Raw genomic sequence first — 72089 nt, forward strand, 5'->3', positions numbered from 1 at the left:
CTGGGTATTAATTTGCCCTTTAAAAAAAGTGGTTTCCTCTGTGATGAGGAAGAAACTGCTAAGGAAGTGAGTAAAAGAAAATCCCCTTTGTAGCTTTCTGCTTCCCTCTGTGTGATGTTACAGGGAGTGTATGGGTTCTTCAGTTTGAATCCTGGCTCTGCTGCACGCAGAGCTGTAAGGTTGTCCTTAGTTTATTCAAGCATCCATGGCCTCAGCTACACAGTCTGCACAGTTAGGAAAAGAATACTTTCCTCAGTGTTTTGTTTGTTTTCAATAAACAGATCTGAAAAGCCCGGCCCTGCGTGGTTGGCAGGCTCTAAGGCGGCCCCCAGTTATCTCCACCTTCCGCTGTTTGTGCCCTTCTGTGATCCCCTCTTCTTGAATAGGGGCCAGACTTAGTGATCTGCTTCTAATGAAAAGAATATGGCAAAGGTGATGGGATGTCATTCCCAAGGTTAGGTGACAAAAAATTGTGCCCTCCATCTCGGGCACCCCATTGTGCTCTCTCCCTCGCTGGCTCTGATGGAGGCCACCTGCCGTGTTATGAGCTGTCCTATGAAGAGGGCCATGTGGCAAGAAACTGATGTCTGTAGCAGACAGCCGGTGAGTACCAGAGGCCTGCCAGCAGCCATGGTAGTGAACTTGGAACCAGCTCTTTCCCCAGTGGAACCTTATAATGACGGCAGCCCCTACTGATACCTGGATTGCAGACTGTGGTGGGCCCTGAGCCGGAGGCACCCAGCAAAGCCACGCCTGGCCTTCAGAAACTGTGAAAAATAAACGTGATTAAGCTGCTAAATTTCAGGATGATTTGTCATTAGCGATAGGTAACAAATACAGTGTCTGGCACAAAGCTGATGCTCTGTTAATAATCCTTTTCTCTCTCCCTGGCTTTCTTCCCTTTGTATCCCAGGGGAATGGTGACCTTTGTGGTGGCCTGACTCTGCTCATCTGCAGGGATGGCGCTCACACCGGACTCTGACCTAATTAGAAGCAGAATTCCCCAAAGCAAGCTCTCCCTATTCTCCCTTGTTTTTTTTGATTAATATTTCATTTGGGTGTGGTGAGAGGTGAAATTTACATCCTAATTGTTTCCAGAGCCAAGAGTTCTAATGCACAGAGTTCTGATGCACTGCAAACACTTGGAGTTACAGACAGAAATCGTGGTTCATGTTTGTAGCATCCCTTTTACAAACACTCCAGCTGCACTAGGGCCTTAAAACAAATACAGTGCGGCTCCACCACGGGAAGGTGATCCTGCATCACTTCCTGTGGAAACACGTTAGGAGTATGTGTTCTTCGTGAGGTTTTTTATCCCCCTTTTCCTTCTCTCTTACATTCCCTGGCTGACTGTAAAATTAAGTCCCTTCCCATGGGATGGCTTTGAAGTTTTATCTCTTCTCAGATATAGGGTCTCAGCTTTCAGGCCCCCACCACCCACCCTTTTCCAAGTTCCGAATAGACAGATTGCAAACTGAGACGCCTGAAGTCTTCAGAGTATTGTTCATTTGATAAAATGTCCATCCTTTGGCGATGCAGACACTTGTGGAATTCCTGGCGTCTCGCCTGCCAGAATGAATTTCATTCGATCGCCCTGAGAATTGAAGAAAGCCAGAGTCTTAGCTCTAAAGCAAGATGACTGAGGATAGTGTCCCCTACATTTTTTTTTAACCTTAAAGATTCTGAGATGTATTTTTTTTTCCTTGTGAAATCTCAAACTGGGGGAGAAAAATCTCCTCTAGGTATTTTTGCTGGCCCCTAACATCTGTTCCAGATGGTTGAGGAACAGTTTTACTCTTTTTTAAAAAAAGGTTCTTTTTATAACACAATCAACGTTCAAGAATCTGCTACATGCTGGTGGGGAATTGCTTGAAGGATATGGTCCCTTCATCCTTTCCTAAGTCAGCACTTAGAACCCTGCAGAGGCCAGCAGGCTGGTAAGTGTTCCAGGCAGGCTTGTGCAAGGCAGTAGGGAGAGGGGCAGGTTTCTAAAATGCTTCATGTTGTCTGTCTGTCTGTATCATCGTGTATGTATACAGACACCTATTTGTATGTACAAGCACTCTGAAATCTGAGGCTGCAAGCCACACCTAGCCCAGTGACCCCTCTCTGGTATCTCATACCCAGTGTCATTAGATCTCTGAAAGCTACGCATCTGGATAGTGACATTTACACTCTGCCCTCCCCCTGGTTTGAATGCTTTTACTGGATCTTTGGTTAGATGGCAGCTACCATACCACCATCCGCCTCATGGGGGCAGCGCCACTGCCTCTCTTGTTCATCAATGAACCCCTGATCCTTAGAGCAGTGCCTGGCTCAGAATGGGCACTCAACAGATATCTGTTAAATGTGGACTAAATCTTGCTGAACGTGTTGAGTAAAGCAGGAAGGGCCTGGTGAGAATTTTCAGAGGATTTACTCTAAAATGTTGCTGACCGTCATGTTCATTCCATACCACGGTGTCCTCTTAAGAAGGACTCGTGGGAGAAGGAACTTTCTTGTTTTAGGAAGGGGGATACCTGTGCCTCTCAGGAAAAAAAAAAATCACGCCGCTTCAGTTGTGTGGACATAGATCTCCCCTTCGGGCTGGCTGCTAGGAAACTCAAACTGTATGCTTGATTAACCTCTTGCAACAGCACGAGACTTTATGGAATGCTTTGTTTTATCAGGGCCGGTCCTGTAGTTCCTCTGCAAGCACACATTTCTCATTGACCCCTAATATTTTGTGATTGTGCTATATGTGTCTTCATAAATAGTCTTCAGTTCTGGGGAGTGAATGCATAAAAATAATGCCATGGGAAGGGAGTAGGAATTAAAGGAACATTGCCAGGGCAGCATGGTGTGGTGCAGGAAACAGAGGGGTTCCCTGGAAAAGGAGGGGGAAAATAGTGGAGGAGAAATGTGTGGTTTAGAGGATGAAAAACAGGGCTGGGCTCCCCTCCCAGGCCTCCAGGACGTGCCAGGAGCTGGTCTGTGAGGGCTGTTGGACTTTGACAACAGGGCAGGCATCTGGCTAGCATCTCTGGGTGAACATGTGGCCCGGAATCCTCTCAAAGTGGGGAAGGAGGCCAACCATGAGTGCTGGCTGCTTGGAGTCAGGTTTATATCTCTACTTTGGCTTTGTCAGTGGCCACTTGCCTTCTCTGAGCCTCAGTTTCCTATCTGTAAAATGGGGGTAATAACAGTGCATCCTGCTAGGGTTCTCTGCCAGGTTCAATGAGGCAATAAACAGAAGTATCTGAAAACATATCCAGTGCTCCTTTGTTAGTCATTGTCAGTACTGCATTGAGCCCACCGTGGATTCGTCTCATCTGTAGCCATCTCACGGCCAGGGTGGAGCGGCCCTGGGAAGAGAGAGGGGGATACAGTCGCAATTTCTGTACATTTATTAGTAGGCCTTTTTTAGAAACTTTTTTTTTTTTTTTACCCAAACATAACCAACCCTCCTCGGGTTGTCCCTGCATTCAGTCAGCACCTTCTGTCTGTAGGCAAATCTCACAGAACTTGGCATCAGTAAAAATCACAAATACATTCTCAAAGTTTTGAAAAATAATGCTGAGTTGTTTTAACTGAAGCCCTCTTCTCAGCAGGGGTCAAAGGAATACATTTGTGCACATTCCACAGTGAAACTCTAAAATTCCATCTTAACATCTCATTTTCCAGTTTCTCTCCATGGCAGCTGCCAAATCACCCCACCCCTATTTCCCTCTAGCTCTCTCTCAACTGTCTTTCTTTGTTCTTCCCTTTCAGGCTGTGTTCCTCCAGGTTCCTCCTCTCTCCTGGGCTCTTCTGATTTCTGTAGACCTTTAATTTAGAGAAAGGATCATCAAACTTTTCTGTAAAGGGCCAGATAGCAAATATTTTAGGCTTTCTGGGCTACAGGTTCTTTGTCACAGTGGCTCAGCTCTGCCCTTGTAGCTCGAAGGCAGCCAGAGATAAGGAAATGAATGGGCATAGTTGTGTTTGAATAAAACTTTATTTAAAAAAACAGGAAGTGAAGTAGGTTTGGTCCACGGGCTGTGATTTTGGACTCCTGATTGCAAGCAATTTAGGAATTTTTTTTATCTTCACCAATTGATCTTTCTTTCTTTCTTTCACAACACTCAGCAAAATTGAAGATTCTGTTAGGAATGTATCTGTCTTTGGGGGACCAGGAAGGTGGTGGGTGTTGTAAATAACCATTAATATTTTGTCCATTTTCTGTTGATTAAACCGGTCAAAATGATTCTTTGCCTATAAGGTCAAACAGGTCAAAATGATTCTTTGCACACCCTGCCTATAAGACACATGTGTTTGGTGCTACTGAGCGCCGAAGTTAGTGTGACAGGTTTCCCAGGTTCCTAGGTGAAGGGTGTGTGTGTGTGTGTGTGTGTGTGTGTGTGTGTGATGTTTAGGACCAGAGTTCTCTTGGCCAACGATGGGAAAAATTACGGTCCTATTTTTTGGCCTCTTTCACTTTTTCATTTGATTCTGGGAAGATCCTCACATCAAATTGTGTAATGGAAAAAGTACTGGATCAGAGCCAGAGGGTCTGATTGCTATTTTGGTTGTGTTATTACTTTTGTGTTGGACCTTGGCAAGTCCATTCACTCCCTGGTTTAGTTCTGTCAGGTATTAAACTAGAATCTTTGATCACCAGATCTTTCAGCAATTGACTCTTACTCAGATGAAATCTTACCTGGAGTTCGGATGTACATGGAATGAAGTGGGGCGGGGGCATCAGAGCCCTGTTCAGAGCCCCTTTGGCCCATCACTCAGTCACATCCCCACCTGAGGGGAACCCAGGAGCATCTCCTGGAACCCAGGGGCTCTAGGCAGCATAGACTAAAGATCACTAAACTATGATTCTTTGGCTTCTGTCTGAACTTCTGCCATCACCCAGTGTTCCACACATCTCACAAATTGTTTATGCTCCTTCAAAATGGCAGAGACTTATAAATTTGTTCTGATATACTCACCGTCTCTTTTCCTGGTTGGCTTCTTACTCTTTCCAATTTCTATGCCTAACTCCTGCACTCCTTTACTTATCCTTTATGGCCCAACTCCAGAAACCCACTTCTAAGGTTCACCTAACTAATTCTTATAGAAAACTTTTGGAAGAGCCACTAATTCTAAAAGAATCTCGGGTCGCAGCTTTCAGATATCCTTGTTTAAATGGACCTTTCCTCCCTACACCTAAGAACTTACGAGGATACGAATTCCGACCAGAAAAAGTTGGCGTGGTTCCCACGGGGCCATCTTTGAAGGAAGCATCATCCCCAGTTCTGGAACATGCCTGGCACTGTTGAATCACAGAATTCGCCTTTGAGAGGTGGCCACAGTGTTATTTAGCTCATTTTATTTAGATTTCCTCTCCTCTGTTGACTTTTTTCCCCGTCATCAAAAAGTAAGGATGTTTGGGGCAAGAAAATAGAATTCTGGCCGTCGAGTGGAAGGGAGTTTGGGGATTGAATGACTTGCACGTTGAAAAGGCTTCCTGTGAGACATCAGTGGGGAGAATGTTAGAAAGTCAGACTTGCCAGCGTTGGACGTGAATAGCCTACATCCTTGCCCCGGAAGAGCTGCTTCTGCAGGATTCTGTGTCAACGGGCTCTTTTTCCATCTGCATGGGTGACAGGGTTTGTAGTCCCAGCTCTGTCCAGATCCCACTGCTGTGCTGTCCACCTGGGCCCTTCTGACCTCGGAGGAGGCTGGGATGGAGCTGTGACTGGGCCAAACCTGGCATAAATGGAAATAGGGATTCAAAGACAGAAAAGAAAATGATTTAGAAAGGAAACCCAAAGAAACTACAATTGGCTGCAGATGGCTAAATCTCCATGAGCCTCCCACTGTGCTGTTGTTCTGTAGCCAACTTGGATTATCCAAAGACAATGTTTAAAAGCCATTTTAACTAAATTAGCAATCATGTAAAACCTTTACTCAGAATATATGTTTATCTGCACTTTCCTCTGAACAATTTCTGTTGAGGAATCACATGAAAAATCGAGGTCAAAAAAGACTGGTAAAGAGGGAAGATGTTTTGAGCAATGCATACAACATTCGACATTAGCTCTTTGTGACTGAATGATTTTCAATTGTTCCCTCTAACTAGGGTGACTGTCTTGGTTTGCCCAAGACAGTCCTGGTTTTTATCTGTGGTCATGGCATCATGATTAGTAACATCCCCCTCGACTCTTAAAAGTGTTTCGATCTGGACAATAAATTAAATGGTCCCTCTGTTTACATATGTGGGGAAAGGTCCAGTCTCCGGGAAGGTGTAGGAGGTGATGTTGTAGCCAGATCCTTTTCATATGCAATGGTCCAAAACTTAGACCTCAAGGTCTTGAACTATGAAACATCTCCTCATTGATAGATGCATTTATCACAATTTACACGTCTTGCTCTGGCATACTAGAATCTTAAATTCCTTACTACAGTGTGAGGCATATTGTAGACCAAAAATTTTTCATTTTTAAGAATCACACCTGGGGACTTCTCTGGTGGCACAGTGGTTAATAATCTGCCTGCCAATGCAGGGGACATGGGTTCGAGCCCTGGTCCGGGAAGATCCCACATGCCGTAGAGCAACTAAGCCCGTGCGCCACAACTACTGAGCCCGTGAGCCTAGAGCCGGCGCTCCGCAGCAAGAGAAGCCACCGCGATGAGAAGCCCGCGCACCGCAACGAAGAGTAGCCCCCGCTCGCCGCAACCAGAGAAAGCCCGTGCACAGCAACGAAGACCCATGCAGCCAAAAAAAAAAAAGAAAGAATCACACCTGGGTTGATATGTTTGTTGAAGAGTTGGTGGTCTATTTGCCACTCTTTGCCGCGCTGGGGATGGTTGTAGGGTGTGTCTGTAACTCTGGTTGTGCCTCTACCTCACATCTCCGGGAGGCTGAAGGAACCTTCCCAAGTTGGGAAGAGGGTGTGTCCACTGCCTTCAAGATCATTCCTGTGCTCAGACTTTATGCTTATATTAGTACCAATCGCTTGCTGCTATATATAATGAACAGAAAGTGCCATGGCTATTTCGGTTCTACCTTTCTTCTCACAGACTGAGCCAATTTTGACCCGTGGATTTGACTATTTGATGGTTATGTGACCATGATTGAATGACTTAAACTTTCTGAGCTTATTTCCCCATCTGTAAAGGATCTAACAGTGCCTGTCTTCTCTTCTTAGAGTGCTAAGGTGAGCCTCAGGTCAAGTGATGTCTGGAGGAGGTGTGCTTTCCGTACAGATGAAAGGCAGTTTTGTCATCCTGCTGGTGTATGGAGAGTAGTAATTAGCCAATTCCTGGCAGCTTAACCATGGTTTAAAATAGGCCCTTATTCTAATATTACCTCCCTTCCTTTTGGTCAGAGTACTATGATTTCCTTTTAGAGGATTACATTTCTTGTCTTGTGAGCTTTAGTTTCTTCATCTATAAAATGGGGACAGTTATAGCATCAAAGACCCACACATGGCCACTTGGAGTTTTTCCTGTCCTAGAACTTTATGCCTCCATCAGTTTTTACGTGAAAGGAAAAACTCATTCTGCTCCTGAGTGATGGAAGTAGGACAAGCCAGCCAGGTCCCCTCTGGCCTGTGAAGTTCAAATTAATTAATTCATGCATTGAGCAAATGTTTATTGACATCTTTGTGTCAGACAATGTATGCCAAGTCTTTTTTTAAAAAAATTAATTAATTAATTTATTTTTGGCTGCATTGGGTCTTCGTTACTGCGCGCGGGCTTCCTCTAGTTTTGGCGAGCAGGGGCTACTCTTCGTTGCAGTTTGCGGGCTTCTCATTGCGGTGGCTTCTCTTGTGGAGCATGGGCTCTAGGCGCACGGGCTTCAGTAGTTGTGGCATGCGAGCTCAGTAGTTGTGGCTCGCGGGCTCTAGAGCGCAGGCTCAGTAGTTGTGGCGCACGGGCTTAGTTGCTCCGCAGCATGTGGGATTTTCCCGGACCAGGGATCGAACCCGTGTCCCCTTCATTGGCAGGCGGATTCTTAACCACTGCACCACCAGGGAAGCCCCGCCAAGTCTTTTATATATTTTTTCTCATTTAATCCTCAGCACATACTATGCGTTGGGTCTTACTGCTTGCTTTGCAAATGAAGAAATGGAGCTCATGGAATTTAAGCAACTTGCCCAAGATTACATAGCAAGCATGTTTTGAGGCTGAGATTTGAACTTGGATCTGTCCAACTCCATAGCCTATATTTTCTTTGCTGTGGCACGTGGCTTCCTTGCTAGGAGAAGAACAGTTGAAAGCATATTTTATCTAAGATGCTATGGAGTGATTGTCCCTTCTGTTCTTCCATCCGAGTGCCTGCAGCAGTAATGAAGGGCTCTGTGAGTATGAAGGATATGGTGGGTGGGGGCATCTATTGGTCTTATCTGTCTAGCGTACCTTCCTTCCCCTTCTTCTTCCTCCTCCTCCTCCTTATGATAATGATGATGATGGCGGACTCCTTCCTTTGGGAGGTACACCCCATTGACCCATTCCTTGTAATTCTTGTGGGGTTGTCCATTACAGAACCAGCTCCTTTGACCACAGGAGCTTATGGCTGATCCAAGCCTAGCCTATCAGAATACTCTTCCCCTGGCCACAAAGGCTTGGTCCAAGGGGTGGGCACATGACCCAAACCAACCATTAAGTTTCTTCCCTAGCTCTTATATATACTGGAGAAGGAAGAGATTTTCTTTTCTGCCTCTGGGATGTTAAATAAAGATCCTGGATGCAGCCAGCCGCCCTTCCAGGCAGGTGGAGTCATGGGAAGCCAGAGAGAATGGAATTGACCTGCAGAAGGAAGCTAAAGAGTGAGATAGCCTGGAAATACACTAAAAAATCACCCCCCATCCCCACTTTTCTTGTTTTTTTTGAGTTTTATCTGTTATTTGTAAGTGACTAATACAAGATGCTTCCTAGCATATGTTTGCAGAAACCCGGGATCTGGGAAGTGATTTCCTTTACCTGTGAGTGACAGGCAGGGGAGCCGGCAGTGGTGGCAAAACTGGACCATGTTTATGGTCATGTGTTGTGTGTTGTGTGTGTGTGTGTGTGTGTGTGTGTGTGTGTGTGTGTTTTCCCCAAGGATAAGTCATTTACTCATTTGTTTGTTCCCTTTGGTTTGATCCACTCAAGTAGCCCCTGTGTACCTGCCGTGGTCCGGGGACCTTGCAGGTGCTGGAGGTCTGGCGGCGGCCAGCAGCCCTGCTCCCAGCCCTCACGGGACTCACGGTCCGGAGCCCTCTCTTCCCTGGAGCCTCCATGGCCCTCCTCTCAGCAGGCTGTGTTGGCTGTTTAGAATCTACTACTTGGGGAGCTAAATTATTTACAAATTCTTTTTACTGGAGCATCCAAAGGCTTAAAGCCAGGTTCTGTTTCTGAGGCTGGGGTCAGAGCTCCTTTCAGAGATACTTCCCTTGTCTTATTTCTCTCTCTCTTTTACTCCCAGGATATCACGGATTCAGAAGAGGTCTCTTGCCAGAATCCTTTCTGGCGGAATGTTTGAACTCTTTTGGATATGTTTCTCTCTGTTCCCTTGAATTTAAACTCACCTGTGGGCCCTGATGGGCCTTGAGGAAGAAGATTATGCCTACTTGTGAGAACAGAGGGGCACAGAGGGTCTTGATGCTGCGCAGAACCTGGTGATTGTGTCTGCTCACCTCTGTTCTGCTGCCAGGCCCCCATCCCCACTGGGCCTCCTCCTGCCCTCTCCCTCTCCCTCCCCCTCCCACCCCCTGCAAGCTCTTCCTGCTCCACATTTCCTTTCCACCTGGTTGTCATGGCACCAGGTTGAGCTTCTCTGTAGGATCTTTCCTAAATGAATGTGTTCCTTTGGGTGCTGTCCAGCTCCAGGACATCCTGGTCCCCAAGAGCCTGGGAATGTGCTTCAGGGAGAGGACCAGAAATAGAGAATAGAAGATCTGGGGCCAGGGACACTGGGTAGGGGTGGTTAGAATATTAATTCAAGGCAAAGATCAACAGAATTGAACTGGGAAGTGGTAGAGGGAGGGGAAGGGGGGGGGGCAGAAGGATTTGGAAACTTAAGGCGGTACAACAGGGAGGGAAGATGGTGTGCATAGAATCACACAACTGGATGGTGCTGGAGAGCTGGGCTTGGAGCCTGGGTCCTCCTGACTCTGGCCAGTGCTTATTTGACAGTTTATTCAGTTGTCTCCCAGGCACAGACCTCATTTCAACTGCTGCTTCCCCAGGGAAGATGCCTCCAACTCGCCAGCTTAGAACAGGTTCCATGTGATACAGTCTCACAATGTCACGTGACCTTCGCCAGACACAATCACCCCTAAGTGAGTGCTTGAGTGATAACTTGCCCACTGCCTGCCTTATTCCTGGGAGTCATGCTGGTCTTGTTCATCACAGGAGCCCCAGTAAAACGTCTGGGACATATTAGGCTCTCAGAAAATGTTTGTGGAATGACTAAAGGAGTAAATGCTCGAGCTGTAGATTTCTGATTTTCTTTACAAGCTTTTGGGCTGAGATATTCATCTACCTCCATCAGGACTTCCTGGCAAAGAGGGAGATTGACTATATAATCATTGCAATTCACATACATTTTATCTCAAGCCAGTTTTATTTTACTCCACACAAAAATACAAATAAAAAATATTTATGTGAACTTCCAGAAAGATACATGGGAAATGAAGAAGCCACTTAAAGACAAGGTGAGGGATACTGTATTGGCCATCAGAAGGCAATTTAATCAGCCTTCAGGTCTCCGAGGGACGGAGGAGGCAGGGACCTGGAATCTCAGAGGAAAGACTCCAGGCTCCGTGCTCTACCCCCCTTCCCCCTGCAGCTCCCGCATCACATGGCTGCCTCAATTTCCACCATGAAAAGTTACTGATATTTTGAATCTTTGGATTCCAATTAAATTTCAAGACTTGCTTTGAAGGGGTTGTATTCTGAACTGTTGGGAGAGCCTGAGATCGGGGGACATGGGAACAGATGGGAAGTGAGTGAAGGCAGTTATAAGAAGGCAGGGCCCCAGAATGGGGTAAGGAGAAGGCAGCATCAGGGAGAGAGAAAAAGAGAGACAGAAGGCAGAGTTGTGTTCTAAACACAGGCACTGGCCTCTTCTTGAGAATCTTCTCCCATTAATTGAAGGAGCGTGGGGCTGGGAGATAGGAGACTTATTATCGATAAATTATGCTTGACCGAGTGCCTGTTATATTCCAGACACTGTGCTGGGCAAAGGCGTTACAGTGGAGAAACAACACATAGTCCCTCTTTTCATGGCCTCAGTTGATAAATGTGCAGAGACAGGAGTCAGCGAAGGTCATGGGGGTTCTTTACATTGAATAACCAGGAAAGAGCTCTTTGGAGAGGTGCGGCTTAAGCTGAGAGTTGAAAGATAAGCTATGCAGAGAAGGAAAAAGCACTTCTGACAGAAAGGACTGCAAGTGCAAAGGTCCTGGGGCAGAAATGACCTTTGTGGGCTCGAGGGGCTGGAAGGTAGTAGTGTGGGTGGAGCAGAGAGAGTAGGGGTTATCGGCACCCGGTGAGGGTGGGCAGGTGAGTGGGGGACAGTCATGCTGGGTGAGTAGGCATGGTAGAAGGTTGGGCAGTTGGGATGTTGAGGAGTTTTGAACAGAGAAGTGATAGGACCTGAATCCAATTTTACAGACATCACCCTGGCTGCTCTGGTAGGGGGAATATGATGGGGAGAAGGGAGGTTGTGGGGGAATTGGGAGGAGGCTGTCAAGGAAGAGACCATTTAGAATTGGATAAAGGTGAAGGCAGTGGAGAAATAAAGGGACCAATTTGGGAGCTTCTGGTTTTTACCTCTGGTCCTATTATTGGCTGACCCTGCAGTCTGGTCCTCAGTTTCCCCATCTATTAAATGAGAGCTACTCTCGAATGCTCTCCTAGCTCTGGGTATCTTGGAGGGTCTGTTCACTCTGGCCCTGGGAGCTTTTCCAAGGTCTATGTCTGTCTGCTTTTTCTCTCAAGGCTGCAAAACCCTCACTGGAAAGAATTTCGATTTATGGCTTAAAGATAAATTTTCTAGCTTTCTAAAGTCTGTTCATCTTTTAAGCGCGTGACTATCTTGTGTCCTTGTTTCTTGGTGGGAGGTGATGGGTGAGGGTGTTATATACATTATTAATAAAATACGAGTACATTAAAAACATTTATCTTCATGTAACTTATGTGGGAAACATGATCGTCGGCGGAGCTTTTTGGCAAGCAGTTGGAAATGCATGTTTGCCCCAAACCTTTGAAAGCCCTTGATCAGGCTGGGGTCTTTGTTTCCAACAAAGCCCTTGACCCCTCGTGATTTCAGTTCTGTTTACTCCTGGCAAGCGTTTCTGGTTCAAAGGGGGAATCTTTAAAAGCTGGATTGGGAAAGTCTATAAAATCTTAACGCATCTTTGACATCAAATAGCTCTTTCAAAGCAGTGATTTGATGAAGTAAATAGGAGCGCGGCAGCACAAGCCATATGGAACGCATTTTCCATAACTGCTCCGCACTTGAATAACAAAGGAGAAAAGTTCTTGGCACGGGGAGTTTGGGATTTTAATGACCCTTAAATATTTGGCTTAGTTGCCAGATGTGTTTTACCAGGCTGAAAACCCCAAGGATAGGCCCTGCCTTTCTCTCTGGCAACACATAAGCTAACATGATGTTGCTTTTCATGAGAAGATGTTTGTGCCTCATTGCAGAAAGCTTAATTCACCATGATTTCCTTAATTATCCACCCCCTCCCCCAAACTGGCATCAATCCCAACAGGCCTCTGAGCATCGTTTCTGATTTGAGACGCTGAGCCATTTGACGATGCCACAGAAGCCATCTTAATTATTCGAAATTGGGATCAAAGGGTTGAAACATTGTTCACAGTGAGTGTGGTGGATGGGACTGGGGTGGGGCAGGGGGCTTTGTCATCCTGGCATGAGCGGCTCTGCCCTAAGTGGCCGTGGAGCTGCACAAGTCACTTGATGTTTTAAGCTAAAATGGGACAGCGTCGCCTTGGAGCTGTTACTGTCAAGTTCCGGTTCTGATTACGAATGAATCAACCTGTGCTAAAAGCACAGACACACACGTTTGCTGCCTCTCAGTTGGCATCTTGAAAGTCCTGGTTTCTATGGGCGACCGCTTATTTCTTGGAACGTCTGTGTGTGGGTATGCAAAGTGGTTCTTATTTCAAGACAACCTCAAAACTAGTTTATCCAACTTTTGTGCGCTGATCAGTGGATAGTGGATCCCTAACAACCTTCCCCAAGGGAGACGTACATCTACAACTTCTAATGGAAGGGCCTTCAAAGAGATCGAGCCAGGCATCCCCATTTCACAGATGAGGAAACTGAGGCTCAGGGGCGGACGTGACTTGCCCAAGGCCACGTGGCTTGTCAGTGTCAGAACCAACATCAGAATCTCCCTAATTCGTCAGCAGTTTGGCCCTCAAGTGACTTCTGTTTACAAAAATAAAAGGTATGCTCATGGGACTTCCCTGGTGGTCCAGTGGTAACGAATCCGCCTTGCAATGCAGGGGACGTGGGTTTGATCCCTGGTCAGGGAACTAAGATCCCACATGCTGCGGGGCAACTAAGCCCATGTGCCACAACTACACACGTGCCCTGGAGCCTGTGTGCCACTAGAGAAGAGAAAAAGCCCGCATGCCACAACTAGAGAGAAGCCACATACCAAAATGAAGATCCCCCATGCCTCAACCAAAAAAAAAAAAAAAAAAGATCCCGCAGCCAAAAATAAATTAATAATAAATAAATCTTTAAAAAAGCAGTGTATGCTCACAAAGATGATGATTCCCTGACACAGAAGATATTTAAGACGTACCCTTCAGGAGGGGAGGGGCAGTTGAAAGGGAGCAAACCACACGCCATGCTCTGAGCTAGAGGCTTCCCTTGTGCAGTGTTGCTTAGTCTTCCATTAAAAAAAAATACAAAGCATTTTATGGAAGAAGAAACTGAGTTAGAAACATTGAGTGACTTTGTGATGTCCCAGAGCCAGGTGTAGGCAAAGTGGCTGCGGAGCCTTTGCCCTTCCCGGGATGGGAATGTCGGGCCCTGCACGTAGCCACACTGGGTCTGGAGGCCTGGAGCTGGACAGCTGGGACTCTGTCTCTGCTGGATCCGGTGGTTGGATCACTGCCCTTCCAACTTCTTGTCACCCTGGAGGAGACTCTGCACGCTCCTCTCAGCCTGGCAGGAGCCCTAAGAATGAATCCACTTTTCCATCCTTGCCAATAGATGGATATGGACAAAAACTCACATCCCCTGTAAAACTGGGAGAAGGTTCAGAGAGGCCCAGACCAAAGTCGTAGCAGATACTGGAGTATACTTTCTCCTTTTAAAAAATTAAGTGCCGTTCTGCTCAAACAAACAAAAACACCACACACTGAATCAAAGTTCCTCTGCCTTATGGTGCACAGACCTGTGGGTGGGCTGGTGATGGTCACCAGAAGGGATGGATGTGCTGCTGCCTTGTTTCCACCGCTCCCTCCATACTGTCCTCTGCTTGCTTTTCTTCACCCTCCCTGCCCCTCACCTGGCCGACTTCTGTAGGAGTTTCCTCCTGGCTGACTGCTGACCCCGCCTCCACTCCATCGGTTATACTACTGGGATGTGCAGTGGAGAGCGTGACATTCCATCAAAGACCAGACATCATTAAGGGGAAAAGAGATCCAACCAGGGGAGTTGCGGTGTGCCAAGGCTGAGAACCAGGGAATGAGATGAGAGAGAAGGGCCAGGAGTGCCCGGGATGGGCCCGGTCTCTAGCCAACCCCAGGGGAGGCGCCTATGTTCCTGCCCTGCATCCTCATCTCTGGGAGGTGGCAGAGGGTCCTGCACCCCAAGAAAGGAGACCACTCAGCCCTGAGTTTGGATTGTGCCGATTCCCGAACATAGTTTCCAGGTTTCTGTTTTCGGTGCAGAGGCTATGAGCAGCTAGGTCTTTCCAGCAGCCCAGACATAGAGTGGGCGAGGGAGGCAGCTCATGGGGTCCCTGCTGGGCCTGCTGCCTGGCAGCGCCGGCTCTGGGGCCGTGGAGCAGAGTGAGGATGGCGTGGATGAGCGAGAGCTGGGTTGAAACCAGGCAGCTTTGTGCTGTTTCAAGCATGCTAATTAAATGTGGGGATTATATACCCCAGATCTTCACAGAAAGTAGATTTATCATACTTCATTACCAGATTTTATACACTCCACTTGGCCAAGACTGGTGTTCTGTATTATAAAAGAATGCTGGATTTTATGGTTCCAAACCTTCAGATATTAAGAGAGAAACATTCAGAAATGACAGTGGTGAGAAGGGAGGTGGCACTTGTCAGCCCCTGGTGAGATGCTGAAGCCGGACAGGGTTTACATGGGCCACATGCTCTCTGGATGCAGCACAGGCAGGAGGGTTCAATGTAAGTTCAGGGGGAACCGGGCCAAGCTTTTGTCCTGTGCGCGCCTGTGGGTTCATTCTCCACTTCTCAGGCTCTCCCCTCTGATTTTCACAGGACCCACTCCTGATGGGTGTGAGGGGTGTGTGCAAGGGTAAGGGGCATGTGTGTGGGTTTGAGGGGGTGTGGGTGTGTGAGGGGTGTGTGTAGGCATGAGGGTGTGCGTGTAGGGGTGAGGGAGTCCATGTAAAACTTAAACATAATTTTAACCTTTATCACAGGAACAGATTAAAATGTCAGATCTACTAGGCTCTTAATAAAAAACAGCAGACCCCCGACCAGTTCCTTCTCACCTGCTTCTTGTTCCCTGGAGGCAACGGTTTTCAACTCTTAGGCTGTTTCTTTTTATATTCACCTTTACATTTCTAAAGACCACACCTGTGCTGTTATTTTTTTTATTTTTATTTTTTAACATCTTTATTGGAGTATAATTGCTTTACAATGGTGTGTTAGTTTCTGCTTTATAACAAAGTGAATCAGTTATACATATACATATGTTCCCATATCTCTTCCCTCTTGCGTCTCCCTCCCTCCCACCCTCCCTATCCCACCCCTCTAGGTGGTCACAAAGCACCGAGCTGATCTCCCTGTGCTATGCGGCTGCTTCCCACTAGCTATCTCTTTTATGTTTGGTAGTGTATATATGTCCATGCCACTCTCTCACCTTGTCACAGCTTACCTCCCACCATCTCCCACACGCATATTCCGCCCCCCACCAATTCTCCTAATATATTTATCATCCATTTTGGTTCAATAAACAGTGTTTCTATGACCATGTAAATATTATTCACAGTTGAGTCATGTACTGTCTCTTGATTATATTTTCTTTCTTCTGCAACTACGTATTTTGTCCAGAGCTGCAAGAATGGCTTTGTTTGTGCATTTGCGGGGTTTCCATGCATCCCAGGCTGGCCGTGCCCGTCAGTGAGGTGACCCCGCCAGGTGGTCTCTCGTCTCTGGAGCCTGCTGCCCTGCAGCTCCATCAGGCGTAGCTGCTCTCCAGATTTGCTGCACCGGTCTCATCCTGGGACTTCCTCCCCTCAGCCTGGGCGATCCCTCCCGTCTACTGTGCCCCATCTTCTGCTTCTTGGGTTCCACCCTCCTCCTCTGTTTTGATTACTTCCTCACTGGATAGGTGGCTTCCTCTCAAAGTACATGGATGATACATTTCGTAAGACCATGCAGGTCTCGGGAAGACCTATTTTCCTACCTGAACACTGGATTGATCATTAGCTGGGTATAGTGTTCTAGGCTGCAAATATCTATTTTTGCTCACAGCTTTGAATTGTCTCCTAGATTCCAACATTGCTGTTGGTGACGCTTTAATTACTGATCTTCTGTCTGAACTGCTTTTTCTTTCTGGAAACTTTCAGTATTTTCTTTCTCGCCCTGGTGGTGTGATATTTCACAACAATGTGCCTTTGTATTGATCTGTTTGCTCTCACGGAGCTCGGCTCTCAGTGGACCCTTTCAATATGGAAATGCATGTCCTTTGGGCCATTGTTTTATTCCTTTGGTAATTTCCTCTGTTTTTCTTTCTTTTTACTTTCTAGAACGTTTAGCAATCAAATCCTGTTTCCCTGGATTGATTCTCTAACTTTTTTTTTTTTTTACTTTTCCTCTTCCATTTGCCGTTTTTGGTTCTATTTTACAAGTTTTATTTATTTTTGTTAATATTTTTTAACAGAGTACAATTGCTGTTTTATGGATACAATATTTTCTTATCTCTCCAAGGGTATGAAAATTATGATTGTTTTTCCTTCTTGTATCTCTTAGTTCATTTGTTTATTGTTTGTGGGTGGAGACTTCCCTCAAATGCTTGGTGATTCTTTTTTCTTTTCTTAATATTTATTTATTTATTTGGTTGCGCCGGGTCTTAGTTGCGGCAGTCAGGATCTTTTTAGTTGCGGCGTGCGTGTGGGATCTAGTTCCCTGATCAGGGGTCGAACCCGGGCCACCTGCATTGGGAGCCAAGGAGTCTTAACCACTGGACCGCCGGGGAAGCCCCTGCTTGGCGATCCTTGGCTGTCCACACGTGGCTGAGGGAATGTCAGATTGCTGGTCAGGAAGTTAAGTGTGGCGGGGCGGGGCTTATCAGCTGGGGCTTTGCTGTCCAGACATGGAGCCGTGATCTGGAAATTGCTTTGCTTTCCCCCCTGTGCCCCCTCGTCCCCTAGCCCCAGGAGCCCCAATATCAGTGTCTGTAGCCCTCTTCCCTTGGGCTCGGGGAGGAATTTTCTCCTATCTGGGGGGTCAGGCTGGGCTGTGGGGTTCTGGTCTCCCTGCTCCGGATGTCAGCTTCTTCTCAATCCTCCTGTTTTCAGTATGTGCCTCTCCACATCCCTAAGTTGTCCCTGTCAACTGAGTCCTGAACCCCTCTGGCCTACTGTCCCCAGAGGGCAGCACTACCAGAGTCTTCTGCTGGATGGTGGAGAGGGCAGCCACCTGACTGTGGGGAGAGGGGCTGGGGCCACGGGAGCCCCTCGTACACATTTTCAGCGAATCATCCTGTTTTTATTCTCATCTGCACGCTCCGTCTTCAGAGCTTCCCTGTGACTCCTACCCTTGAGACTTAAGGGTTCTGTGGTCTCGTCAAATGTACCTAATATGCTTCCTCAAATTCTCGTGATCTCCCCTGTCTCCCAGGCTCTTGGCCACTTGCTGGGCCACAGTTAAGGTGGCAGTGACCTCTACCCCCTTGGTCCCGGGCATTTGGCTGCCAGAGGCTGACCAGCTGTGTGTCCTACCTTTTCCTATTACTTCACCACCTAAATGGGGTTCTGGTACCCCCTGCCGGCTCCAAGAGAGACCCAGCCAGGAGAAAGAAATGGGTTTCAGCACACACAAAATTATACCAGCTTCCTCCTGACTTCATCTGCCTGGTTGTCTGAGAACAAAATAAATGAATCCACTGCAGAATGTCAGGTGGATGGGAACTCGAGGACGCCTACTGATGTGCGCAGACTTGTCCCTGGGTCCATCCTTCCTCCAGATTTGTGACAAGCCCTCCCGTTGTCATTCTTTCATCTGACACCATCATGGACATTGGAGGCTTAAGGGTGATTTCTTTTTATTTTGCAAGAAATCATAAGAAAACTTGGAGGAGCCAGAGAGAAAATGTTCTGGGCATCATTCTTGTTTTTGAGATTCAAAAACCACCTGGTACAGAAGTGCAGCTGGCAGCTGGGAGCACATGTAGTTTCCCTGAACTGCATTTTCATGTCTCACTGTGATGTCAAGACCGAAGGGAGCGCTGGCCTCTCCTCGTGGGCGCCTCCTCCTCCTTTCCCACTAGGTGTGCTGAAGGGCAAAGACTTTATCTTGCTTATCTCATAGCCCCAGCACCCAGAAGGATGTTCGGGATGGGTTAGGTGTCAAGAATACCTGTGGAATAGGAGACTGGAAGTCCCTCAGACATTTCCTTAGGGACTTAGGTACCTTGGGGCACCGACCTTAGAAGCAGGTAGCCTGGAGGGTCTATGAGAACAGACATGGCCACGCATCTGAAATAGGCCATCCGGCTGTGAACAGGCCTCGGCTGACAGGAGCAGAGATTCTGTAGTATCCTTCTCAAAGATGGTGCAGCATTTCAGGAATGAATGAAAACTTAACTTCAGATATTCCTTCCAGCCCAGGAAAAATTCTTCCTTCGTAACCGTGCACCCTTTTTCCTCACTTTGGCTGCGCTGTGTGGCATGCGGGATTTTAATTCCCTGACCAGGGATCGAACCCATGCCCCCGGCAGTGGAAGCGCGGAGCCCTAACCACTGGACCGCAAGGGAAGTCCCAACCTCGCATCTTTGGGAGCGTCTATTTGCCTTGGCAAGATCCACTTGGTATGCCGCCCCTTCTGGCTGTGCTGTCAGTCTTGGGAATAGCATCTTCATCTCCTCCCAGAGCTGAGTCTGTGTCTTCCATGCAGAAACCAGACACACGTCAGTCCTAAGAGAGTTGGCCCGGCCATTTAACGCAGACCATTTCTTAGCTTCAGAAACAAATACGTTAAGTATGTAAGTTGTGAAATGTAATAATAAAACAAACATCTGTGAATCCAAAACTTGATTTAAAAAAATATTATGAGACCAACAACGCTGAAGCTCGGCCTCCCTCTCACAAACATAATCACTTTTCTGCATCTTGTACATGTCATTCACCTGCCTTTCTTCAGACTGTTACCGTAATGTATATAGCCCTAAACAATGTATTACTTATTGTTTGGTTTAATTCTATAAAAATTCTATCATGCTGTTAAGTATTCTTATGCAACTTGCTTTTTCTCTCTTACCAGAAAGAAGAATTTGTGAATTTCCTTCATGATGATCTGTGTACTAGGCCTGTGTTAATTTTCACTGTTGTATTCTAGCCCATTGTGGGACCATACCACAGTTTATTTTTCCATTTTCCTTTTAATGAATGTTTGTGGTGTTTCTCGTCTCTTCTAGGGAAAAAAAGTGCTATAAACATTCTTGAAACCATATCTGGGTACCATGTGGTATATACCTAAAAATAAAATTACCAGGCTGTATTGTAAAACTCAAACTAAACTGTACTAGCTGATGCCAAGTTGCTCTCCAAAGTATTGGAGTCAAATCTTACACACTTCTGGAGGAGTATAAAGTCTCATCAATGTACATCTTCCCTGGCACTTGGTATTTGTCAGATTCTTTAATTGGGTGTGAAAATACATTCCATCTTGTTTTCAACTTAAATTTTCTTGATTGCATAATGAGGTATCTTTTCAAAAGTTTATTAGCTATTCTAGTTTCCTTATTTGAGAATACCCATTCTAGTCTTTTCCAAAGCTTTAAGTTGGATTGTGTGTCTCTTCCTCGTTGATTTTTTTTAGGAGTTAAATATATACTCTGGATTCGAATTATTTGGCCTTGTGTATATGTGGCATATGTCTTTCCCTGTTTGAGCCATCTTCTCTCTTTCAGGTGTCTCTTGAGGAAGAGAAGTTTTTAATTTTAGTGTAGTTTAAGCGATCAGACTATTCTTTTTTTCTTGAATGGTTTATTTTCCCTGTGGATAATCAATTCCATTGTCCCAGCATCAATTGATTAATCCTACCATCTCCCATTTGCCTGAGAAATTCGCTTTATAAAAAAAGTATAATATGTGCTTATATAATGGATCTATTTTTTTGCTTTCTATTTTGCTCCATTAGTCAATTTGTCTACCCCCGCGCCAATATTGCCTTATCCATTTAATAATTCTTGATGGGGCTTACCTGGTGGTACAGTGGTTGAGAATCCCCCTGCCGATGCAGGGGACACGGGTTCAAGCCCTGGTCCGAGAAGATCCCACATGCCATGGAACTCCTAAGTCCGTGCGCCACAACTACTGAGCCTGCACCCTAGAGCCCACGTGCCACAACTGCTGAGCCCACGTGCCAGAACTACTGAAGCCCGTGTGCCTAGAGCCCATGATCTGCAACAAGAGAAGCCACCACAATGAGAAGCCCGCGCACCGCAACGAAGAGGAGCCCCCGCTCGCCGCAACTAGAGAAAGCCCGCGTGCAGCAACAAAGACCCAACGCAGCCAAAAATAAATAAATAAATAAAAATAAGAGATAAAAGAAAACTTGTGAACATTTTTAAAAAAATAATAATTCTTGATGACTGGTGGGGCAAGTTCCACTCCCTTCGGCTTCTGTGGTGCCTTGACTATTTTTGTTCCTGTGTGCATATTTAAGGACTCATTAAAAATATGCATAATAGGGGCTTCCCTGGTGGCGCAGTGGTTAAGAATCCGCCTGCCAATGCAGGGGACAAGGGTTCGAGCCCTGGTCTGGGAAGATCCCACATGCCGCGGAGCAAGTAAGCCCCTGCTCCACAACTACTGAGCCTGCACTCTAGAGCCCGCGAGCCACAACTACTGAGCCTGCAAGCCACAACTACGGAAGCCTGCGCGCCTAGAGCCCGTGCTCCGCAACAAGAAGCCACTGCAGTGAGAAGCCCGCGCACCGCAACGAAGGGTAGCACCCGCTCGCCGCAACTAGAGAAGGCCTGCGCACGGCAATGAAGACCCAACACAGCCAAAAATAATAAACAAATAAAATAAATAAATTTATAAAAAATAAATAATTAAAAAAAAAAGTCTAAAAAAATATGCATAATACCATTATGACATCTAAAACAGAATGTTCTCACATACCCTGTTGACAAAGCAAATTTCCCAAACTGTTTCATGTTTTTGAAAACTGTTTGTTTCAATCAAGTTCAGGAAAAGTCCATCCCAAGAGTTTATCATGGTCTGGATTTTGCTGTTACATTACCTTAGTGTCGTTCAACATGTTCCTCTGTTCCATGTATTTCTTGTAACTAGACAAGAGACTTGATCAGATTCAAGTTCATTTTTGGGTGGGGGAGAGGCAAGATTACTTCACAGGTGGTAGTATGTATGCACTTCCATCAGGAGATGCATAGTATTTAGCTCTCTCTTTTGTGCTAATAGAAGCCATTGATCATCATGGCTTAGACCCATTAATTCACTAGGGATTACAAAAAGGCAGTGTTCTAATTCTATCATTCTTTCCTACTTATTAGCTGGAATTATTTTATAAAGATAAATTTCCTCTAACTGTTCATTATCTTGAGGTACATTTTATGAAAGAAAATAGGACAAGTTGGACCACACCAGAATCATCTATCCACACTGAGCAGTCAGGTGATTCTTTTCTTTTCTTTACCAATTTTGAAAATGACTTCCTCCAAAGGTAACAAATACATTTTAAAAGGTATCATTATAAATTCCTGGGTTAAATCTTTGTGCTTTAATCCATTGTAATTATTATCCTCACCGATGTCCAGTTGCCCCACCTATGGCCACTGGGAGCGGCTTCAAGTTAGATCCTGCAATTTCTTTACCTAACCAGTAGTTTTGTTTACTTTTCTGAAATCTGAAATTATAAACTATTCCAGGTTCATCTTGGACATTTTCAACCCCAGACCTGGAATTAGCCATTTGTCTGAGATGTTCTGGTTCCTGTTAGTGCAAAATGCTATTCAGAAAAACTAGAGTCTGGGCATTAGGAGGCTTTATTGCTAGTAACTTAGTCATTGTTTCTGGACTGTTAGGGTCGATAGAGTTAGGGAATTTGCACTTATATAACATACATACATACAGACAGACATATGTACATGGAAGATAAAGCATGGGTTCTCAAGTTGGTGATTACATGGTCTTTATTTAATTTCATCAATCTTACTTCTGCAAGATTTCCCCTCTATGGCATTAATATCATTTTGAGTTCTCACCAAGAGTGTGGAAGTACTTTTTTCCTCATTTATTTTTTGGAAAACTTTTGGTATCTCCATGTAGTTTTAATTTACATTTGCCTTCTTTTGAGCAAGTTGAAAATTCTGTGTTTTGGGGGGTGTGTGTGTGTGCATATTCATTTATTTATAAATCTACTTGTCAAGTTCCACAAAAAACCCTGTTGGAAATCTTTATTAGAATTGCATAGAATCTACAGGCCAATTCTTCTCAACTTGGTATTTTTATGATATTGAAGTTTTCTGCCCATGAACTCGGTCTATTTCTTTACGTATTTAGGTCTTCTTCAATGTCTTTCAATAAATCTTTTTAATCTCTTCCACAAAGGTCTTGAGCATCTTTTCTTAGACTCTCCTAGGTCCTTCATGCATTTTGTTGCTATTGTAAATGATATCGTATAAAACTTTGTTTATGTGTACTTGATGCTAGAATAAATATAATTGATTTTTGTCTATTGCTCTTAGGTCCAGTGATTTTGCTAGTTTTCTATTTTAATAATTGTAGATTCTTTCAGGTTTTCCATGAAGATCATCATCTAGGAATAGTGATGGTTTTGTTTTTCTATTCCAGTCCTTCTATATTTCTTTTTTGTGTCTTATCTGCTGCTGAATTCCTTCAGGACGATATTGGATCACACCAGAATCTTAGGTTACCTGCGCTGAGTACTGTCAGGTGTCCCCATCTGGCTGGGGAGCAAAACTTATAAAAAAAAGCTTTACTCTTCTCCACTTGCCCATACCCCGTCTCTAGGTTTGACTTCTGTGCGGCGAGATGTTAGCTGAAGTTTTGCCAGCTGACTTGCAGCAGTGAAGCCTCCCATAGCTTTGCTTCGTCAGCCTGGATGGCCAGAGGGAAATGTGGTTTCTTAGACCTCACGTCATTATGAGCAGGATGGGCTGGACTGAGACCCCAGGGAGTCAGGAAGAGCCTGGGATAGGGATCCCTGAACGAGAGTTGTAACATGTGGCTGTGGTGAGCCTGAGGAGCAGAGAGTCTTATGTCCTGAAGGTCCTGAGGGTCAGATGTGAGAAGCCATTCCACTGGCATCAAGACACAGGAGGAAGTAGACCATAAGGCAAAGCGTAAGTATTGGGAGACCAGTAGGCCCTAGACCACAGTGAGGAGTAGGAACAAGTGCCCAGATCCAGGCTGTGTTACTTCATCAACCTTAGGTCTTGCATGTACCCGTGGGTCAGTGTGGTTAGACTCAAGTTTAGCGCCATGAGGGCTAAATGCGATTATACATGCAAAGCCCCAGCTCAAATCCTGGCATGCAGTAGGGGTTTAATCAACAGCAGTTCTTGGCAGGTGGAGCGTCTCTGTAGACATTCAGTGCTGTATCTGACAAGAGCTGCTGTAGGTTCAGCCCCTGTGGCATGCCAGGACACCAGCTAGGGTCTTTGCTGTCTATTAGCTGTGGGCTCTCCTGCCAACTGGGTCATCCCCCCATGTGCTACGGCCCCAAAGTGTTCACCACAAGCCCATCACAGCACCCATTCTAGCCAGCCGTCCTCTGGAGCATACTCTTGTTTCCCTGGTCTGCGGATTCTCACCGTTGCACCCTGCCTTTGACACTTGGCTTGTTAACATGTTCTAGAGTCCTTTTCCAGTTTCTGGGCAGTACTCAGGCTGCAAGCTCCATCAGCAGACTAGTCTCTGGCCCCCACAGAGCTTGGGGGAATCTGTGTATCCATGACAAGTTGTTTCAGTCACGGGCTTATTTCGTATAGGCTGGTTTTTATTTCAGTCCCCCAGAGAATAAAGGAACAATGCAAATTCCTAGGACTCAATTCATCCAGGCCACAACGGAATCACGGCGGCTCTAGATTGGAGTCTCCCATTTGCTGTATGACCTTAGGCAAGTCTCCTTTGGTCGTGGCCCTCAGCTTTCTCCGTTCAACTGTTCAGGAATCTCTGCCCAGAGACTGGATGTCCCCTCCATAGTTTCCCTCCTCTGACCATGCTCCCGACTCCAGGCAGTATCTTTCTGCCGTAAAACTCAGATGGGGAGGGGTTGGAAGATTCACTACTCTCATACCTTGCACTGTTATCATGACTAATCTCCTTTCACACATTTTATCCTTCATTTTATGACAGCTGTTAAAGACTGTTTGGAGCTCTCTCGGTTCCTTTAGGAATATTTATGCATTTTATAGGACTCTCATGAAGGAGAGGCTCCCTTATTAGGAGCAGGCAGGGAGATTCTGTATTAAGGGGCATTAGGTGGCCTCGCCCAGAGGATCATGATAGGCTCCCTGTCCAACTCGCTAGTTTATGCACCTGTTTGAACCGGTTTTCCTTGGGGGAGATTAAGGGATCTTTGAGAATTTCAGACAGTGCGGAGAGACTGCAGTCTCGCTGAGATCTTGCTGCTGTTTGCAATATCATCTGCAGTGGTGGGAAGGGTGGGAAGAAAGGAGCCTGCACTCGCTGTTCTGACTTTGCAGCTCCTCCGCCCATGCCTTACTTCGTTTGCCCTCGAAGGATCTGGCACCTGGCCAGCAGCCTGGATTTACTCTGGCCATGTCCCCAGTGGCTTTAGTCCCCACCCCGTGTTTCACCACTCTGCCTTCCTAGCACATCCCATATTTCATGGGACCTGAGGCAGTCTCTGTTTGTTTTTTTTTTTTCTTCTTTAGAGCATTTTAGGTTCATAGCAAAACCATGTGGAAAGTAGAGAGATTTCCCGTATACCCCTTCCTTGACACGTGGGTAACCTCCCCCATTATCAACATCGCCCTCCAGACTTGGTCCATTTGTTACAATTGATGAACCTACATCGACACATTGTTATCCCCCAAGTCCACGGTTTCCATTACGGTTCACTCTTGGTGTTGTATATTCTGTGGAGTTTGACAAATGTACAGTGACGTGTATCCACCATTTCAGTATCATACAGAATAGTTTTACTGCCCTAAATATCCTCATCCTTCCCTTCCCACCCAACCCCTTACAACCACTGATCTCTTTAGTGACTCCATAGTTTTGATTTTTCCAGAATGTCATATAGTTGGAATCATAGGGTCTCTAGTCTTTTCAGATTGGCTTCTTTTACTTGGCAATATGCATTTAAGGTTCCTTGGCAGTATGCATTTCTGTGGCTTGATAGCTCATTTCTTTTCCGCACTGAATAATATTTCATTGTCGATGTACCACAGTTTGTCAATGCATTCACCTACTGTAGGATGTCTTGGTTGCATCCAAGTTTTTGGCAATCATGAATCAAGCTGCTGTAAACACCCATGTGCAGGTTTTTGTGTGGACATAAGTTAGGGGAGCAGAGGCAGGTTGAGGGGCATACCATGAATTCTGTAGTCTAGTCCTTGCTTTTCAAAGTGTGGTCCCAGACCACCCAAACCAGAGACTAGGGATGGTTATACAGGTGGATTCCCAGCTCCTCCACAGACTGAATGAATCAGACCTTCAGGAAGTGGTCCCAGGACTTGACATGTGTCACTCCTTACTTCCATTCCCCCAAAGCTGATTCTGATTCTCACTGAGTTTTGAGAACCACTGACCCATGTGCTGGGTCTGTTGCTCGCCAGTCCCTGGACCTGGAAAAGGAACTGTCTCAGGGCCCCAGAATTCGCTTCCAGCCTGAGGGGTCCCCTTGGACTGGGGTCCTTCTGCCCTGGCCCCCAGCAAGCCTCCCTCCTCCCACACTCCTATTTCCCACTCGAGCCTGCTGTCTTCCTCTATTTCTCTGCGCCTTTTTCTCCATCTCATTTTAATGGATTCCAAAGTGTTAAGGCACTTAGTGAGCGTGAATTTGTGTCTCGCTGAAATCAGTCTCTTTCTGCAAGCTTGCTTCCCCCTTCTTTCAAGTCAGCTAAATCTCGCCTCCCCCAAATTAAATGGCTCCGGGCGGAACCAGCCTTGAGTTGATTACCTAATGCCGTAGCAGCTCCAATGCCGCTGATCTGGCCTGACCTAATTTGACCCAGAAATGCTGTCCCAACATAAGCACAGTCCTTATCGTGCTTTACCCTGTTTATTATCCAGGGGACGGCAGGGAGGAGAAGGATGCTTGGGCGGGATGGGGGAACCTGCCCAATGGGAGTGGGAATGTACCAGGGGAGGGGATGGTCCTGGCCTCTGAAGTTTGGGGTGACCCCCGAAGAAGATAAGCAGATGCTTTCCTTCCTCAACGATGATCTGAAGCTCCTTGTCCTCACCGTGGGCCCAGAAACCTGGGGTCCCTGCATTGTGAGAAGCTAGGAGGTGTCCTGGAAACAGATGGGTGTCTTTGGGTGACCATGTGACTCTGAACCTGTTTCCTCATCTACAGAACGGTGACTATCCTGTTAGGTCCCTGACCAGATGATGGATACGTTATCATTATCATTAGGCCCTGATGGACAGGTATTAACCTGCTCATTTTCCAGGTGCAGAAGCTGATACTTATCTGAGGTCACATGTCTGTCCTGCACGGTAAGTGGCAGAGCAGGATTCGAGCCCAGCACCGCCCACTGAAGTCCTTAGTCCTGCCCTTCCCACCAGGCCTGCCTGTGCAGTGCGGCCCTCGGAGCCCAGGAGGCAGGGGTCCTGGGGGGCTTGGGCCTCCCCTCCCGACTTCCCCCTTTCCCTTAGGGGTGGGCGTGGCTTCCTCTTGAGCTTCTGCTCACTCCTCATGGTTGGCAGCCTTCTTTCCTTGGGTCAGAGGGGGAGGGGTTCAGACGGTGAAGGGCCGCATCACACCCGTGTGGAGGCCTGCAGGCTGCTGGGCTGAGAGCAGAGGCCGAGCAGTGAGCATTAGTCATCACGGGAGGCAGATCAAAGGGCGAGGTTCACGTGTGCCTTATGACAATGTCTTGAGTGGTTTTGGCTCCCCGGGGGCTGGGTTTCAATCTAGCTCCCGTGCCATCTTTCACCTTGGTTCCCTCGACTGTCAGATGGGAGAGAATTATCCCGCGTCTGCACCCTCTCTGGTCTGATGGGATTGTTGTGAAGATTGGACAGGTTATGGATGTGAGTGTACTTAGCACACTCCTTGGCACCCAGTAGGTGCTCAGAAATGTTTTTTATATTTGTACCTATGGAGACAAATAATACAATAAAAATCTTTTAAAAAACCAAACCAAAACAAAAGAAACCCTTTAAAATGTCTGAGAGCAATGTATGGGTCGGCGAATGTAGGCAGGACAGATTTTCTGCCTGCCAAGGGCACGCCTTCGGCTCTGCAGCCCAAGGGACCGGACGTGATTCCGCATCGTAAGAATACCTGTCTTAGTTAAAAAATATACAGAGGGTGATGAGGGGCTGCGCTGATTACATACACACGAGAAAGTTCAGCCTCTGTTGGTGAGATCAGCAATTCTTTCTCCTGGTTTCACATCACACCGGGGTGTCTCCAATTATCTCAAGAAGGGTCAGGAACCACTCAAGATGTTATTAATTTTAATCCATTCTAATTAAATATATAAATGGGCCACGTACCACTTTGTGGAAGGAGAAAAGGGAGGAAACAATATCTTAAAATCAAATGTGTAATTCTCGGGTACTGGTAGCCGACGTCTCAAGGGCTGAGAATCATGGGTTATTTTTTCTTCCCTTTCTTTCTCCTCATCGTTCTCCCTTCATGTGCCCTGCTGGGTGCTCTGACTGATGCAGGCACAGAATGGTTCTATCTAGAGAGCCTGCAGGGCCAGAGGACAAGTGAGGCTGGTGGGGTGGGGGGCGTGGGGAGGGTGTGTGTGGGTCCAGAGCCCCGGGTTCTTGTCCTGATTTTCCCTCTCAGTGTCGTGTGACTGGCTGAATCTGCTTTGGTTGAATCTCTGATGAGGCTCATCACCCTGTTCTTTCTGAGCTTCAAGGCAACAGTGAACCGGCCGGGCCAGTGCACAGGACGTCTGCATGCATTCCTCGGCCATGTTGATTAAGCACCGTCTTGCGCCAGGCACTGGGCAACACAACCATGGGAGAGCAACCGTGAGCAAAAGGGGGCGGCTTCCTGCTCTCGAGCAGCTCGTAGCAGAAAGGGGGGAACTGGGATCTGGGTACCACGTGGAAGATGTGGCCCACAGGGAGAGAGCGACTGCCGCTGTCTCTGAACCGGGACATTCCTGGGCCTTCAGATGCCGCTTCCGGGGACGGCGAGGGTCTGGTCCGTGTCCACCATGAGGGCCGATGGGGGAGGGACTGTCCCCAGGCTTTCGCCTTTCCCTGCAGCAGTTCTGGAGGAGGTTTTGCTGTGGGGCAGGTTAGAGACAGAGGAGGGGTCCCAGCTCAGCATGATGGGGGGAGGATGGACGAAACCTGCCAATTGGCCCAGCTCTGAGTAAGGAGAAGGGTGTGCTGGGAGGGGGAGGTGGTCAGTCATGTGGTGAGGGCCAGGCTGCTGGGGAGAGGATTTGCCCTTGACACTGAGAGGTTTCTCCGTGACATCACATCTTTTGAGGCCTCCCTGCAAGCTGTCTGGCTGTCCTCCCGCAGTGAGTCTCTTATTTAGGAATTCGAGAGGCTCTGAAGACACTGCGCGAGCAGAGCTAGGGGCTGTAGGAAGCGGAGTCCAGCAGCTGCCCAGGGGAGGCCCAGAAGCAGGCCTGGCTGCACTTGTTTTCGTTCTGAAGCACCCTGTCCCTGTGGCCCCGTGGCACGTGCCACTCTTCCCCTACGTCTCTGCCCCTGGCCAATGATGGTTCACCCTTCAGGTCTCATCTCAGATTTCCTTTCCTCCAGGAAGTCCCCCGATCTCCCTGAACTGGGCATGTGCTGTCCCCACGGGGATTCACAGTCGCCCACCCTGAGTCCTTCAGGTCAAGATTCTCAACCCCCTATCGAAACAGCCTGTTTTCACGTCTGTGGCTGCATTACACCGTGCACTGCGTATCCCCTGGCTTCAGGCACGGTGCTTGGCACCCAGGAGGTGTTCAGCAAATGCTTCTGGAATGAATGATGTTGAGGTTATTGGTGCAGAGCCAACACCAGGGCTTGGGAGGACCAGTGCCACCTCAGCAGGAAGCAGACATCACTGCCTGCTGTCAGGGCCCTGGGATTAGGCGTCCCTGGCCTGGATCACAGATGGTCTTGAGGGTTCTGGGTTGCCCTTTCTGCTCTCTGTTGCCCAGGCTGTTCGCTCCTGGGGCTGAAGCTGCAGCTACGTTCCCAGTTCTTTAAAGGTCTTGGGTGATTTTTCAAACGTTTTATTTCCAACATGCTTTGCATACTGCCACACATTTAAAACCCACACATAATTTAAGGGACATTTAATCAATAGAGTCTTGATTCATTTTTCCCTTAAATCATCAGTATTATTGTTGTGAAGAGCCCACTTGAAGTTCAGGAAGGCTCTTAAGCATTTTTAATAACCATTTTCTTCCCTTGTGTCCTATTTTTAAATAACTATCTTTTTGAAAGACACTTTTTCCATTGGTTGAACAAGCTCAAAATGCCAGATTCCCAAGTGCTGAAATTGTGTACGATACGCAGTTCTGTAAGGAAATGGACTCTTCCAGAATACTTTCATATAAATATATATACATTTTTAACCAGAGCAGGTTTTGCTTGCGGTTTTCTGAGGGTTATCGGAGAAGGGCTCTCAGCTCCCAGTTGTGACTTGAGACTGGGGCTCGGGCAAGGGGGTCTGGTCTCCTCCAGGAACGCCTCACGTCTCACACTTGGAGGTGTCACATCTTTGAAGCACCAGATGCATACACGGCAGGCAGTTATCTCCATTTCCCTGGATCTGATTCGATTCTCTGTCCCTGCTGTGGTTTGCCAATTACATCATACTTTTACAGAGTGCTTAGTGCATACCAGGTATCATGCTAAAACCTTCATCTGCATCCTCTCGTGAAGTTATTATCCCATTTTACAGACGAGAGCATTGAGGCAGAGGGCTTCTGTATGAGTTTCCTGTGGCCTCTGTGACAAATGACCTCAAACTTGGTGGGTTAAAACAATGGAAATCTAATCTCTTGCAGTTCTGGAGGCCTGAAGTCTGAAATCAAGGTGTCAGTGGGGCTGTACTTTGGAGAGGATTCCATCCTTGCCTCTTCAAGCTTCTGGTGGCTCTGGCATTCCTTAGCTTGTGGCCGCATCACTCTATGTGGTCACAGTGCCTCCTCCTCTTCATAGGTGGTGTCTGTTCCTCTCTGTGTCTGTCTCCTATAAGGACACATGCCGTTGGATTTAGGACCCTTATGGATAATCCAAGATAAATTCCTCTTAGGATCCTTACCCTAAGCCAACTTTCTTCATATAAGGTATAATAGTCACAGGTTCCGGGAGTTAAGACATGGACATATCTTTTGGGGGCCACCATTCAACCCACTACCACTCGTAAAGTGCACAAGCAGCACCTGAACCCAGGCAGTGTGACTGTAGAGGTGGGGCTTCTCAGCACTGCCCTGGGCTCCCTGCCCCACGGCTAATGTGCTAGGACATCAGTGATAGACACTGCAAAAGTTGCCAGGCTCAGTCAGCTTGGTTGGGGTCTTAATTGGTCTTTCCCCCTGAGGGTACTATCCTGTCTTAGTCCATCTGGGTTGCTGTAACAAAATACCACTGGCTGGGTGACTCTTAAACAACAGACGTTTATTGCTCACACTTCTGGAGGCTGGGAAGTTCCAAGATCAAGGTGCCAACGTGGTCATCCTCTGGTGAAGGTCCTTTACTGGTTCACAGCCAGCACCTTTGTGCTGTGTCCTCCTTATACGGTGGAAGGGGCTAGGGATCTCTCTGGAGCCTCTTTGATGAGGGCAGTAATCCCATTCATGAGGGTTCCACCCTCATGACCTGAGAACCTCTCAAAGGCCCCACCTCCTAACACTATCATCTTGGGGGGTTAGGATTTCAACATATGAATTTGGGGAGGTATATAAAAATTCAGATTACAGCATATCCTTTCTGTCTTTTTTTTTTTTTTTTTTCTATCTTGACAAAAATATTTGGGTCTTTTCACTTCAGCACATAAACTCCAAAGTTTATGTGGCTGGTGTTCTGTACTGTGGACCGTGGCCTCAGACACACAGTTATGTGTCTGCCACTCCACCCTGACACAGTGGTGGGTGCTGACTGGGATGTGTGGTGGTTATATTACATTAATAGATATTAATATGTATTAATATATCTATTATTAGATTAATCCATATGAAAGTATCATATTTTGGGGCAACAAACGTCAAATATCAGCGATTTCATCTGTCTCAATCTCATATTTATTTAAAATATATCACCCCACAGCATTCTCATCTCTTCCCCCAGCTTGTCTTCCTCCTTTTGCTTCCTCCAGAGGCCAACTGAATATTCCAGTCTCCTGCATGTGCCTTTGATTTCAGCAGTGGCTCGTCTGACGCATCTCCATTCTTTAGTTATTCAGGCACATCTTGGGCAGGTTTGGTGCTTTGTCATGCACCAAATCCCATCCTAATTTCGACTGTCTCCAAAGAAGCCACAAAGCAGCCAGCCCATCTTGAAGTCATCAGCTTGTACTAAAGGTTCAGGAGCATCTGTTTGAAAGCAACATGTTATTTTCCTGCCTTGCGCACTGTGCCCACTAACACGAAGTACTTACGGGTAGTCTCAGGTTGGGTCCAAGTCTAAAAATATCCCCTTCCCTTCAGCATCTGGTCTTTTCTGAAGAGTGCCCTGACTCACAACCAGAACTTCACCACACTCTAAACATTTACCCATTTAATGCATCCTGAAATGTTAACCTATATTATGCACAAGCAGCAGTGTAAATGTTTCCTTTCCTGGCAAGGACTGTGTTATTGGAAATCATTTATTGAGATTTATGTCTTAACAGTGCTGAAGGGCTGTTTGCATTGTTAAGGTTCCCAGAAGCCTAGGTGGAAATTCTGGGGTGGTGTTTACATGAGGATTTGGAGTCGCTAGGAATGGCCCTCCCAGGACTGAGCTGTCAGTCAATCTGTTAACATTTCTCAAGTGTGCACTATTTGTGTGGCTACAAGATAATGCACTGGGTGTGTGACCTTGGGCAAACTGATCTGCCTCTCTGAACCCTCATTTCCTAGAGTCCCATCTTATGATGGGGTGATAATAATGGCACATGCTTTGTAGGGTAGCTAGAAGGGCCCGTGGATTTGGCCCAGAACCAAACCTACCTCCTTCTAATTCCAAATATAGAAGAGCATTTTGTAGGAAGTAAGTTCTCTGTTGCTGAAAGTGTCTCGGCAGAGATTGAGAAATCGATCAGCAGGGCTTTTGCGGAGGGGATCCCACTACTGCATGAAAGAAGGGGACTTATTTGCCCATCTAGCTCCAGGAGTCTAGGATTTTGTGCCATCTTGATCTGGGAAGAAGGTAAAAATGTATATCCTGGAAGGTGAGAGGCAGGAGAGATTCTCAGAGACCTCAGAATCTGGTACTCAGCACAGAGTTAACAACTCGGTCAGAGTTTAGTTGCTATATAAGCGTTCAATAATACGTACTTACTGCGTACTTGCTGTGATGCCAACGTAGTACAGAGTCCTAGGGACACATAGATGGATGTGCCTGAGCATCTGTCCTAAAGGAATGGTGCCTCAAAATGTCTAATGCCATCACGAAGGATTTGGGGGAAAACAGTGCAGAGAAGGGAAAGAGAGAGAGCTAACATTTGTCAAAGACCTACTATGTACCAAGCATGGTATGTATTATCTCCCGAAAACTTTGTGAGTGAGATACTATTATCTCCATTTTACAGGTGCAGAAATGAAGTCTCAAGGAGACTGTGATTTAATCAATGTCTCTGTATCACTCAGGATGAGCTAGGTTATGCTGTAGCAACAAACAGCCCCTGAATCTTTGTGACTGAAAACAGAGGTTTATTTCTTGCTCACTCTGTATATCCACCATGGGACAGCTATGCGTTCTGCTCCTTGCTCTTTTTCTCATTTAGGAACCCAGGCTGATGGAGCAGCCACCATTTGGAACCTTGTTTGCCGTGCCAGAGGGAAAAGAAAGTATAATGAGGCAAGCCTTGGCCCTTAAAGGTCTCATTTCAGTGGCTTTAGCAAGTCGTATGGCCACACCCAACTTCCAGGAGGCGGGAAGATCAATCCTACCACCTACCTGAAAGGAGGGTGCCAGGATGCTGGCGCGTAGCCCTATTGACTACCAGTCTCTCAGCAAGTGGCAGAGCCAGAAGTCAAGTCCATGCTGTGTCCACTTTATCATGTGGTTCTAGTGTCTGGTGACTCTCTGACTTCTGCAGTGAAAAATGGTCCCACCTTGGTGACAGTGACACTGCACTGTGACCAGGCTCCCCTCCACCACTGTAGCCCGAAGCACCCTTGGTCCCACTTAACGTCCAGGCTCTTTATGAGGGATTTGCCCACTGCTGCCATAAGCAGCATGAGAGGCTTGGGAAAGGCTTCAGACAGCCTCCTCCCACCTCGGCTCCAGGAACAGGGAGGCCCTCGTGGCGTGCACAGACCAGACACCAGTAAGAGCCTCATTAGCAAGACGGAGCCAGAGAAGCTGGCCGTGATCTGAGGAGAGCAAGAGGATGTGAGGGGTGTACACAAACCCTACAGGCTGAAGGAAGAGACAGTCTTGAAAGTAGCTGTAGGGTCAGCTCAGGCTGCCATAACAGGATCCACCGACTGGGTAGCTTAAACAATAGAATTTTATTTTCTGACAGTTCTGGAGGCTGGATGTTCAACATCAAGGTGCCCACAGCGTTGATGCCCGATGAGGCCTCTCTTCCCGCCTTGCAGATGGCCGCCTTCTCGCTGTGTCCTCGCTTGGCCTGTGCGCACACATGGAGAGAGAGACAGAGACAGAGAGACAGCCAGCTCTGGTGTCCTACAGGATAGGGCCTCGGCCTCATGACCTCAGTTAACCTTAAATACCACCTGAAAGGCCCCATCTCCAAGCCAAGGGCAGTCTCATTGCGGGTCAGGGCTTCATTATGTGAATTTGGGGGGTGGAGGCAAATTCAGTCTACAGCAGTAAGCGAGGAAAAAATCCACATTTGGGTGATGGAGGAGGCAGGGAAAGTGGGTCTGAGGCCCCAGTTTGAGCAGTTATTCTGTCATCCACGTCACCTTGAGGGCTCCGCCGCTCTGCCTACATATATAAGGTGTGCTGAGTTCCTCGCATGGGGCAGGGAGAAACACACAGTCCTTCCCGTCGCCCCTCTGAGCCGCTGTTTCTCGGTTGGCAGAATGGAGAGGGCCATTCTCACCTCGAAGAATTTGCTCTGACAGTTAGGAGTGAAGGTTCGTGAACATCTTAAGGAGCTGGAGTTGCCTTGGGGCGGCCGTCCTCGCTCCTCCCCTACCTTGTGTCGGCACAGAGCTCGGGACATAGTCAGGCGGCAGATACGGGTGGGATGATCGGTGGGGCCAGGAGATAACAGGAGGATGAACCACGTGTCTGTTGAGCTGGAGACCCTCCGCCCATCCTGAGCCAGAACACTTCAGCCTCTACCTGCGGGGGCAGAAGTGTGATGAGAGCAAACAGCCAGCGTGGGGCTGAGGAAAGACAGTGAGCTTTGGGGTGGATCCATGGGTTCAAATCTCAGCCCTCCAACATTTTCTGGATGCGTAATGTGGGACCAGTTAGTAGTGCCAAGCTGTGACCCAGTGACTCAGTCTCCCTAAGGTGGGAGTGCCATCCTTTCCTTGGTGGAGATGAGGACCAGGGTCCAAAATGTTTAATGTGTGGGTGGGTCTCAATTCGCGGTAGCTAGTGCTGTTGAGATATGGATCTGCCACGGGGGCCAATGGACATTCAGAGCATTCGAGAATTAATAACTCTCGCCCCTTTCACCACTTCTCTCTGGGGCGGGGCTGTAACCCAGTGGCCCCCTGATGATGGGAGAGTAGCTGTCCCTGCCACAGTCCCTCCCTAAATCACACACTTCACCTGAGCCCCCCCCATCAATGACCCTCCCCTGGGCATTCCCTCCTGGGCTGGTTCTTAAGCTGTGGATGATGGAGAATCATAGTCCTTTATCCTCAACCAGACTCTTGATGGGAGGGTGTTTAAATTTGACCGATGGCTTAATATTTTGTCCTCAAGAGGAGGCAGCCTCTCTGAAGGCCCCTCCAGCTATGCATCATTGTAATGGCCCCTCTCGGAAGCTCCTGGAAGTCATCTGGAGAAAAACAGCCCCTTCTTCCAACCTTGGACTTCTCCGCCCATGCCATTGATTTCTGACAAGCCCTCCTGATTTCTGCTTTCCTCCCAGCCCTGCCCGAGGTGCCCGGGGCTCCCCAAGGCCCTGGTAATGCTCTGATGGCTGCTCAGTTATTCCATCATCCTCTCTTGATTACTCTTCCTCCCTCATCATTATTCTTGCAGGACCATGGCTGTGGGTGCATGAACTCCTCTGGGCTGAGGCCCAGAGATGCTGCTGGATTTATGGATGTGCTTAATGGCATTCACTGTCAGATTCCCCTGGGCACCATCAGGATGCCATCGGCCATCTGGGGGTTCCGGCTGGCCTTTTAGTTGTATTCAAACTAAGTTTTATCGAGCACCCACTGCTGGCTGTAGCTGCTCCGGCCGCTGGGTCTGCGCTTTATGACTTACCAAATCTACTCTTCACCATATGCATAATAAGCATCCCCCATTCATTTAGTCCACACATGGATGGGGTATCAACTCTACAGCATGAACTACACAAGGGCTGTGTACTTCCTAGTGTTAATAAAATATAAACGGTCCCTGCCTCGCACAGGCTTATGTGGGAAAAGAAACAAGACACATTATCTCATTCGGTGAATGAGAAAGGAAGGTGTTTTGGGACCCCAGAAGGGGAGACGTTGGGTCCAGCAGGACAAGAGTTGGGAGGGTGAGGAGGGGAAAAGTTGGGCTTCTTAGAGTAGGTATTTCCCAGGCTGTGTCTTGAAGGCTCCATAGGACCCAGACAAGCAAAGGATGGTACAGGGAGGAAGGGTGAGCAGGCAGAGGTGAAAGCATGGGCAGAGAGTGCCTTACTCTTACAAAGGTTAAGACCAGGGGCTGGCAGCTGCCGTGGTCCTCAACATAGTGTCTGACCCAAAGTCCTCATTTGATTTATTCCCATTCTTAGAGGAAAACTAATGTTTGAAGACCCGCTTGAACCCAAAGCCTCAGCTGCTCCATCTGTAAAGTTACAGAAGTGAACTTGTTCATTTATGCTATTCTCACGAGTTTGGACCAGCTACATGATTTTGAATTCCAGGAGCTGAGCTCAGCTTTGACGTTTATTATGTGTTTTCTTCCCGAGCATGTGCTCGAGCTGATTTGGCTACTGAAGGTTGGGGTTGGTGGGACTTCTTGGCTTCAGGGGCCAGTTTGGGGGAGAGAAGAATCTTTCTCCATCCCAAGCCACCGCAGCCCCACGTGAGGCATGTAAATGCTGATGGAGACGTAATTCACTTCTTGTGGGTCAGTGTTGCCGAGGAAGCCAGGACGTTGCTCTGAAGGCCTCTGCCAGGCTTCTCCAAAGAGAGAGGGCTGGGTGGTCTCTCTCTCTAGCCCAGGACAACCGTGCCCACCAAGGAATTGCCCTCCCTTAAAAGACCCAGTCTGTGTATTTGTAAAAATCCCTTTCCAGTCACCACCTTTTCTTTCCTCTTCTTTCTTGTTGTACAACTTTTCTCAAGTAAAGCCCGAGGCTTGAAGTGGGTTAAAGGAGAGCTTTCAAAGCCTCAGTGACTCAGGCTGGAGGAGGTTTTCAGAGACATCCTGGCAGAATCTGGTCTGGCTGACTGCCCAGGGCTTGGTCCTCTCTGAGCCCTGACCTGAGGACTGCAGGACCCTCACTGGGCTTGGGATCCATCCCCGCGTTTGGTGAGTCACTGTCTGAAGCAGGCCTGTTAGCGAGAAGTGCCTCGGTGCCGTGGCCCTGTCCGCCCACGGGGGCCCGCTCCTGACCTCCTCCGCATTCTTGGCTGGCTCTCAGGTGGTGAGAGCAGCCGTACCTTGTGCTCTGACACTTGCCTCCTGCCGCAGGTCCCCGGATCACGGAACCCGAGCGCTGTACTTCTTTTCCAGAGGCATGGGCTGCTCCCCTCTCTCCAGTGCATTTTCCACTGCGGCCTCTTGTTCTCTATTTAGCTCTGAGCACAGTCTTCTGGCGTAGTGCAGACAGACTGCAACCCACCCCATCACATCTCTGTCCTCCTTTCCCGCAGGGCTCAACAGAGTGGCAAATCAGTGACTGAAAGGGCTGATGCCTTATGAGTGTCGTAGATTGATCAGTCCCGAGGCTTCACTCCCTCCTTGTGATAGGATTATACACCCACATCCCTTGCCCTAGGACATTTTTTTTTTTTTGAATTCCTATTACTTAATTTCTTTTTTTTTTTTCACACACACACACTGTATTTCATTTTTACAAGAGATAAATAAACTGACACCAAGCATTGTAAATGGATGACCACAACAAAAGCAACAATGATTGCATTTACCAAACACGAAACACACTCATACCATGTCATAATATTGACATTCAGTCCAGTAATCCTCCACTGTAACAGCTCCTTTACTTTGCAGTGAAAATTGGTTTGTATATTTTTTGCCTCTGAGTCCTTGTGGGATTTTTTTTTTTATTATAATTTTTGTGACTTTCTGTTTGCCCTAGGACTTTGTAGTGTCTTTCTACAGAGAAGGTGGAGTATTTATCTCTACCCCATTGACTCTGGGTGTGGTCATGGGCTGTTAGCCAATAAAATGCTAGTAGATGCACAAAAGCAGAGTCTCTAATCGTACTTGTGTAATTTTGCCCAGACTTGCATTTCTGCCATTTGCTAGGAGAAGGGACTGCCCAGATGAGTTGCTGGTCCTGGAGAGAGATGTAGAGCAGACCCGAGCTCGCCCCACACCCCACAAAGCCAGAAGTAGAGCGTCCCCTGAAATCTACATACCTTAGAGTAATAAATATTTTTGTACCACTGGGGGTTGGGAGTTGTCTGTTATGCACAGCAGCTTTGCAGAAGACCATCTGACTGTCATAAAGGATCAACTTGATGCAGGGGCTGCATCATTTTCTAGTTCCATGAGATCCTATGTACGAACACAGTAGGAATGCCCGAGTTTTCTGAATGGAGATGGAGGTAGGGAGGATGAACTCTGGTTCATCACTCACTGTGCTTGGTTGATACTCTGCTCCCGGTCTGGGTCTGGTGGAATCTACCGCTGTGTTATAGCCCAGATTCGTGTGTGGAACCTCTCAATTTTTAAGTTTTTTTTTTTTTTTTAATTAATTAATTAATTAATTAATTATTTTTTGGCTGTGTTGGGTCTTCGTTTCTGTGCGAGGGCTTTCTCTAGTTGCGGCAAGCGGGGGCCACTCTTCATCGCGGTGCGCGGGCCTCTCACTGTCGCGGCCTCTCTTGTTGTGGAGAGCAGGCTCCAGATGCGCAGGCTCAGTAGTTGTGGCTCACGGGCCCAGTTGCTCCGCGGCATGTGGGATCCTCGAGATCAGGGCTCGAACCCGTGTCCCCTGCATTGGCAGGCGGATTCTCAACCACTGCACCACCAGGGAAGCCCTCAATTTTTAAGTATTGAATCAAATTCATATACCACTCTGCAGGCAAAACAAAAACGCTTCTGACCAGCCCGTGGATTGCCAACTTACAGCCTCTGGTTCATCCACCCCGAAAGTACCCCTCCTCTGAACCCTTGGCATTGGCTAAAATTCTCATGGAAGGATCCAAGAATGCAGAACAGCAGTCAGCCTAATGGTATAGCCTGTTCTCTGGATGGTGTTCCTTTGGTGCTGCTGAAATAGTTCAGGTCTGCCGGGAGAAGAACACTGGACCGAGAACCCTGAGTTGTGAGTTTGAGTTGGAATCCTTCTGCTAGCTTGACTTGCTGTGGGACATGGAGCGAGTCACTTTCTCTCTGTGGGCCTTAGTCTTCCTATCTGTGTAATGACTTTACCACTTAGGAGCTGAGAAGCTGGGAACGAATTATGTAACCTCTCAAGCGTTCGCGTCTTCATCTGGGAAATGGGATCCCACCGCTCACCTGACCGAGTTGAACAAGGACCCAAGGACTGAATCCGATATTAACAGAGGCTATGAGCGTGCTGCCCAGCACACACAGTCCACTGGCTGTTCGCTGTGGCTCCTGCCGCCGCCCGTTATTAACAAGAACAATAATGAATGAAAAACATGGTCTGGGATTCTCTGCTCCCAGTCTGGGTCCGGTGGAATCTACCGCTGTGTTGTAGCCCAGATTTGTGTGTGGAATCTCTCTACTAGGAGCTGGGGCAAAAGTTGGCACACAGAATTCTGGGCCATTTACCTTAATTCGAGTGGAAATGCACTGTTCTTATTTCCTCTCTGTCTAGTCCGAGCTCCTGCTACATCCTCTCATTCCCTGCCCAACCCCTTGATGCCCCTTGGTAGGCGTTCCCTTTACTGTCGGTTTCTTCGCTGACAGCCCATTTGCATCCCTGTCCCTCACACTCGGCCCTGAGCACCTGCCTTCCACAGACTGGCTCTCCTTGACTGCCTCCCAGGTGCGCTGCAAGGGTTTTCATGCTGAGATGCAAGACCCTTCCCATCTGCCAGCCTGCTGCTCATGTGAGTTTCTAAACCCTGTAGCACCCAGGTCTCTTTCCCCAGGCCAGGGCCAATAGTAAACAAACGGATCAGAACACTGCCCCAGACACCAGAGGGCCTAGGGGACGTGGTGAAGGTGGTGTAACATTTGATTCAAAGCCATGTCATGGATTAGCAGGCCCTCTCTGGAATCAGGGACAGAAACTTGCTTCAGACTATCTTGAAAGAAAAAATAATTGATTCATGTAACTTGGAAGTTCACGGGTTGAGCCCGGGCCTCTCAGACGTTGTCCCCTGTCTCTCCCCACCCCCACCCCAGTGCCTTCTTGGTGCTGCTGGAGTGGTGTGCTCCCTGCCTTTAGAGGATGTGACTGGTAGTGGTAGAAACCCAAACAGGAACAGGGCTGCCCTTCACTTCCAAGGAAGGATTCTGATTGGCTTCCCTTGGACCAATCACTGTCACTGGGGGATGAAGAAGCAAGTTTGGCTGAGCCTGGCTGTAAGCCCATCACTGCAGCAAGTGTGTGTGAGGTGTACCATCCCAAACATTTGCTCTAGAACCCCAAGCAAGGGGGTGGGGTGTGGCTCTCCAAAGGAGATGAGCTGGGCTGCCCACGAATACTTGGCCTGGCATGTCCAGGATGTTGTGCAAAAGCCTCAAGTCACTTCTCTTGGTTCTTTGTAGATCTCCCATGACAACTCTGGGTGGGGGAAAGTGCCAGCAGGCTCTCTACTGTAGGAAGGTCTAGTGTACGCTGTCAAGGGGAAAGGGGAATTGGCTGGTGCACCAGTGACATCTGGGATGCTGAAAGGATTACACGTGGGCTTGCATAAGAGCGGAATTGTCTGACATGCACGTATAGAAAGCAGAGGCTGGGTATTGTATAACATAGTGGGCCCACTTGCATTTAGATGGCAGGGAAAGGGCCTCTGCTCCTACATGGGAGTTGGTCCACCTGCAGCCCATCCCTTGCGTCTGGTCTGGCTCCCCACCCCATCACCTCCCTGACTCCTCTAGTTTGGGCCTCCTCTGTGCCCATCTGGACCCAGTTCTTCTCTTTGCCCTCCCACTCCTGCCGGCTCCCTCCTTTCCACGTCCCATGGAGCTGTGGGTGCAGGTCTTACTGCGTTCCCTGCCTGCAAACCTCTGCCCGTTCTTATTACCCAACAGAATAAAGTCTCAGCACCTTTGTTATACACGATCCTTCCTAAGCTCACTTTTTTCCTCTGCTCCAGACTGAAAAAGCACAGGTGGGAGTCCACTTGGCCTAGATTTGAGTCTTGTTGCTGCCTTCTAATACCCAAGTAATTTTGGACTTGACATTCACCCTCTCTGGGGCTCAGACTCCTGTAAAATGGAGTTGAAATCCTTCTCTCCCTCTCTTTCCTTCCTGCCTCTGCCTCCCACCAGCTCTCTCTCTCTTTCGCCCACTCTCTCTCCCCCCTCTTCCTCTCTCTGTCCCTCCATCTCTCTCCCTTCTTCCCACTCCTGCTTTCTGTCACTTTCTCCCTCCCCTGCACACACACCTTGCAGTGAGCCGTGAGGACTGAGTGATGTCTTGTGTAGATAGAGCACCCAGAGCAGAGCCTGTCCTCGGTGCCTGCCTGTTGCCTCGTGTTCTCCACTGCATGTACCCTTGTTGTATAATAAGGAATATGTCCGGACTTTATCCTGGGTTGCTGGCATAGAGCTTCTGAAACGAATTTCTCAAGTGGTGGGAGTACCTTTGTAATTCATGAGCCCCTTAAATTAAACCTAAATTATGCTAATGAGATGAGTTGACTCAGTATGCAGATGGGTCCCCAGAAAGACCAACTGCATGATTAGAGGGTTGGAGCTTTGAACCAGCCTGCCCTCCGGGCTGTGGGGAGGGGCTGGAGACTGAGTTACTAATCATCCCTCTGTAACGAAACCCCAATGAAAATGCTGGACACTGAAGCTCGGTGGAGCTTCCCGGTTGCTGAGCCCATCCATGTGCCTGGAGGGTGACAATCCTGACTCCCACAGGGAGAGGACGTGGGGGCTCAGCGTCTGGGTCCTTCCCATCCCAGACCTGTCTGGTGTGTTTCATTATTAGGCTGGTTCTGATCTGTATCTTTTATAATAAAACTCTAATAATGAGTAGAGCACTTTCCTTAGTTCTGTGAGCCGTTCTAGTGAATTATCAAAGGGGGACATAGGAACCTCCCCCCCCAAGTTGAAACCAGTTGGGCAGAAGCATGGGTGGTCTGGGGACCCCCCTTGTAGTTGGTGTCTGAAGTGAGAGCAGGTCTTGTCAGGAGGCCTGCTTAACTTGTGGCGTCCGCACTAACTGGGTGGGTAGTGCCAGCATCCAATTGCAGTTCACTGGTTGACGTTGAAACAGAGCAACCTTCTACCGGGCTGTACTTCTCTGTGGGCTCTTCTCCTGTGACGTCTCTTTCTATCTGGATTGTTCTTCTGTTTCTCATTGGATCAGAAACTCCTATTCACCCTGCAAAACTCACACGAGATGCCCAGCTCTCAGAGGCTTTCTCCCTCAACTTGTTGGAATGGAAAATCCCAAATATGTGCAATTAGAGAAAATAATACAACCAACTCACACACATTGCCAGCTTCAACAGGCACCCACTTCCTGATCTTCTTGCTTCTTCTCTTACCATCCTTACCCCTCAACATTCAGAGGCTCTTCACGGTCTCTGCAGAGAGTTCCAAGGTGCCTGCTGAGGTCAAGGAACTGAAGACTTGTCCGAGGCCATCCTCCAGGGAGCACAGCAGACCTGGGATGTAGCTGCCTTGCATCAGTGACTTGTATGCAGAGGGAAATGAAACACACTTACATAAAAGCTGGATTGGCACGACAAGCAAATTTACAGAGAACTGCGTGTCATTTGAAATAATAAGACCAACCTTGTTTGGAAGGCAGCAGATGGGAAAGAGCACACATCTTCTCAACCAGCGTTTGGGTTTATCTGAGAGCCCCATGTTAATTCAGTTCACCAAATATTTCTCCAGGAGCAGTGGTGTGGGCTGGATGGTAGCTAGGACCCGGTCATGCATTGGGGAGCGAGGGTGGGGAGGGGAGGAAGGTGGTGCTGGGATTTTCCGACATGTTCTTTCTTCTTTAAAGATTTTTACCCCACCCTTTCTCCTCTCCTCCCTCCCCCATTCCTCCTTTTCTAAACTGCCTGCGGAGCTCTGGCATTGTGCCGAAGGCTGGGCTTGTGGTGGTGATGATGATGGTAAAGATCACAAGAATATATATAAGAACGGGCACTTACATAGGGCTTATCATGTAGCAGGCACAGTTGCCAGGGTTTTACATGCATTCCTTCAGTGAATTCTTACACCAACCCATCAGCTGATGGTCAGTTATCATCTGTTTAACAGATGGTGAAACTGAAAAACAGAGAAGTTAAATCACTTGTCCAAAGTCACACAGCTCCTAGACATGCAGAAAGGAATAAGACACACAGCTGCCAGCTTGTGTGGGCTCCCACAAGGATAGTTTTTGAGCATCAAATAGAATAATACAGTATTTATGAGTTCATGGTTGATAGTAGTCCAGGAGAGATGGGGGTGGGGGGTGGCGGAGAGAGGAGAAGAGAGAAACACTTTACAGCAGAATGCCAGCAATCAACGTAGAAGGAATGAGAAAGTTACCAATTTGCAACCTCCAGTGCAAGGCCCACAAATGATGCTGAGACTATTGGGTGAAAGGCATTGGGGAGCAGGATATTAATATGATTCCAGAGAATCAGCCCACAGATTAACTACAAATCACAGTGGGAAAAATGGGCCTTTATGGTGAAGATAGTAGTCACCACCTTAACTGATGATCAAACCTAGTGTCTCTAAGAGAGGGAAGTCCTGACGTTATGGGCCTCCTGATGTGATACAGTGAGAAGTCGATGACATCATCTACATAATATTCTTGCCAAAAATGTTTACTCTGAATCGAATCATGAGGAAGCAAGTAGAAAAATGCACAATGTGGGGCTTTCTACAAGGCTACTGGCCTGGACCTTTCAGACAAAAAAGAAAGCCATTGCCTGTGAGAAACAACAGAAAGGCTATAGGTGTGTGTGTATGTGTGTGTATGTGTGTGTGTATGTACGTATGTGTGTGGTTGCGAGTATTTGTGTATATATGCATGTGTGTGGATGTGTACACATGTATGTGTGAGGGTGTGTATATGTGTGGCTCTGTATATGTGTACATGTATGTGTGTATACAGGTATGTATAGATGTATGTGTGTGGGTGTCTATATATATACATCCGTGTGTGTATGTGGTGTGTATGGACGTGTTGTATGTCTCTCTGTGCTTTTTTTTTTTCATAGTTAAAATATTTAATTGATTCTGAAGCTAAGAGAAAACATCTATACATTATAAAGTGTTAAGTCACATGATTCTCAGTCACTTAGATAAAATTTCATGGGAATCAAGTGATGAGATTAATTCTAACTGATGGAAAGTTGAGACTTTGGGATCAAAGCAACAACTGAGTCGGGTTAACTCCTTACTTCTTTGACTCCACAACTTCGCATGCCCACTACGCTCCAGGTCCGTGTTCACGTGGAAACAGCAGTGAATGGGACCTTACGAGCTGGTAGAGAAGGATGGTGCTGAAGAAGCAGTCTGGGGCAGTAGAGGAAGCGCGGGGAACCGAGGGGAGCATCAAGCACATCTAGTGTCGGGAGAGACCCCTCTGCTGACCCTGGTGGACGGGCAGAGGAAAGGAGGGGAAGGGCAGGCTCTCAGGTGGGGCACAAGCACGAGAGGAGCAGCTAGAATGACGGGAATGCACAGGGAGCGTGCCAGCCGGGGAGCCAGGAGGGAAAGGTGCAGTGTCCAGGCTTGATTCTGGGCTCAAGGGGCAGCCTGAGAGGATGTGGAGCAGGAGAAGGGCAGCATCCGCTGGAGCTGGACCGCTCAGCAGCAGCTGTACAGGATGAACCAGGTCGAGAGGGCGAAAAGCAGAGACCGGCTTCCAATTTACTGTACCCGCGAGCCAACGGGTAAGCGGTAAGGAGGGCCTGCGTTAACACGGTGGCATTGGGAAGAGGGAAGAGGAGATGAGTGAGGGCCGGCTGAAACAGTAAATACAGCTAAACTTGGCAATTCATAAATAACTTGAGTATACAGAAACAAGCTTGGATGGGGGGGGGGACTGCAAGCCCAGGGCTGGGACGCCAGGAGGCTGAGGAAACAGGGGGCGGCACTCACGTAGCAGTCGGCGGCCAGCTCCTGCCACATGCAGACCTTTTCTACCAGACCCTGGGCCTTGGCCGGGCTGACGCCATGGTCCTAAACTGTAAACTTGGTCCCCATGAGGTTGGACCTGAGTTTGCCAATATAACTTTCTCCTTCACGAGATAAATCTGTTGTATCAGTGGCGATAAGGTAGTTGGATGTTTTGCTCTTTTTCCGCTTTCTACCTTCCGATTTTCGTCCTTTTCCAAGTGCATATAGTAGGTGGGGAAGAGCCCCCGATCCATTCCTGTTTTATCCCGAGTTATCTGACACTTCGCTGTGACACCTCGAGGGGCAGGACTGTATGCGAAGCCCTCTAAATCTCTATTTCTCCCAGCTGGTTATCGGTGTGCTGGGCTGCAGTTCCAGAAGCTCCTGTATCTGTGGTTGGCTTCTGGCTGGATGCAGAACTGGGTCTCTCTGCCTCTGAATATGACGAATGAGATCTTAGATTTTTCCCTTGTCCTTCCTCCCCATCACTCTCCTCCTCATCAAAGTTCAAACTCCCTGAGATACCATGTTTCTGGAGAATCTCCTGAAGATCTGGCTTGGAAGCAGGGTCCCAAGTGCTATCTCCATCAGCACTTCCTTCAGTATCCTCCTCCCTGGCAGAAGATCCTACTGAGAGAACGTGAAGTCTGATTTCCACATCTTGAGCATCTGGCTTCAGGAAGGCAGCGGGACCATCACTGCCATGCAGGATGACACCGCTGGGCGGGGCCTGAGGTTCCACCAGCGGAGCGTGCCCCTCACTTCCCCTCGGCTTTGACCCACGTGGCCGGGCTTCCGGGTTCGGCTGCGCCACCAGTGGCTCCAGGCGCTTCTTCCTCTGCTTCTTCTCCAGCAGCACTCTCTGATTATCCAGTTTCAGCTGCTGGAGCTTCATGCTCTCATCCTCAAAGGCACTGTCCCCGCGGGGCCCCGGGCGGCGGCGCGACACCTCCATCCCGCCGCCCCGAGAGCAGCGACCTTGTCCACACCCGCGCTGGGGCCAGCCTGGCCTGGTCAGTGGCTTTTAAACTTCAGCATGCATGCAAACTACCTGGCGATCTTGCTAAAAGGCAGATTTTGATTCAGAAGGTGGGGTGGTTGGGCCTGAGCCTCTGCATTTCTAACAGTACCTGAGGTGATGCGATGCCGTTGGTCTGATAACTGCAGTTTGAAGTAATGGGAGTCGAGATTAAACGAGGTCAGAGAGCATCACCACCTAACACAACACGTGAACCTTTGTTGGTTTTAGACTCAAAGAAAGAAACAAAACTGTTTACGAAGGACACTCTAGCTTCCCCAAAGGAACAATCGGGAAAATTTGAATACATGTTACATATTAGATAAAATTATAAACTGATTGTTAATTTTTCTTATATCATTTTATAGGAGAATGTCCTTATTCTTAGGAGATATAGGCTGAAATACTTTCAAATGGTCTACACACCACACACACTTGCACACACACACATATAAAGAAAATGTGTAAAATAATCATTAGTGATCGAATGAAGGGTATTCATTGTCTTTTTCTTTAATTTTTCTGTAGGATTGAACATTTTCAAAAAAAAAGAGACTTGGGGAAAATGAGGCTGGAAATAAGAAATGACCCTGTGGGTTGCTGTGAGGTCGGAGCCGGTGTGTCTTGAGCTCAGATGGTGAACCTGGGGGCGGGTGGTGCTCAGAATGCAGCTCCTTCCTCCCCACTTTACCTCACAAGCTAAGGGGGACCCATGAAGGACTCCAGAAATTCCTGGTGCCGAGCCTTTTGGGGACCCCCTATTACGTAAATGGGTTTGCTTCTCAGCTCCCTGCAGGCTTAGGCGTCCGTCGCCTGGGGTCTAAGTCTGTTACTTCTTCACTTGTTTTCTTGCTTCCAGTGTTCCGTCGCTTTTGTCTCCTTGCTCATTTTCTTCGTGTTTGTTGGTTTATTTTGTTTTAGTTTTTAATTAAAAAGACCTTTATTTTTAGAGCAGTTTTAGGTTCATAACAAACCTAGGAGGAAAGCACAGAGCTTCACCCTCACCCCCATCCACAGCTGCCTCCATCACCAGTACCCCCCACCTGCTACAACTGATGAACCTGCATCGGGACATCATCACCTTAAGTCCATAGTTTATATCAGGGTACATTCTTGGTGTTGTGCTTTTATTTTACTTTCAAAATCCTTTCAGTGGGATTTTGGAAGGGAGAAAAAGTAAATATTGGTGTAAAACTCACCTTCTTTCCCAGAAATCACTTCCTTTTTTCCATGAAAATTTTTTTCTCTGTCCCTGGCCCTGTTGTAGCCTCACTTGTGCAGGGAAGTCTTGCCTTTGCTGGGCATTTGGAGGCTCAGGGAGGCTGCAGGCAGTACCTGGGCTCCCTCTGGATCCCAGGAACGGGGCAAGGGCTGCCCCAAGTGCAGAGTGAGGGCACTCCCCCCCCATTCTGTGCTCACAATGCAGCCTCCTCCCTCCCGGCTTGGGCCCTGGTTCCCTTGTCCCACTGGTATGGATTGGACATTTGTGAGTTATGTTTCTGTGTTGAAATTAACTGGCATGTGCCCAGAGGGGAAAACAAAACACCAGTGAGGAGTGCAAGCTCCGTGGCTGGCTCCCACTTTGGCAGGGAAACACCAGTTTTTCTGTGGACGCTGCAAAGTCTTTCCTCCTTTGAAGTGGGCTTTCTCCTCCATGAAATATTTAATGAAGACGTGTTGCAGATAAGGCTTGAGACACCTCTGAATCTATTGGCTTCCCTTCTAAAGCGTGCTGCCCCTGGTTCTGTAACAAAGAGCCAGATGTGCTGGGAGCACCGGCTGGTGCTTTGGAGGCCCCAGCGAGGCGGGTTCTCTCCTCTCGGTCAGGGCGGCGCTGACCTTTCCAGAACCCACCGCCCAGCGCTGCGTTGACCCGGCTCCCAGGCATCCACGTCATCTCTGCAGCAGCGGCCTCCAGCCTCATGATCTCTAGGATGAAACATTCCTTCCTGCTGTCTGCCCTCGATTTGCCCCACTTTGGACTCGAGAGCCTTTGTTCTTTCACCCTTAGTGGGCAGAACAGAGACGTTCCCTGTCTTTGTGATCTTTCCGTTTACAGTTTTACCCAATCCCACGTAAGTGCTTCTCACCCAGCTGGTTCTGAAATACATAAAGCCTCCCCTCCCTTTTGTCCTGTAAGCCGCTTCATGTTGTTCCTTAACTACTTCCTCTTCAAAGGGGCGTGATTCCCTATCTCCTCAAGCCCCTTCCCCATCCAGCCTTCATAGCTCACATAAAGAACCCGCTTTCTCAAACAGAAATTCAGCCACCTCACTTCCTAGCCTACAACCAGTCCTTCACTGGTTCTACCACGATGATTAGACTAAATTTTACCTTCACTCTTGCTAGGTGTTCAGGAAACACTGGTTCACTGTGTGAATCCATGTCACGTCCACTGCCTGCCTCTTGGGGCATGAAGCCCATGACTCCGTGACTCAGACTGCACATTTGAAAATGCCGGTTTTTTTGTTTTTTTAAATATTTATTTATTTATTTATTTTTGGCTGTGTTGGTTCTTCGTTGCTGTGTGTGGGCTTTCTCTAGTTGCTGCGAGCGGGGGCTACTCTTCCTTGCGGTGCGCAGGCTTCTCATTGTGGTGGCTTCTCTTGTTGCAGAGTGCGGGCTCTAGGTACACGGGCTCAGTAGTTGTGGCACGCGGGCTCAGTAGTTGTGGTTCACGGGCTCTAGAGCGCAGGCTCAGTAGTTGTGGCGCACAGGCTTAGCTACTCCGAGGCATGTGGGATCTTCCCGGACCAGGGCTCGAACCCGTGTCCCCTGCATTGGCAGGCAGTTTCTTAACCACTGCGCCACCAGGGAAGTCCTGAAAATGCCGGTTTTATTCCCCACTCTCTCACACTGTTTCACCCCTCTGTTCACTCATCCGGTACGGACTGGGTGTCTGCTGTGCGCCAAGTACTTTTCTAGGTCAGTGCTATCCAATCGAAAGATAATGTGAGCCACATATGTAATTTAGATGTTCTGGTAGCTACATTAAAAGAGGTAAAAAGAAAAAGATGAAGTTAATTTTGATAATTTATTTTAGTTAATCTCATATGTCTAAAATATTATCAATTTTAACGTGTAATCAATACAAAAATACTAATACGATGTTTTAATTCTTTTTATCATACTAAGTCTTTGAAATCTGGTGTATATGTTACACATACAGCACATTTCAATTAGGACTGGTCACATTCCCAGTGCTCAGTGTGGCTTGTGGCCACCGTATTAGACAGCGCGGCTCTGGGTGATAAGATACAGCTGTGTACAGGGCATCAGAATCCCCACCTTCAGTATGAAATAGATAACTAATAAGAACCTGCTGTCTAAAAAATAAATTAATTAAATTAAAAAAACAAAGAATCCCCACCTTTATAGAGTTTACATTCAAGTTAAAGAGACAATAAACAAGAAAACAACATGGACTGTAGTTTCAGGCGGGCATGCTTTCTCTGTCACTTGTCCATCTCTCGCTAAGCCAGCAGCCCCTTGAGTGCTGCCTCTCTCTGAGGTAGTGGTTAAGACCATGGGATAAAGCAGCGGTCCCCAACTTTTTTGGCACCAGGGACCGGTTTCGTGGAAGACAGTTTTTCCACGGATGCGGGGGGCGGGGGATGGTTCAGGCTGTAATGTGAGCGATGGCGAGCGGCAGATGAAGCTTTGTTCGCTGGCCTGCCGCTCACCACCTGCTGTGTGGCCCAGTTCCTAACAGGCCGTGGACCTGTGCCGGTCTGCGGCCTGGGGGTTGGGATTGAATCTCGTGTGCCCCTTGCTCTCTGTGATAGGCAGAATAATAACCCCCAGTGATGTCCGCATCCTAATCTCTGGGACCTGTGGATATGTCACCTTAAGTGACAAGAGAAGCTTTGCAGATGTGGTTAAGGTTAAGGAGCTTGGGATGGGGAAGGTGATCCTGAATTATCCAGGGGAGCCGATCTCATCACAGGAGTACTTCAAAGCAAAGTACTTCTGGCTGCAGAGAACCCGAGAGATGACATCATGAGAAGGATGCGGTCTGTGGTGCTAGCTTTTGTGATGGAGGAAGGTGGTCATGAGCCAAGGACTGCAGTGGCCTCTAGAAGCTGGCAAAGGCAAGGAAACAGGTTTTCCCTTAGAGCTGCCAGAAAGGAATGCAGCCTGCTGGCACCTTCGTGTTAGCCTGTTGAGACCCACGTTGGACTTCTGACCTAGAGAATTGTGAAATTATAAATGTGTGATGTTTTAAGCCACTAAATTTGTGACAATTCGTTAGGGCAGTGACAGAAAACTAACACACTGGCTTTCGGATTAAGTGATGAATAATTCACTGTTCTGAGATTCGGAAATTAGTTATATCTACCTCGTGGGAGTTTTCAGTGGATGAAAATGAGCTAACGGCTATAAAGCACTCAGTACAGTGTCTAGCCCATCGTAAATGCGCACTTCCTGTCAGCTAACACTACATGGATTGCTGCAGCTTCTCAGTGGGGCTGGCCTGGAGCAGGGACTCTGTCCGTGCTGGTTGAATGAACACTGAGTGACTGGCCTTCTATCACTGTCTTCCAAGACACAGTCGTCGGCTTCTTAGAGATTGTCTGCTCCGTGATTTTGCAGAGTGTGGAACCCGAGGGGATTTGCATGGCACACAGTCGAACGTGTTTCATTTGAGTTGTTATGCATTTTAATATGGATTGGAAAAATACAGCTGGCACATCGAATCCGTTATTCACAGATAAAGACAACAAAGTGAACCCGTTTTTAAAAGTGTTGTGTGAACACTGGCTCCCATGGTGAGGGCAGTAGGTGAGTGGCTGAAAGCCTGATCTAGTCAGCTGTCTCATTCTAGAGATGGTGAGACGGAGGCTGAGGGGAGGAGGGTGACGTGTGGGCTGCGTTGTGGCTGTGAAGTGGCCTCATCTCTCCACTCCCTGCTCCTGCTCATATCCTGCACTGTTTTGAGTTGGGACCAGCCCTTTAAATTCCTTAGAAACCAGTAGTCACTCTTCAGGCATGGAAAGGTTTTCAAGTGAATCTCCTTCGGGTTATGGAATTAAGGGACATCCTTGGCTCAGTCTGACCCCCCCTTTACTTATCCCATCTCCAGTCAAGGACTAGGAAATGTACACACAGGACCTTCATATTAGTCCAAACTCTTTTTGGTTGTTCAAGGCTAAACTATGACTAGAGCCAGCTTGGGCAGAGGGATATTTATTGGCTCATGGGCACGGTAAGGTTGAACAAGCAAACCACAGGAAGGATGAAGATGCAGCTGGGCTTTGGGCACTTCCCACGGCAGGGGCTCTGCCATCTCTCTGTTCCTCTTTCGTTTCCACTTTCCCCTGTGAATGTCTGCCCGCTGCTCCTGGCCTTCATGTCTCAGCCTCACTTCTGCCGCTGCCAGATATCAGAGAGGGTCTGGCTTTGTTTTCTGGTTCCAATGTGAAGAATCCCAGAGACAAAGTCTGTGATTGGTTGGGCTTGGGCTGAGTGTCCAATCCTTGACCAATCAGATTGATTGGGCTTGAGTTCAGTGTCCAACCCTGGACCAATCAGATTGGTTGAACTTAGGTTGAATGTCTAACCCAGGACCAATCAACTGTGTTCAGTGGAGATGTTGAGGGGGCAAGGCCAAGGAAGAACATGGCTGCTTTCTCTCAAGCCACAGGATGCTGTTCTGCAAAGGTGGTGGTGTGATGTAGTGGTCAGACCTAGCCAGAGGCAACCTCTGGTCCAGCTTACGGACCTGCAAAGCTTGCTTGCATAGCTCAAACCTCCGCTTCTGCACTTACTAGTCTTTTTACCTCGGGAATATTTCCAATTTCTCTAAGCCTCAGTTCCCACATCTATAAAAGTGGAAAATTTGATACTTACTTTGTAAGATGTTATGAGGATTGTGGGAAATAACAGGTGAAAATATCTAGTACACAGCAGGGGATCAAGAAATTTTTGCTTCCTTCTTTCCCAAGTGGCCAATTTTTCTTCTGGATTTTTGCTTAGGAAGCAGGTTTCTCAGCTCATGATTGAAACCCTTCTCTTATTATTTCCTCCTGTTGATTGGAAAGAAGCAAAACTAGTTCCCTGCTATAATTGCTTCTTCTAATACTGGTTTTAAAACATACTGGGTTAATGATAATTGGAGAACACCTAGGACATCAAAAAAATATATGTAGGTCACATTAACGGTGATGGCTGGAGTTCCTGAAATAAACATGATGGGAACTGTCTAGGGAAATGAACATTATGCAAAATGCTAAAACGAATGGGGAGGAGATGGGGAAAGGAGGAATCTGCATCTGCTGGGAAAGTGCCTCAGGAGGTTGGCATCTGACCATGGGTCACAAGCTCATACATGGTCCAGAGTGGACTTCTACCTTCAAAAGGGTCTCAGGTCTGCGCTCCAGCAGGATGTCTGGGTGATGGCCTTTGACACGTCACAGACTTCTGAGGACTGGCCCAGGGGGATGATAAGGATATAAAGAAAGCCATCTCTCCAGGAGATGAGGAGAGCCTCATCTCTGGGTCATATAGGCCCTCTACCTGCTGGAGAAACCAATCAGATCTTGTATTTAGAGTAGGCTTGGAAAAAGGTAAAGGATAATGGCTTTGGGGTGGTAAGGCAGAGAAGAGGTCGTGAAGGAGCAGGGCAGGAAGGGAAGCACTAAAGGGAGACCCCACGCCTTCACGCAGCCACCCATTCCTTTGTCCCTCCGTCTGCCAGCCATCCATCATCTGTCCACTTGTCCATCTGCCTTGCTACATACATAATTCACTTCTTCTGTTGGTCTAAGGTGGGGACAAGGTTAATGACTCAATGCTGGAGAAATGGAAATGAGTTAGACAAGGCCTTTCCTACTTCACCAAGTTCACAATCATATATTTTGCACAATGCACAGTGAGGAAAGGACTGTATGTATAGAAATAAGAAAATAAGGAAGAATATTTAGAATACAGAGCACATACTAGAAAACCTGATCCATCAACTCAATTACCCTTGCTGGTTTTTCTTCTCCTTGAGATTTGTTCTACGAAGAGCATCCTCATTCCTCTGAGGAAATTTGCCAGATCAACTTGAATTGGGGTGTTCAGAACAATTATTCTCCTTGAAGTACTGCTTCCCTACTTCCTTACCCTTCAAAAACTATTGCATCCTGATTTGCTAGAAAAGGCTAAGGCCAAGGCCCAGCCCAGCTGTTTCTGACTCAGTGTTTGTGAGAGTTGATGCGGGTGCGTGGAAAGAACGCCTGCCTGGGAGTTTGGAGCCTGGGCGTCTAGTCTCTTCGAGTAAGTCCCTTTCTTGGCCGGGCTGTATAATCCTCAGTTTTGCCCAGCTCTGACATTCCAAGGCCCTCAGGTTCTTCCACCTGGCATCTCTGCGTGCCTTGGCCTGGGTGTTGATACTGATGGGACATCCGTATCCTTCCTGCTCCCTCCAGGAGAGGGAATTTCGCAGGGTAGACAAGTCGGCAAATGTTTGAATGAGTTACTTTATGCCATTTCCTTAAAAAAAAAAGTCCCTTTGTTGCCCAGATAAAAGACCAGCAATGCCCAGGATACTTCGAGGACACCAAATCTATCTGAAAACAGAAGGAAAAGCTTTATGTGGTCCTTTAGAAATGGACTCTAAGTGCCCCTAGAGTATGCCAAGCTCTGCATGAAGCCCTGGACCCCACTGACAAGCTAAGACCCAGTCCTGCCCTTGAGGAACACGCATTCTCCTGGGGAGCTGGGCAGGGGTGCAAATACCGATGCTATGAAAAAGGCTCCATGCACATGCATCCAGGTGCAGAAAGGTTTCCAGCTGAGGAGGTGTGAAGCCAGAGACTTGAGGCATGAGCGGTAAGAAGATGCAGACAGAGAAATCAGGAAAAGAGAACTCTGCATGAGGGAAGATGTGAAGCTGTGTAACTGAGTGATGGTTTTAATTGCAGGTAGCTAGGTGCTGCTGGCATTTGGGGTTCAAATGAGGAGTAACATCCATAAAGGCCTTGAACATTAAGCTAAGGAGCTTCAGTTTTATCCTAAACACAAAGAGATTTTGAGGGGTTTAAAGCCCAGAATGAGATGGTATCTTAGTTTGGGTTCCCCTGACAGCAGAGCCTAAGATGAGCACTTGGGTGCATGTGGTCTATTTGGAGGGTGATCCCAGGAAACAGAAGGGGTGAGAAAAATGATACAGGGAAGGAAGAAGAGTGGAAACTGTGTGTTGTTGAGCTGGTACCAACTATGGGCAAGGCAGATCTCCGTCTTGCTGGGGATCCTTTAATGAAGCGTGCAGAACGTGCCCCAGAATTGTCCCACTGAAGATAGGAAGCAGGGGGCATTTATCCGCTGACTCCCATCCGTCATTAATTGAAGGTTACCCTCAGAGGCAATGATTCCTTGCACGTACAGCTGTTTGCCTGTAACTAATGCCCATCTGCACTGCGAGCCCTGCCCTCACTGCCTCTCTCAGAGCACTTTTCACACGTGGACATGGAGAGTAAATTACCATAGATGTCAAAGGACCGTGCCTGACCTTCTTCTCTCTGCCCAGCCTCTCCCTTGTGTGATGGTCATTTTTACAGTCAAATGACTTTTAATCAATCACGGGTTCAGCTGACTCTGTGACTCCAGAGGAAGCCCAGAGGTAGAAAAACAGAGCCACATCACAGCGTGCACTTGAGGTGGGATGCTGCATGTGCGCGTGGCACCTTCCATCGTGGCTGCCCTTTACTCGGGTGACCTTCGGGGATATGGCGCATCTTCTACACACATGGTTAGATTTGCCTTTTAGAACATCACTTTGCTCTTCGTAAGGAGTATGGATTGGAGGGGGCAAGACTGGCAGCAGCAGACGTATCTTACGGGAGAAATTCTCCAGTAATTATCTCAAGTCCAGTCAAAGCCGTGTGATTTGAATGTTCTCAGTGGCAAGTTTGGTGCTTCTCTAAGAAAAATCCAGGGAAACAGTGGGAGCGGCTGTCTCCAAGAGGGAGACACTGAGGGTGAGAAGTTCACGTTAGCTGGGTCTGTATTAAAGGATATTTTTCTCTCAACTCGTTGGGTCTTGAGAGTTACCCTTGGAGGTGTTCAACAGCAAGATAAGTGGGGTCAGATACCAAGGAGGCAATTGAAGTTTTGACCATTCCCCTTTTCCAGAACCTCTGGAAGGCAAGTAAATATTTATGGACTCAGAGCAACACCTAGTTATAGAGTTGGAACCTCTGTCTTATTGCAGTGGTTCAATTCAGGCATTCACCTTGTTGGGGAGAAATTAAAGATTAAATCAGAGCTTTCAAATATCCTGTGGGATGTATTGCTATAAATGTGGAGCATCCATATCAGATGCCTTTGGTCCAGAGAAAGAAAGGTTACATTCATTTTTTTTTTCTTGTGGAGATATAACATTTAAACCCTACAGAGCTTGTCCTCTGCATTTCCAGTGTCTACCATGTAATTGGGGGTAATTCTTCTCTTTCTTTTACCTTTTCTACCTGCAGTTTGGAGGAAATAGCTCTTCATTGCTTTGAAAAGCATCTTTCCCTAGACTCTAGGGCAAAGAAATCCCTTGCCACTCCCTGGTCATAAAAATGCTGGGAAACGCAGGACAGAGCCGGGTCTGCAGAACAATTACTAAATGTCATGCTTTTCACTGGAAGTGCTTGGGCCATGGCTATGGAGTTGGCCTTTGTAGGAACTGGATGGAGTCTGGTCTTATTTCTTGCAGCTAGGTTGTAGAGATGTCTGCAATTACAGGTCAGTTCTCTGAGCCACTGTTGGCATGTAAATAATGCCCGTCTGTCCTTCAAGCCCTGCCCTCACTGCCTCTATCAGAGCACTGCACACATGTTGACATGCAGAGTAGGGGACCGTAGATGCCAAAGGACCATGCCTGACCTCTTCCCTCTGCCTGACCTCTTCCCTGTGTGGTGGTTGGTTTTAGAATCAGATAAGTTTTAGTCAGTCTTTTCTCCATGGACAGCCAGTTTAATCTTCCTAGGGCAACAATTCTAGCACATTTGTCTGTGTTCATGGAATAGAGCAATCAAGGAAGGCTTCCTTTCAATGATATTTTCATGGGATTCTGTAATTTGCATGTAGTATGTGCTCAGTAAACATTTGTTGGATGAACAAAGGAATGAATGAATGGGATGAAGCAAGATGCTAGGCACCGGAAGAGAAGGCGCTGAAATATCAATGGTGATTAGGACCAGGGACATAATTTGCAGGGCCCGGTGCCAAATGAAAACACACGGTCCCTTGTTCAAAAGTGAAGAAATTCAAGATGGCAAACATGAGACCATTAAACCAAGCACAGGACCCTTGTATGTGCAAAGCCCTTTGTGACTGCACAGGTTGACTGTCTGTGCACCTGGCTTTGATGGTGACTATCTTTGAGGACTGGGATCATGGAGTGAGCGTATTCCATATTTGGAACATTCTCTATAGTAAACGTGAATACTTTTAATAATCAGAAAAAAATTATTCTAAAAACCTATGGAATAATAAGAGCAGCTGTATGTAGTCTGGCCCATGAGTCAGGAGATCTAGATTCTAACCTTGATTCCCTTGCTACTTAACCTTTGATGAGCCTTGTCTACTCTGTTTTTGATTTCCTCCCTGGGATGGCAAGGAAGAGGTCTCAGACCTCCTCCTGCCCGGTGATTCTTGGATGCTAAGATTATCACCAAGAAAACATACCCTGAGAGTTTCTTGGACACAAAGGTTAGAAAACCATGGAAGGGTAGGTCTGCCAACATTTCCTCTGAATTGCCCTTGGAAACGTTCCTGGCCAGGCTATCAGGAGCATAACCCTCTCTGTGAAAATATCTTCGCGCCAGAAGCTGCCGGTCTCCAGGGGGAGGGATGCTTTGTGTGGTCCTAAGTCGGCAAAGTGGAAGAGGACAGAGGAACCAGCCGCTGCCTGTCATTCTCACCCAACACGTTGGCCCGGGGCGGGGACGGGCAGCAAGGGGGCGGCGATCTGTGGCACGCAGTCCCCTGTTTTCTTACAGCAATTGCATGAAGACTACAAATATTTGAGCTGATTGTACTCGCTTACATGCAGCAATGAATCATCTGGTGATGAGAGGCCTGAAATATGCCAGGATGAAATTAACGTCAATTGAAACAGAAAATGGATTCTAGCTCCCACCACAATGAGCTTTAGAAGAGGGGCCCGGGGAGCCCAAACCTGACTGCTGCTATTCTTAGTGGCAAAAATGCCTATGCCACCGCTGTTGCTTTTTCTATTTTTATTTTCTTAAAAAGCTTCTTTTCAGCCCCTCCTGTGGGGGCACCTTCTAATCAGACTTTGTCTGGCTGAGGTTCCTTCTTGATGTTTTCCATCTCTGGGGGAAAAAATATAAGAAAAAGGAAACTAGCACAAACCTTTAGAGTCTAAAGGAGAAGAAAAATGAGGAATTGCATCCCCCTCACCAAAAAAAACCTCAAAACGCAGCAACAGTTGAGGTTCACTCTTCCCCTAAATGCTAGATGACTTCAGGTGTTTAACAATGAATGTTTTCAGGGGGCAACACAATGTCGAAGCATTAACCAGTGTTACCTGCCCTTCATTTCCTTTCCACCTCACTCCTCTGCCAGTCATTCATTTCTTTACTGGCTTTTGAATGTCGAAAACCAGGCCCTGCAGGAAGCAGAAGGAACCCACGCCTAGAAATAGATTTGGGAGGATTCGTGGTGAGTCCAAGCAAGGCTTCCTATTGTAGAATCAGAAGAGGATGCCTTAGGTTGACGAGAGCAGACCTGGGAGGGGTGGGAGGTGCAGTATGAATGTAGATGCTGATGGGTCTCTGAGAAAAGTCTTGAGGTTTCTGAGACCCTCCTCAACCCTGGAGATGCCCAGCAGGGGGACCCAGCTCCCTGCGTCCTTCCACGGCTGATGGCTGGCCACCAAGGCCCACTCTGGAGAGTCCTGCCCACGTGTCCCAGCCACCCAGTGGAGCACGTTGGGTGACCAGAGCCAGATCAGAGTCAGCCCAGATTCTCTGGGCAGGGATATAAGTTTCTGGAGTTAGAGAGACCCAGGGGGCTCCGGTCAGCTTAGCACTTAACTTATCTGAACTTCAACCTACTCAGATTTGAAATGGGGTTCGGCAGCATACTCAGCAGAGAAGAGGGGATGGCGTTAAATTATAAAGCAGATAAAGCTCCTAACTCTGTGCTCAGCACGCGGTTGCATGCGGTTGCTGGCGGAGGGCGGTCCACCGTGTAATGCTCCATGAGCATCCTTCTCCCTGGCTCTGGCCTGAGGGTTGGGCCGGTGCCTCAGCCTCGCCCCTGCCTCACTGTGACTCCATCCAAGCTTCTTCAGGACCCAGCATTGCTTGAGACCGAATCCACTTAAGAAGTAAAGAGGTCCAGAGCCAGGAGCTTTTGGAGACCATAGCAACATTTTTTTATTCCTCTCAAAATGAGAAATATGTTCTGGAAATATGAAAACCCAACCTCTAAAAGGAGGGCAGTGCCACAGCAAGTGCTGTGTCGACCAGCCTGGTGTTTAGGGGATGAACCGTGTGGGTTGGAGCCTATATCTGACACCTAAGATTTAACAGCTGTGGCACGTCACTCACCTTCACCTCTCTGTGACTCGGTTTCCTCATCAGCAACTGAGGATGATGACAGTGACCTCACAGGGTTGTGAGGATTTCCTGAGTGAACTCCTGGAAAGTGCCTAGGAGGATGCCAGGCACTCAGCAAGAGTGTTCAGGCAGTGCTAGCTGCTACTATTGTTCTAGTATGTTACCTGGCTGCCCCTCCTTTTGTCTTGGTTTGGCTTGCCCATCTAATTAGGCTCTCTGTGGGGGCCAAGGGTCGGGTCTTTTCTCTGGCGTCTCTAAGGAAGAGGGCTTTCCATGAGGACTCCTGGGCCTGGAGGGCCATTTGGAGCTGAGCCTGCTCTGGGGACCGGGGACCACGGTGGCTGCCCTGGCTTCTCCTCCCCGCTGTGCCTTTGACTTTTCATCCTGTCCTCTGCCTTTGCCTCTCCTGCTTGCTCAGAACTTGGCTTCCCCGGGTCTGTCCATGACCTCTTACTTCATCTTTGAGAGCTCCTTGAGATGGACTTCAGAAGTAGATCCTGAAATGAAAATTCAAGTACCAGTGCTTTTATTTGGAAGGTGATTCCAGGAAATAGCAGAACGGGGGTGAGGCTGTGAGGAAGGGATGAGCAAGGCAGCCAGTAAAGGATGTGTTATCAAGCAGGTTATTACTTTGAGCAACTGGAGCCTAATGCCTTTGGGGAGCCTGGGCCGTCAGTGTGGAGTATGTGTCTCCAAGGCAGCCTACACAAGGAGCCAGAGAGCCGGGGTATTTATATATCACATCTCACTAGTCATTTTCGGGGCAGCTCTGGGGGCATTAAGCTTCAGCACTTGCAACTTCCTCTGCGTGTTGGCCAAGCACGCTCCTGCAGGGAGAGTTACAGGAGTTTGTCAGAAGCAGCTTTCAGCATATAGAGGTGAGGACCTAGAGGGCATAGGCGGGGGGCATCCAGGACACCTGCTCTACCCCGTCACTGCTAACTGACAACTCCTCTCTCTGTTTTGCAATTCCAGATATGGGGTGGGGGAGGAGAGAAAGAGTGAGGAGGAAGTAGGGAACAAAAGAGGGAGGGAGGGAGAGAGGAGAGAAGGAGGGAGAGAGAATAAGAATGGGAATGGATATATGAACCTGAGAGAGCCGTGCCATCTCTGCTCCATCCTCGATCTGGTCAGCTATGGACAGGAAGAAGGGATTGTATCCTCCACCTGGGGCTGTGAGAGCGGAATGTTCATCCAAATGGACAATGGGTTATTCCTTTTAGACATCTTTCTTTGTATAATTTCTTCCTATAATTTCCCACGGGCTAGGGTGACAGAAGTGGGCTTGTTCTGACAGCTTGCGGAGAAGGGAGGTGAAATCCAATGGTCTCTGTCCCGTTCTACTCTTCCCAGCATCCGCATCAGCAAGCTACACTGAATTCCTTCCCGTTTGACAGCTGAGGCGATGAAAAGTCACATACAGCCAGATGAAGCCCTGGGATAGTGGCCAGCCCAGAGCAGTTGTTTCACCTTAAAACAAGCCTCATCTTGGCTGTGTCATCACCATGAGAGAAGTCACACATGGCTGTGATGTTTTCTCTCTCCTTTGCAAGGAAATGGAAGAGGAAGTAACAGCTTCTACCCCTGACACTTTTCTTGCTCTGGGGTAAGTCACAGCTAGGAATGGCAAAATATCTTAGCCAAACTCTACCAGAAGAAAAATGAATCAATTTAAAGAAAAATGAATCAATTAAAAAAAATAAATTTATTTATTTTATGTATGTATTTATTTATTTTGGCTGTGTTGGGTCTTCATTGCTGCGCGCAGGCTTTCTCTAGTTGTGGTGAGCGGGGGCTACTCTTTGTTGCAACGTGCGGGCTTCTTATTGCGGTGGCTTCTCTTGTTGCGGAGCACAGGCTCTAGGCGCGTGGGCTCAGTAGTTGTGGCACACGGGCTCAGTAGTTGTGGCTTGCGGGCTCTAGAGTGCAGGCTCAGTAGTTGTGGCGCAAGGGCTTAGTTGCTCCACAGCATGTGGGATCTTCCCGGACCAGGGCTCGAACCCGTGTCCCCTGCATTGGCAGGTAGATTCTTAACCATTGTGCCACCAGGGAAGTCCCTGAATCAAGATTTGATATTCTGGAAGCAGAATCATTTTGCAGGATGCTTGGGAAGGAGTCTCCTAGAACAATGATATACAAACTTAAATGAGCACACAGGTGACCTGGTGATCAGGCAAAGATGCAGATTCTGATTCAGTGGGTCTTCGATGGAGCCAGAGAATCTGAAATTTCTAACAAGCTCCAAGGCGGTACCCAAGCTGCCAGTCTAAGGACTTTGAGTAGCAAGGGCATGACCTTTAGATTTAGACTTAACTGGATTCAAATCCCAGCTCTGCTGCCTCCTTGCTGGGGGAGGTTGAGCAAGTTATTTCCCTTCTCTGAGCTTCAGTTCTTTGACATTGAGAATGTGGAACAGAATTCTTACCCCTCAGGTAAGAGGATGTTGTGAGGATGTGATGGGATCATGTGTGCCAGTGACCACACATGCATCGTTCTACACTCTATTCCATTGCAATTCAGTAACGTGACATTATTTCCCTTCTTCCTCTGGTCATCTCTCCACTCTAGGCAGTGGTATCTGCCAATTTCAATCAACATCAGGGAGGGCCTCGGACTGAAGACCAGCCTGGGGCAGATGCAGGCTTGTGGAGGGGTGCTGTGAAGGGTGGGCATTTCACTGCTGGCTAGAACACCAGTGTGGCTGTCTTTAAGAAACAGGAAAGTGAATTCAGATAGCAGGTGGGGTCAGGAATTCAGCCCATCCTGGGGAACCTGGTTGGGATCTGGTCACCCCACCCTTGCCCGGCTCATGGAGCATCCTCTGGAATCCATTTCCTGACTCTCAACTCACTTCTGATTCTGCCCTGGTCCTGTACTCCCACTCCTACCAACGTGCTCAGTTTACAAGCACTCCTGGTCTTGAGCTGCAAGGGCTACCTCTCCCCAGGTAATCTTAACCCAAGGAAAGACCTTCTTTCTGTTGGTCCCCTCATTTCCAGGGCAATGAGCAACTCCCTCTCTGAGTCTCAGCTTCCCCATCTGTACAATGCTGAGTCTACTTCAAGCAAGATCTACATACTTATTAGCTCTTTCTCCATCAATGGGCTCAACTACAGCAGTCCCAACATGGTTTTTTCTTTTTCTCCTGAACTCTATTCATCAGTCTTCCTTGTTCTTCATCACTGACCGTTTACTCCAAATCCTGCCTCATTTCCAGGCCCTATAGACGGAGGGCTGCCGTATTCACATAAAATGGTGCACCCTGGAGTTGTGCAGTGCACAGCCTGCACAGATGTACCTTGGAGCCTTGCATGGACCTATTGCCTTTGACACGGTATCCCATACTCTAGGTTCCAGACTCATCCCAGACCCACTCCCAGATCCGATCCTAAAACCCCAGTGTGGACCAAGTGCCTGGCTCTCCCTCAACCTAGGGAGTTGAGCTCCAGAGTAGAGTTGGAGAGGATGGGTGCAAAAAAGGTAGGGTGCAAGTTGTGTGTGCATGAAGCCAAATGACAAAACCAGCACTCAGTACTGTAGGACTTTCTTGGGCCCTACGCCTCAGGCTTAATGTCATGACTCAGTATTTTAGTAAATATTAGGGTGTGACGTTCTTCAGAAAGCTGTCTTGCTCAGCCTAGAAATACCACTTTGACTCAATTAATTTTGGTCACTAGATAACACGCTCTAGTTGTTTAATAAGCGTTGGTCTATTTTGTATCCATAGCAGGAAATATCAGTTAGGCCTCCATCAGCCACAGCACCTAATGCCAGTCCCCCTTGAGGGAGTTTACTTGAATAGCTTTGTTTCAGTGTCACTGTTCATGTTTCAGTGTCATTGTTCTTGCCAGCGAGAGGTCTACGAGATCACGCATTTCATTTCATGCTGGAGTTACATAAAGGAGAGTTGATAAATAAACCATATTTAGTAGAAGAAATAGAAATGTGCAATGCTTTTCTGACCGAAGGAATATCTATGGACACGTGAGCAAGGGGAAGAAGCTGTGGTCTGTGGATGTAAGACTGAAGCACATGCATTCAGTGGTTCCCTGCTGTCTAGAATCAGAACAGCAAATCTATAGCAAGGGTGCTATGGCGCCCTGGAGCTGGCTTGTGCCAGTTTGTGATAGCCAACTTGGATACATTTCTTCCCAACTCTGCTTTCAGTGATGTCATGTTGAGGGCTTGAAATTAGCTATGGGGAGAACATTTTTACCATGGAAATTGGCCAGTGACACACATCAGGGCTTTTCCTCTTTTTAGAGAGCAGTTGTTAAATATTTACTAGCATACCACTACAAATGGATTGCCATTCCACCCCACCCCCATCCATGGCAGACCTCACTAATGGATTCTAACACATTTTCCCCCTGTTGAGCTACAGATGAGGCTCAGAATCCTTTCAAATACATTTTCTAGGTAGCAATTACCAATGAGTTGGTGTCAGGTCATGGAGTAAAACTCACTCAGTAAAGTCTCCTTACCTTGGTCCGGCATGTCTTGAAAAGGACCTCTAAATGGTGTAGAACAGTAGACCTCAAACTTTTAGATTTTATAAACCTTTAAAATGTCCAAAAATATTTTTGGAGCATGTTAGAATAACCAACTTATTATTTGGCTGAGAAAGGACAAACAAAGCAAAGTAATAACAGCAAAATATCTTCCACCTTCTACCATCATCATTTCATTAAAGGACATTTTAACACCACCCTCTAGATATCAAGTATATAATCTCAGAATAAAGACAATTCCATTAAAGTGAATAATTACCTCTTCATTTTCCTCATTTTCCGCCTTCCAATGTAAACTTTCTCTTGGATCAGGCTTGAGTCCATGGATGCATGTTTGGGAACAAGCTTTCAGAGTTCTGGGGCCTGATGCCAGTGACTGGAAGCAAAGCTGCAGGGATAAATGAATAATATAGTGCACGTGAAAATACCATTTTCAGTGGGGAAAAGGGTTTTACAAAATTTGACGATCTTACGTTTTTGTAGCCACTTTTATTCATTACTGCCCATTTCTCACTAGCTAGACGAGCTCAGTTAGAGAGAACTGCCCCCGTGTTCGTAGAAATTTAGAATATAACTAAATCCTAATATTTTTTATAGTTTGCTTGGTGAGACCTGGAGCAGTGAGATGGTCTGTTTATATCATTGGATTCTTTATAATATTAGGAATGAAGTCAGTGTATTCAAGAAAGAGGATGACTCAAAAGTCTACAACGAATAAATGCTGGAGAGGGTGTGGAGAAAAGGGAACACTGTTGGTGGGAATGTAAATTGGTGCAGCTACTATGGAAAACAGTATGGAGGTTCCTTAAAAAACTAAAAATAGAGTTGCCATATGATCCTTCAATCCCACTCCTGGGCATATATCTGGAAAATATGAAAACTCTAATTCAAAAAGATATTGTACTTGCACCCCAGTGTTCATAGTAGCACTATTTACAATAGGCAAGACATGGAAACAACCTAAATGTCCACTGACAGTTGAATGGATAAAGAAGATGTGAGATATATATATATATATATATATATATATATAGATAGATATATATAGATAGATATATATAATGGAATATTACTCAGCCATGAAAAAGAATGAAATATTGCCATTTGCAGCAACATGGATGGACCTAGAAATTATCATACTAAGTGAAGTAAGTCAGACAGAGAAAGACAAATATTATATGCTATCACTTATATGTGGGATCTAAAAAAATAGTACAAATGAACTTATTTGCAAAACAGAAACAGACTCACAGACATAGAAAACAAATTTACGGTTACCAAAAGGGAAAGGGGGGAGGGATAAATTGGGAGTATGGAATTAACAGGTGCACACTACCATAAAGAAAATAGATGAACAACAAGGTTTTACTGTATAGCACAGGGAACTATATTCAATATCTTGTAATAAACTGTAATGGAAAAGAATCTGAGAAAGAATAAATATATATGTATATATATGAATCACTTTGCTGTACACGTGAAACTAACACAATATTGTAAATCAACTATACTTCAATTTAGAAAAAAAGAAAGGAGATAACTAAATCTTTGTTCACTTGTATATTCAACTAACATTTCAAAGGCACATGACAAGCATCTTTCTGCAGCAACCTCCTTCTCCCCACTGCCCCCCACCCCTGACCAGTGTCCTTTCCTCCAGTCTGGCTCCTGCCACGCGGCAGCTCAGTATATCAAACTAAGAGGCAAGTCTGCTCAGGTCACTCCCCTGCTGAAAGTCCCAGTAGCTCCATCTTGTCTTCAGGGGGAATCCCAAACTCCACACATGACATACAAGCCCCTGCATGACTGGGTCATCACTCACTCCTCCAGTCCCAATCCTCCTTGCTCTCCGACAAGCACCTTGCCCTGTGGCTGTAGCCAGTTTACTTTTCCTTCCCAACACTCGTTCTCTCTCTCACCTCTTTTCCTTGGTGAGGCTACTCTCTTCACCTGGATTACCCACATCTTTGACCGGCTCACTCCTATTCTCTCTTTAAGGTTCAAATCAGAGATAGTTTTCTTTAGAAAGTCTTCGGAGCTTTTCCTGGGTCTGTACCCCCATCATAGCACACATCTTGCTATGCCCTAATTGTCTATCTGTGTGTCTCTCCCACTCATCTCAGAGTTCCTTGAGTAGACATCATTGAATAACCAGCATCTGTTGGTTATCAAATCACTATCAAAGAACTGAAGCTCAGAGAAGTGTAATAACTTGTTTGACTTCCCACAGCAAGGAGGCAGCAGAGCTGGGATTTGAATCCAGTTAAGTCTAAATCTGAAGGTCATGCCCTTGCTACTCGAAGTCCTTGGGCTGGCAGCATGGACACTGCTTTGGAGTGTGTTAGAACTTGCAGATTCCCTGGCTCCACCAAAAACCGGGTCAATCAAAATCTGCATCTTTGCAAGATCACCAGGTGACTTGTGTGCTCATTTAAGTTTGAATATCATTGTTCTAGGAGGGTCATTCTCAAGCATCCTTCAAAATGATTGTTTCCAGAGTATTAAATCTCAATTCATTTGTCTTCTCATAGAGTTTGGCTTACATATTCTGTCATTTCTAGTCATATAGTGGGTGCTCAAACATTTGTGGAACGAATCAGCAGGTGTACACCAAGCAGAGAAAGGCTAGTCTGGAGAAAGGGAATAATGTGTTTAAAAATAGGCCGATGTGGAGGAGGATGTTATGTGTGCAAAGATGAAAACAGCCAGTGCGTCTGGGCAAGAAGGCACATGGGGCCGAGTCTGGACAGGTAAGACTGGAAAGGTGGCCTGGAGTCAGTTCCTGAAGGACCCGGAATGCTATGTCTGGGGGCTTGGACTTCATCCTGAGCAGCAGAGGGAGTTTGGAGCAAGGAGGTGAGAAATACGGGCTTGCCTGTTATAAAGAACATTCTGGTAGCTGACACAGAACATAGAAGAGTGGGGCGGGGCCGCTGGAGTCTGGTAGACCAGTTACCCTGCTGTTGCCGTGGTGCATGAAATGGCGATGATGATCTAATCCAAAGTAAGGTATTGGCAGCGAGAGCGGAGGGTGGGGGACATTTGAATCTACAGCTCTGTGCACGGAGTACCAGTATATTCCTGGAAGCAGCTTTGAGACAGCAAGACCAGATGTTCCTTTGCAGGATATGGCAGAGGCGGCTGTCAGGTGGGCTCTGCTGGGAGGCATGAGATATGAATTGGTACCACTCGGAAACATCATTCGAGGAGTCCAACTCTGCAGGTTAACGTGTAGCTAATTTTATTGGGAACAAACAGCAATGTTTAAGTGGTGGGTATGCTCGGTGTTTGCAGATTTGGTAACTCTCTGGATGTTTCCCTTTGCCTTGGTGCCCATTAGGAAAATGTAAGTCTTATAAAAGTGATGCTGTTGCTCGGAACATTTTTCATTAGAGTCAATTTGTTTCCAAATTGACTGTAAATTATATTGCATTTTGTTTGAAAGAACCTTCTGAATTAAAATAGGGAGCCGAGTATGCAATACTCAGTGTGAAACAGAAGTTCAATTACCTGCAGTTACGAGCATGTTCTCCTCCACGTGTGCAAAAATGGCATCTCGTATGTGAAGGATTTTAGGGCTGGAAGCTGCTTTACAGATTACTCAGTTCGGCATTCCCAAAATAGAGATGAAAGCACAGAGAGGGAAAGAAAATTGCCTGAGGTCACATAGCAAGTTGATGGCAAAGCTGGAACTGGTTTAGTTATCCTGATGTAGCTTTTTGATGAGATTAAAGAAAAAACAAATATGTTTCTGAATTTTCATTTCACAGAATATTCAGTAGTTCTTTCTCTACAGACTAACATTAGAAATAACTTTACATCAAACAGATTTCAGAACAGATCTAGAGAGAAAATATGTCTGAAGATGTCAAGTCCCAGTTCATGGCACTGAAAATTCTAGAAAGAGCGGCAGGGCTACCGTGTGCTGTATTTTTCAGTGTTGTTCAAATGAGCAGCCTACCACAGTCCTGCTTTTTCATCAAATCTGATTTCATGAAGACTGTTTTGTTAGGCTTTGGATTACCTGGCACAGGTGAGCATTTGGATGAACACCTAAGGCCAAACCTGATGCTTCAGTCTTTCTCACCCGCCATAGACGCTCCATTGTCCAGTTCTGCTGATTTCAGCTCCTAGGCATCTCTGGGATATATCTTCTCTGCTGCATCTCCCCTGATCCAGGCCCAAGTTCATCACCCTCACTGGGACCATTGTTAATAGCCACCTAGTCAATCCACTTCCCTCCCGTCCTGACAAAACCTACAGTCCAGTCCCCAGATAGCAGACAGATTTAATTTTTTAAAACTCAGACCTAATCACATTGACCTGTTACCCCAGCCAACATCCTCGCTGTGGCCTGGGCCTGCTGTCGTCTGGCCCACCCCAGTGTCTGGCATCCTCGCCCTCCAGCCTCCATCCCATTGTCTGTTCCAGCCCACAGCTTTCCCTTCTGTTCTTCCTATTTGCCAGGTTCCTTCCTGCTACAGAGCTTTTGCAGATACTGGCTGCAATGCCCCAGCCCTCCAAACTCCCTTTGGATATTTAATGCCAACTCATTCTTCAAACCTCAAAAATTATTTTCTTCCTCATGTAAATCCTTTACTGATTCTCGGATAAGATCAGTTTCCCATATTATTCCCTGGCACAGTACCCTGGGTTCATTCTGTCAGTAGATGAGGTTGGGGGAATATCTCACTCAGAGCATCAGTGGTGGGGTGGATGGTGGGGAATCTAGAAGGGTCAAGGTCTTAACTTAAACCTGACGGTTTTAGTGTCTGAGATTCAGGTCACTGAGTACCCAGTACTATCTACCCCTGGGCAGAACCTTTTCAGATCCCTATGCTGGCTTTTCAAGATGTTCCTGTTACATTCCCAGCAGAGCTGGCGTTTGCTGCCTCCAAGTCTGGGAGGGTTAGAGATTTTTATCCCAACAGCTAGGTTAGGAAGTGGAGAAGGAGGAGGACGAAGTGGACAATCCCTAATTTCATTCGCCTTTCTGTGATTTCACCAATCCTCAATGCAGAAAAGAAAGCGGCATCCCGGAGTCCTTATAATTTGCTCTCCCCGCTTTGACCTCTGAAAACCCCAAAGCCGAGCCGCTCCCCACTGCCACCACATCCTCTGCACATCACCACACATCAGCAGCACTTGCTCACCCCTGCTTTCCAGGGAAGGCTGACGAGGACGCGTCATAAATCAGGGTCTTCCTTCTGCAGTGGCCAGCGGTCCCTGCTGGGAGCTCTGAACGTCTTAGCAGTTGAAAGAGTGAAATGAAATGGTGTAAATGAATGTGCCATTGCAAATGCCCCACTCCTTCAATTTATGATTTGGGATCACATTTCACTCAATTCTGCCAAGTCACAGAGTAATTTGTGATAACACATTCTGGCGATAATTTAGCAGAACCCAAATGATATCTGAACGGAGCTGCAGAAACCCCGGCTCTGAAGCATCCCCACAGGGAACTCTGTTCAATACAACAACTGTTTATTTACTGATTACCCTTTGGGAAGGTAGACCCAACCTCACCTCTGCTCTGTCCCTTGCAGATTGGCCTGCTGGACCCTCCTTAATCCCATTTCTCCATTGCCTCAGGCCCCCGAGTTCTGCCCTGCTTCCCTCTGACATCATCAGAGTAATGGTGACAGGGGTTAGCATTTATCGAGAGCTTAGACAGAGCAGGTAATGTGTTTATATGCTTCATCTCATTTAATACAACAACCCTGCAATAGGTAGCTGTTATTACTTTTACTTTCTAGAAGAGGAAACTGAAGTTCTGAGAGGTTAATTGGCTTCCTGGAGGTTAGCTCTGGTGCTGGAGCTGGGATTTAACCCCACGTGTGTCAGAATTCCTGAGGTTACAGGAAGAGTGGTTGAGATAAGGCGTATAGAAAGCATGCCCTATGGAGAAGGGGTTTTCTGATGAAGTGAAGGGACCCCTTTCATGGGTGGTGAACAAGGCTGTACCACCTTGTGCCAGAGGTGCCAGGGAGTTGGGTGCCACAGAAGCTAGGATTCCTTCTAACCCTTAAATTCTATGATTCTCTTACATGCTGAGGTTCTATTCTCAAGGTCTCAAAGTATCTAGATGTAATTGTACCATCATGTGGAAATTGATTTTTTGCGTCTTATACATCATCTCCATCATGATGAGATTACAGTACTACTCTAGCTGCTGATGTTGTTACTGGGTACTGTTAATGGAGTTTGTGATGGGAGCTGAGGGAATGGGATGATGGATTTTAAATCTATAGGGATTTCCTTAAGAATCCTACTAGCCATGAGTGTGTTCCCAAGTTTGAGCTCCATTTTCTTTCTTTTTTTTTTTAGCATAACAGTTTGAACATCAGCTTGAACATCAGAAATTGATGAAACTAGTTTAGATCCTGACTCTGCCACTTACCTGCTGCATGAACTTGGACAAGTCATTTCATTTCTTTGAGCCTGTCTCCTTACCTATAAAATGAAGTTTGCAATGCTTATCCCATGGGTTGCTGTGCGGTTAAAATGCTATAATGCAGGTAAAGCATTTAGCATAGTGCCTGGCACATAGTTCAATCCCTATGAGATGGTACCTTTTGTCATTATTACGCTCTACTTAGTGTCAGTTACTGTGCAACACTCTTTCTACCACTATTCTTGGAGCTCACAGTGACATAAATATTATCTTCACTTAAAGACATGATCCACAGGCTCAGAGAGGTGAAGTCACTAACCCAGGGTCACTCAGCTCAAAGAGTGGCCTTTAATCTCCGTTTCCTCAGGTTCAACTCTCTTGCTGTGCTCTACAGAGTGTGCCTTCCAGGGTAACGCTGCCCACTGGAGGCTGGTGATCTCCCACACATGCCACACCCCGAGGAGATGCCCACCAAATGCTTTTTGACTAAATGGACAGGGCCCAGGACCTTGTCATCTCCATCTTTCTTTTCTCTGTAGCAGATTGTTCCTTCCTCTTCTCTGGGCCCCAGTCTCCCTACATGTAACACAGGAGGGTTTGGACCAAATAGATTCTATAATCCCTTTCTTGTTGTTAACTGGTTCTTGAATAGCACTAAGCATGTAGTAGGTGCCCTATGACTTTTCATAGTAAGGCTGGGACTAGAGCGAGGCAAATAAGGCACCTAGGTCATAAAATTTAAGGAGGCACAGACCCTGAGAGAGTGCATGACTACTTAAATCTTATGCCCTTAGCCTCTTTCCTCTCACCACAGTCTCACTTCTGCTTCATAAGGTGGGCGAAAGTATTAATGACTCAGTGGCCCAAACAAAATTTTTTCCTCTTTTTAAATACCAGTGATACGTACAGTGATATTTTTAATAAGAATTGGCTGGTACTTTGAATAGCTCTGCTCAAAAAGACATTCTTGAAAAAGGCTATTATTATCTAGTTATATATTTTAGGCTTCTGGGGAAAACAGCAAGGGTATGGGGTTATAAGAAATAGAAGGGATGTAAAGGGAAAAGATGAAATTACTGTAACAACCATTAGACTAGCCAAGGAGATAATTTCCAATGATACAGTCATTATTTGTACAAGTATCCCCCCCTGAAAAAGCAGACCAACAGAATTTTCACAGTTACTTCTTTGGTTTAATTTTCTATTTGTTTCGAAATGAAAGCTAATTAAAAGATTATTTTCATATGCTTTAATCACACTACAGCTAACTGTTGGAAAATTTGCAATTAACTGATGCAACAGTTGACATAAGAATGCATTTTTTAAAAATAACATCACTATTTGAATACACAGAGTGAAGCAATTAGTCCTTCGTTAGTTCTGAGTTATTTCAAGTGCTTTGAAATACTTGTGTGTTTAATGTTTAATCATCAACGAAATATATCTGGCAATGCTTCTAGCCCCAGCATCATGAATTAAATATCATCCCTTGGGAGTGGGGAGAGTTCAGGAAGAAAAATGGCAGCCTCCCCAGGCCCGGTGATGGGTAAATGCCTTCTTTGTCTGGGCACCGGCACAGTGAAGGCTCTTAATGTGTCAGTGCTTCTCCCATGCTCCTCACTTCCCAAGCAGGCTGCAGTTGGTTGCCTTGGAGGGGAGCTGACTGAGTCCAGAGCCCCCTACCAGAGAGGGGGTGTTAGACGGGATGTCAGTAGCCGCAGGGGAAGGTGAGGGAGGGGCTACCGGTTGGCAGGTTGAATGAGGTATCTAGAGTGTGGTGACCGGCACTCTGGGTAGAAGGATGTCACTGGAGCCTTAGGTGGTGGCATGGAGGATGGATGGGGATGTTTCAGACAACAACAGAGCTTGGTAAGGGGGTGCTACCTGGCAAGAAAGCTTCAGAGGTGTGTAGACATCAAGAGGCTCATTGGCAGGCAATGACTGTGGCTTTGGTGTGTAGGTTAGAATCAAAGGGATCTGTCCAAATTGGCAGTGAGAGTCCTTCCCAGGAATATCCTTGTGGCTATCAGACACAACACACATCAGAGCCGTAGGTCACACTTCCCCTGGATCAGTAGAAAATACAACAAAAGGCTGAAAGTTTTCATCTCTTGGAGACATGGCCATAGACAATAAATAAGCATTCATAGCTAGGCTTCATGCTGAGTTCTATACGTACATTTTCATATTTAATTCTCATAGTAGCCCAGTGAAGTAGGCATGTATATGATCCCTACTCTATAAGTAGGGAAACTGAGGCACAG

At 47.1% G+C, this 72089-nt stretch overlaps 1 pseudogene; it reads right to left on the reverse strand.

Annotated features, from left to right (window-relative positions):
* Window positions 1-28735: 28735 nt before the first annotated feature.
* On the reverse strand, window positions 28736-46302 carry LOC133077629 (tubby-related protein 3-like; annotated as a pseudogene).
* Window positions 46303-72089: the final 25787 nt, after the last annotated feature.

The sequence above is a fragment of the Eubalaena glacialis genome, chromosome 18, assembly GCF_028564815.1.
Source record: "Eubalaena glacialis isolate mEubGla1 chromosome 18, mEubGla1.1.hap2.+ XY, whole genome shotgun sequence".
Classification (NCBI taxonomy): domain Eukaryota; kingdom Metazoa; phylum Chordata; class Mammalia; order Artiodactyla; family Balaenidae; genus Eubalaena; species Eubalaena glacialis.